The 72,089-nt window shown below is 39.1% G+C and overlaps 1 protein-coding gene across 1 annotated transcript; it reads right to left on the bottom strand.

Annotated features, from left to right (window-relative positions):
* Positions 1 to 15,564: 15,564 nt before the first annotated feature.
* On the bottom strand, positions 15,565 to 70,736 carry Ccdc172 (coiled-coil domain containing 172). The gene is made up of 8 exons (XM_075975269.1): positions 70,658 to 70,736; positions 70,379 to 70,464; positions 55,068 to 55,184; positions 53,600 to 53,765; positions 32,953 to 33,054; positions 32,356 to 32,458; positions 16,360 to 16,447; positions 15,565 to 15,597 (listed from the first exon to the last, which is right to left on the bottom strand). The coding sequence occupies exons 1-8, from the start codon at positions 70,734 to 70,736 to the stop codon at positions 15,565 to 15,567; spliced, it is 774 nt and encodes a 257-aa protein (XP_075831384.1).
* Positions 70,737 to 72,089: the final 1,353 nt, after the last annotated feature.

The raw sequence follows: 72,089 nt of genomic DNA, 5'->3' as shown, positions 1-72,089 counted from the left end.
CATAAACTTCTAGATAACAGAAGGACACAATACAAAAACTATAATAGTTAAAAAGGTATGAGGAAATGCAAGATAAAATATGCATACTGTTTGCATCCCTACTTCTGGAAGTAATCCAAAATATTAAGTTTCTTTATAATTACAACAAAAAACCAACATTAATTTCTAGAAGTAAATAGTAGCACACAACTGAGTGTTCACAGAAATTAGAAGATCATGTCAGGATCTAAAGTTTTTCATATTACTTTAATCAGAGTCTCAGTCAAGTACAGCTGTTATAAAAAAACTTATCATTAACCTGTTGGCTTAAATAATATACTTTATTCCTAACAGTTCTGGAAAGACAGTTTTGAGATCTATTGAGGACTTGTGTACTGACTGCAGATGGTTTCCTTCCAATGCAGTCTCGCATGGCAGAGAGCACATGGAGGGCAATTAAACATTTATTTGCCTCTAATGTCATTCATTGAAGCTTCAAGTTCATGAGCTACTTATCACCTCTAAATCCCCACACCCTAATGTCCTTGAGGACAGAGGATTTCAAGTATGAATCTTGGGATGACACTCCAGTATCACAGAGAATGTAGTCTCCTTTTTATCCCAACTAGAAGGAGTTTCCCAATAATATCTGTATTTGGTCAGAGAACAGAAATATTGCTGTGTAGCTATGTACAGAGCCATGTTTTATACTCTTGGTCTTGAATTTTGAGCGACATATAAAAATATTGCTATTCAGACACTACTGGTCAGTAGCCTACTGCTAGAGCAGCAGGGTGTGTCTGGGGTGTTAGAAGAACTGAGGACAACTGGCACTGGAAGTTTAAGTTCAGAGCTGGATAATGCACACACTATTTTGAAGTATTTAAGTTTCCTCTGTGCATATACAGATATGGCTGGTGAATGTTAAGACTACTAACTAGAAAGTGGTATAAAATGGTGGGTGAAGACAGGACAAAGAAACATTCCTGTCGGTGTTTTCTTCTTCTGCCAAATAAAGATAAGGTTGCTTCTCCACACTGAAACTTGAAGGTGATGGTTTTCAAAAGTTCCTGTGAAAATTATCACTAGAGTAATACTGTAACCCCATGGTGTTTATTAAAACCATGCTAAGAGTTTTATAAATTTTATCTAAGTTATTATGAAAATAAGAATGATTGAGATGCTATAGTCAAGCTATATAGGATCAAAACAAATCCTAAAGGCAATATGGTTGTTTGAATATAATGGCCCCCATAAGCTCATAGGGAGTGGTATTATTATTAGGTATAACCTTGTGGAGGAAGTGTATCATTCTTATCTTCTTTCCATCCTTAAAAGAGATACCATGCATGACTACAGCAACTCAACTGGGGTGGCTTACGTTTTCACAGATGTAGTCCATTGTCATCATGGTGAAACATGTTGGCATGGAGACAGACATGGTGTTGTAGAATATTCTTTCTGTAAACTGTGAAGATGTGTCTTTGCAAAGGGGCCTTCTGATTGGCTTAATAAAGAGTTGAATGGCCAATAGCTATGCAGGAGGTAGTTAGGCAGGACTTCTGGGCAGAGAGTGCGGAAGAGGAGATAAATCTAGCCATGGAAAAGATGTAAGGGAACATAAGGGGAAACAGGAAGAACAACATGGAAGAGAGATAAAAAGCCATGAGGCAAAATGTAGATTAATATAAATGAATTAATTTAGGCTATAAGAGCTAGTGGGGCAAGCCTAAGCTATGGGTTGAGGTTTCATGATAATAAGCCTCCATGTCATTTTTTTGTGTGCTGGTGGTCCAAAGAAAAATTCATCTACAGACATGGTGCTGGAGAAGGAGCTAAGAATCCATCATCTTGACCCACAGGTAGCAGGAAGTGCTCTGAGACACTGAACATACGAGTCCTCAAAGTCTACCCCCACAGTGACCTACATCCTTCCAACAAAGTAAATCTTTTTATTCTCTGGTTTCTTGCATATTTGTTATAGTGACAAGAAGCTGGTAAAGAACCACAAATAGTGTAAGGGAATGCTGTGTCTTGTTCAAGCAAGACACTGGATCTTATTCAGAATTGGATTGGGACTTAGTAATGTAGCATATTATCATTATCACATCCATTTCAATCTATTAGAATCCTTGAACCAACAGTTCTTGATGTCATTCTTAACAAGCACCACAAAGCAATCCTATCCTTTATTTGTAGTAAAGGATTTGTATAATCTGTATGGTATTTGAACATCACATGTAGTGATACTTTTTTTTTAAATTTATTTATTTATTAAAGATGTTCACCTTCCTAGATATGGACGGAGGGGGGAGGACCTAGGACTTACCACAGGGCAGGGAACCCTGACAGCTCTTTGGACTGGAAAGGGAGGGGGAGAGGAGTGGGGGGAAGGGGAGAGGGGTGGGAGGAGGGGGAGAAGAGTGGGAGGAGGGGGAGGGAAATGGGAGGCTGGTGGGAGGAGGTGGAAATTTGTTTTTTTTTTTCTTTTCTTTATCCTCCTTTTATCAATAAAAAAATTAAAAAAAAAAAAAGAAAAAAAAGAATATACTTTAAAAAAAAAAAAAAAAAAAGATTTCTGTCTCTTCCCCGCCACCGCCTCCCATTTCCCTCCCCCTCCCCCAATTAAGTCTCCCCCCCCAGCCCGAAAAGCAATCAGGGTTCCCTGTCCTGTGGGAAGTCCAAGGAACCCCCACCTCCATCCAGGTCTAGTAAGTTGAGCATCCAAACTGCCTAGGCTCCCACAAAGCCAGTGCGTGCAGTAGGATCAGAAACCCATTGCCATTGTTCTTGAGTTCTCAGTAGTCCTCATTGTCCGCTATGTTCAGAGAGTCCGGTTTTATCCCAGGCTTTTCCAGACCCAGGCCAGCTGGCCTTGGTGAGTTCCCAATAGAACATCCCCATTGTCTCAATGTGTGGGTGCACCCCTCACGGTCCTGAGTTCCCTGCTCGTGCTCTCTCTCTTTCTGCTCCTGATTTGGACCTTGAGATTTCAGTCCTGTGCTCCAATTTGGGTCTCTGTCTCTGTCTCCTTTCATCGCTTGCTGAAGGTTAATATTCAGGAGGATGCCTATATGTTTTTCTTTGGGTTCTCCTTATTTAGCTTCTCTAGGATCACTAATTATAAGCTCAATGTCATTTGTATTTTAATAAAGCTTGCCTGAAGTTCAGAGAGTAAAACAGCCACACTGGTCAGCCTTAGAGAGCAGGCAGTGGTGACAAACACCTTTAATCCCAGTAGCCACAATAGTTTGCCATAGAAATCAGGCAGTAGTGGCGCACACCTTTAGTCCCAGCCCTAAAAAGGAATATAAGACAGGAGGAGACAGCTCTCAGTCTCATTCTGATGATTTCTGGAGTCAAGATCACCATTTTGGACTGAGGTAGAGGTAAAAGTCAGTATCTGTCTGTTTTGCTTTTTTGACCTTTAGGTTGAATCCAATATCTGCCTCTGGGTTTTTTATTAATCGTGCTAAAATCACATATTCTAGCACAGTCCCACCAACTCAACTGCATCATCAAGTCACACATACCTGTTGCCTCATGTTTTCTCAGTGGGTCTCATCTGTCTGCTGTTGTGTACTGTCTACAGACATAAACCCTCTTTCTGCTTCTGAGTCCAACCCACATAAATTTCTCTGTCAGACAGTCTCATTTTCCAGCAACCTTTATCTAATAAGCAGTAAGCAGACATTTTGGGTAGCTATAGAGGCTGAATATAACCAATAACTCTGAGATAAGAACTGGTTTTTGTTTATCTTCTCAGCATAAGAACTCAAATGTCACATCCTTTATTCTTGAAGGGGAATGATACCTAAATCAGCCCCTTGTGATATTCCATTTCAAAAATTTATTAAAAATTTGTTGGCGGAGACCAGCTTCAACAAGTACACACTTACCAGGGTAGGGGCATGTGAGAGGAAGAGAGGGAGAGAGAGAGACAGACACACAGAGAGAGACAGAGAGGGAGGGAGGGAGGGAGGGAGGGAGGGAGGGAGGGAGGGAGGGAGGGAGGGAGAGAGAGACAGAGACACAAAGACACACAGAGAGGGAGGGAGGGAGGGAGGGAGGGAGGGAGGGAGAGAGAGAGAGAGAGAGAGAGAGAGAGAGAGAGAGAGAGAAGATGAATGAAGATGCAAGTGAAAATAATAAATCAGAAACATAGGATAGTACCAGGAGGGAATTCCAGCAAATACTGAAATCTGCCTGCATTTAATTTTCTATACCCTTTTATACTCCAATACAAAAAGGAGAAGACAAAAGACTGCTTTAACACAATACAAATGACAACCCTAATAGTTACTTGTTTGAATACTTTAGACATCGATTAATTCTTGAGAAAAGCATTCTGTTGTTTAGGCAGTGAACCCACGTAAGACCTAGTATCCTGAAGTTAGCCACTCCCTAGGTCAGTCAAACTTCTGAATTTAAAATAAGGAGAAGTATGCTTGAATTTTCTGACCTTTGATCAGGGTGGTGTGGATCTATCTGTATGGGCCATCTTAATGTTCAAAACACCAAATAAACACACCCCAGGTCAGGATGTGTAGCCACACTTGTTAACAACTTTGAGCAAGCTAAAACTCTCTGACCTTCAGACAAGGTGGAAATAAGCTCACATTTTTGGCCCTCCACAATTACTCATGTGTATGAATGCCTTGTCTGCATTTGTAAATGCCTATTACACGCATGCTTGATGCCCTAGATCAGAAGAGGGCACTGGATGCCCTGGAACTGAATGTGTAGATAGTTGTGAGCCCGTTATCCCTCTAGGAGTGCATAGGATCCACTTGGATGGTTTGTCTGTGTGGTACCTCCACTGGGCCCTGAATCTAAAAGCTTATTCTTTGTACCTTCAAAAATTTTCCTTCACTGCTCTTATTCTGCTCTTTTTCTAAATTGCTATTATCTGGATGTTAAATAGAATGGTTAACCCTTTCTCCTATTTCCCTTTGTCTTTTTACCCCTACTTTCTGGTTGATTTACTGTTTCCTTGTTTAACTCTTTTGTTGATTGAAAATTATTTTAAAATTCATTTATTCACAACAGCTTAAAGTGGCAAGTATCTTGCCTCACTTAAGGAACTGCTGCTTTTCTTTAGTATGAACCTCATCTGGGCACAGTGGTACATCCCTGTGTAACCCTAGCACTTGACAAGCAGAGGTAGGATAACCATGAGTTCAAGGCTAACCTGAATTACACACACAGACCATCTTAAGAACAATGAATGTCTTAGTCCCTTGCCCTGTAAGTGGGTAATAAAGTAAATGTTTGTGAGCTATTATTTATGGACAATTTACATTCATATAGTTTTCTATATTGATACAAGTTCAAATTATATTTGTTATTTCTGTTTATAATGTTTGTATACCTTTGCAAAGTTATTTTGTTACATTGTATAAATGCATGTTTCTTCCTTTGTTTAAAACATTTGATATTGATACAAATTTTAGGATATATTTTAGTATTGTATTATATATTATTCTTACCTATGATCAAGATACTTATATATTGTTTACATTTTAAGGTCATTGTCCTCATTTGCTGCACATTTGTTTACAGATTATTTAGTATTCTGATATGAAGCCTTAGTCTTTAAGTTCTATAGGTATTAAGAATTATAGGTCAAAGTCATCCATGTTTGTCATACTTATAATTAGACTAACCAGGTTCTTTAGATATATAGAGATTGTATTTTTTCTAGATAGGTAATCTTCAACCACTTCCAGGATCTGTAGAACACAGCATTTAAATAACTTAGGGTTCTGTTGACATGAGACACTATTGCTCCTGACAGCACTAATCTATTCCTGAGAAAATGTTGAACACCAAAGACACTCCACTTGGAGTTTGTTTTCTTCTTGGCCCAATTGGTTTTTGTGCATGAAACTGCTCGTGCCTCAACCACCGACAAAGTACATGGTATCTGGACTGGATAAGCAGGACACACACACAAAAAGACTGCCAAAACTTGCCAAGATGGGGTAAGGTGGTTTTAAATTTTTTCCTCCCTCTAAAAATGGTCTGTCAATTATGCTAGGCCTCAGCCAAAGTTGGTTGCTTCAACATTGCAAATGAGACTTTGGGTGATTGCTCAGATAGCCAATTGTTTCTGTCATATATTGCTCATTTTGGAAGCTGCTTGATTGCACTTTCTGACTACTCAAGTAATATTATCTCCCTTCTCAGGCCTTTGATGGGGTTGAAGATTAAATAGTAATTTTATACTTGATATCGGTTCCTATTGTATATAGTTTTGTATTGGGTTTGAATCACTCTTATTTAGACAAAAGGGAGAGATGATGGGAAATCTTCATCAGCAAATTATCTTTAAGAGGTGGGACCAAGTTAGGGCATGGCTTTCTGGGTACCCAGAGAAAAATGCCATGTGGACCAGGTGCTCTCTCTCTGGTCCCCACTCTACACAGCTGAGCTTGACTTATCGTTCCTGTTTTGTGAGTTTGCCACTTATTATATATGATCTATCTTTTATCTACCCTGGTTTTTTCTTGGCCCAGGATAATTGAACCACAGTGCTTAACCTCTATCTTCCACATATGACTTTATCCTCAGCACTGCCCTCTCCTCTGCATTTCCTGAGAAATAAAGTCAAAGTCAGTGGGACAGATATTGGGGAAAGGACCTGAGTTCAATCCCCATTACCTATGGTAGAGGTGCAAAAACAATCCTGAAAGGTACCCTTTGACCGCCAAGTGCATACAATGGAATGCATACTCACATAATAAACACAATTAAATAAATAAAATCAGAAATGTTTCCCAGGGTTGCAAGAAAACATTTCCAACTAAGATGGAGGATGGGATCTCAGGACTTGTGCATGGCGGCAGGAGAAGGGTACAAATGAACACACTCATGTGGTGTGGAGGCCAGAGGAGGATGTCAGGTATCCTTCTCTATAGTTCTCTGCCTTGTGTCCTTGGAACAGGGTCTCTTATTGAGCCTAGGACTTGATACTTTTCAACAAGGCTGGTTGGCAAGTAAGCCCCAGCTCTCTATCTTCCTGTCTGTCTCTGTAGCCTGCACTAGCGCTGGGGATGCAGTGCATGTAAGCACTGGGCACTGGATTTCAGCATTTCCTGAGTGTGTACTCAGCCTGCCGCTCTGCTGGTGAGGGGCCCTTTTACAGTTTGCTAAGTCAGCTGTGCCCGCTGTCAACTACAAATCATCATCTTCTCTTCTTCAGATATTTTTAAAAATTATCTATCTACTGTCAGGATCTCACAATGTACAGGATGGCCTCAGATACCATCTTATGTCTTACTCTGTAGGTCTTTAAAATACTTTTCTCTCAGGCTAGTGGACTCTGAGGGAAGGAGTAGAGGTAAGGTTTTAATTTGATATACACACCTGCAACTGACATTAGAGTAGTAATTAGTGTTCAAAACCCATTGTCCACAGATTCTACATATCAGAGTATAAAATGACCAGGATCCTCTAGAAAGAAAATCAAGTCATTAACCAGGTGCCTGTGTTGGTCAGTTCTGTTGTTTCAAACTTGTGAAGACACCAATTACATCTGCCTAGGGAAATTTCTTCACAGCTTTAATTTACCTCAGCCATGTGAGTCATGGGTCTGAGATACAAAGCCACACACCTAAAATTCTGGTGACTCGAAGCAAGAGTCAGCAGTCAGTGAGCTTGTTTCATGTGTAAAGAATGTCAGTTCTAGCCAGGCAGTGATGGTGCAGGCAGGCCTTTAATCCCAGCACTTGGGAGGCTGAGGCAGGCGAATTTCTGTGTGTTCAAGGTCAGCCTGGTCCACAAGAACTAGTTCCAGGACAGGCCCCAATGCAACAGAGAAACCCTGTCTCAAAAAAAAAATGTCAGTACCAGGCACAGCTTAGACCTCAGCACTCAAGATGCAGAGGCAGGCAGATCTTTGTGAGTTTGAGCCAGCCTGGGCTACATAATGAGATCTGTCTTGAAAAAGAAAAAGAAAAAAAGAATTCCATTAGCTTATTATCCTATCCACAGTATCCATGCTGTTTTATAAAAACAATAACAAAAATAGGATGATTAAATAGGATGAGCATATACTATCAGGAATATGTGCCAGTTTTATGTATACTGTCCCTAGAACTGATATAATCCAAGAAAATGGATATTGCATTGTTCTTTCATTATCATTAGAAAATGAACTCAGAGTAGTTATAGGCCAAGGCCAGAAGGAAAGGTAGAGGAAGAACAGTACTCAGGGTTGTCTTATTGGACTGCTACCACAAAATCAATTTGAATTAGATAAAGTGAATGCAAATGAATATATTGACTATGAGCTCAAAGTCCAAGTTGATTTTGTAATGTAATATATCTTGATTTTAACTTTCTTATGAATTATACAACTTAGTAACTCACATAGCATCTATCAGAAAAACTTCAACAAATATTATTATTATTAGAATATATTTAAAGGTTTCATGAATCTGTATAAGAAAAAGTTCATTCAAGATCATTATAGATAAAAATAGTGAGTCATCAGATGGATTTCTGGTCAAGGGCATTTAAAGAAAATCTTTTGGAGGCATAGAGACCTTAAATAACCTTGTCTATATCTTCTAAAATAAAAGTAGTCAACAGGTTGGTTTCCCAAAGATTCCTGGATCTGGGTTCTTATGTTCTTGGCTTGGCATTCTTCTCTGATTGGACAGAAACCTAATGAATGTTACCCTAAATGGCATTATCTGATAAATCAATTCATGAATAAATCCTGAAAGGATGTTGGCTAAAAGTGTGGAAAAGTTATTAAATAAGCTCCTTCTTTTAAGGTTAGTAGAAGTAGAAATAGTATGAAGTAATAAATAAAAATAGAGTCAGACATATTAAAATTATGAAATCTTGAGAAAGTATAAGTTACATAGAGATATTTATTTTGGGAAAAATATTAGAGAGAAGTAAAGAAGAAAAAAAGAAAGTTTTGTTATTTCTTTGCTGGAGACAGGGTTTTTGCCCATGTAGCCCCGGCTGACCCTGCACGCCCACTCCTGCCACCACCTCCAGAGAGCCAGGGTCCCAGCACAAGCCCTCATGTCCTCCTGGCCACTCTTTCACAACAGTTTGTCTTGACAAAATTGAACATCAAAACCAATCCAATAGATTTTTTTGCTCAGTGTGGTACTAGATAAGGTTTTGTTGACTCATCTTACTCCATGTGGTACTAGAGAAATCCAGCAGATGGCACTCACATATCTTTCTAAATATGGAGCTAACTTAAAAAAAGAATTGCTTAAACTGTTTTTCAGATCACAAAGACTAAACCAACCCACAGAAGCAAACACATTTTGAAAGTTCCTATTCACAGAGAAACAATACTCTAATGCACATTTCTAGCTTGCGACCAGCTTACAATGTTCACTTTCCACTCCAGCAGCTGGTAGAAAGCAGGCTTTCATCACCATTGTCTGTCAATCAACAGCTTGATAATGGAAAGCTGCAAGTGACCACTGAGAGACTTACAAACTTTTTCTATGATGGGATGAGGGATCATAATTTCTTTTAGTTCGTTTTATAGACTATTCTACACAGATAGGTTCCAGAATTAGCAACTACACCCTTTCAATGAAGTAAAGAGGTCCAGAAATAGCAAGAAATAAGAAGACAGAGAAACCCAACCAAGAAAACCAACAACAAATAAATTAGCATAATTATAGAATCTATTTATATTTGACTCATTAATATATATGGGTGAAATAAAAAACTAATTCAAATAATATCTTAACACACATTCTGAATGTATGTTAAACTGAATACTCCCTACATGCCAGATGAACACTGCTCTGTATCCTGAGGGAAAAACAGTATGCAGGACAATGGCCCTCATAAAACTCAGGGTTTAATGATAATTACAGAAAAGAAAAATAAGAAAGATTAATATTGGACACAAAGTATAAAAGTTAAATGAGGGTGCTGTGTTAAAACTTCTGACAGACTACTAAAGGGGCCCTTTATTCTAGCACATGGTTTCTGGGGTTCATGCCTGACTCCATTACTTTAGTCAAATCTGAGGAAAGACTGAACATCAGGGCAGAAACAGTGAGAAGAGAGAGAGCAACAAAATTTGAACTTTGAAATCAATTCCCAGGAACTGATTTTCCCCAGCAGGGCCTCACACCCTACAGTCCTCTATCTTCCAAGCACTGGGCATATGAGTCTGTAGGAGGCATTTCATGATTAACCATAGCAAATAGATAACAATCTGAGACTGTCTGAACAAAGGCGTCTCTGAAGAATAATAGTTATCTGACATTGACTGACAGAAGCAGATGCCAAACAGGAATGAGGTGGGAGAAGCACTCCATTCACAGAACAGCTCATGAAGGGCACAAAAGGTTCGCTGGAGAAGGGCTGCTTGTTGGTTCCCGGCTACTTAGCCCCGAAATAATCACACAGAAACTGTATTCATGAAATCACTGTTAGGCCCATTAGCTGTAGCGTCTTATTAGCTAATTCCTACATATTAATTTAACCCATTTCTATTAATCTGTGTATCACCACGAGGCTGTGGCTTACCGAGTAAATCCCAGCATCTGTCTCTGGCATCTCCATGGCTTCTCTCTGACTCTGCCCTTCTTTTCCCCAGCATACAACCTAGCTTTCCCTGCCTAGTTCTGTTTTTCCCTGACAAAGGCTCAAAGCAGTTCTTTATTCATTAACCAATAAAAGCACACATAGACACAGGTTGGGCCAATTTGGAGAACACAGAGCAAACCCATATAGCTGAAAAGGAGTAAGCAAGGATGGAGGGACAGGAGGAGAGCCAGGAAAGGCAGCAGAAGCAAGAACAGACAGAAAGAAGAGCAGAAATGTGGAGGTTGTAAATGAGCAAGAATGCTAGAGTGAGCAGCTGATTCCAGTTATTACTTTACATATCATCACCACAGGACAAAACTAAACTACACATGTCCACAGAAAGTCTAGCAAAGACATATGGACTGGTATTGTTTTCCAGAGATTCCTAGGGGGTCAGTTTCCAGGAAGGATTCAAGCCTGTTGTATATGGAGGGACTTTTCTCATCAAGGACTGTAAGAAGACATTCTCAATTAACTGTATCTCCCATTTACTGATTGTGACTAATTCCATGATTTCTGTTCATCAGCAGTTTATTTATTTATTTTTTTCGAGACAAGGTTTCTCTGTAGCTTTTTGGTTCCTGTCCTGGAACTAGCTCTTGTAGACCAGGCTGGCCTCAAACTCACAGAGATCCGCCTGCCTCTGCCTCCCGAGTGCTGTGATTAAAGGTGTGCACCACCACCGCCCGGCTCAGCAGTTGATTTAAATAATTTTCAAATTTCTCTGATAATAGCTGTTGTGTAGATTTTTAATTCCAAGCAAATTTTCAAAAGCAATATTGTCTAAGGTATATTATCAATGACTGGAGTCTGAACAATGAAAGTATAGATAAAGAGACAAACACAGTTCTTTGTGACCTCACACAAATCAAAATCCCAGTTCTATCTGCAAGCCTGGCATACATGCTCGTATCCACATGGCTCCCAACAGTGAGCTCTGACTCCACTGGGTAAAGATGCTCTTATGAATATTATCTCTGTTCTACGAGATAATATCTAATCTGGTTGGCACTGGATTTAGAACTTCTGTGACACTGACTCTGTGTGAACCCCCCCACCCCACGTCACTCACATGGTGTTTCTTATCTAACACCCATAAAAACTGTTCTAACAATGACAATGTAATGATGAATCCAGCCATCACAAAGCTGGACCCAGAAATAGTCATTAGTACTATATTTGCATACATTATATGGAGAGTAAGAGAATTTTATTTCAACAAGGTTTTATTTACCAACTAATTAGAATAGCAATTTATTACAAGTATCAAAATAACAAACTAAGAATTATTAGGGGTGTGGAGCTCTTCTGGCTATAAAGAGAAGACAAAAGCATTTCCTCTCGCTCCATGGGCCTCAGAACAGATCCGTGTGTCAGTCATTGCTATTAATTTCACATTTCACTTGCTCTTTGTTTTCCTAGACATATGAACTCTAGTGCTGCTGATTTTATAAAGGCTTTTAAAAGATAAATCTGCTATGTATCAGAAGCAGGTGTTTAAATAAGCATTTGATCCCAACAGCTTTGCTCTCAGTACTTTCTGTAGCAGCAGCTGGGAGAGCCCTCTACTATCAAGTAGCCTTTCTGTGTTGTGCTTTCCTTGTACTCCTATCAAAGTAAGAGTGTTCTTGTAACACATGCTACCTGCACAGTTCTTCCTATGTTTAATAAATGTGAGCCTTTACCAAAAAACAACAAAATCTTGCTTCTTCAGTATTTGGAAGTGTGGGGGTTCTTAATACAATTTCTGTCACTAATTGTCAGTCAGTGTTGTGTCAGTATTATTTATTTCAAATCTTAGTGAAATAAATAAGAAAATAAAGCTTAATTCCTAATATTAGATGAAGAAAAAGTGGAACACAACAAAGTCATTTAACTTTAAGATACAATGTTCAGGAAGAACAGTCACCTAACTATGCATTGGCACCTCAAGTATTTTCAAAGAGAACTCTGCTATATTTTTGCATTAAAAAATAAAAAATAAAATCTTCTGTCTTGAGATAAAAGGGCCACAAACCTCTAAAACTTAATCCCTGCTTCAGGCCAATGACATAAAAATATTTTTCATTTTTAGTTTGCATCCTGAAAAACAATTCTCTTGACAGAAAATGTTCTGAACTAGATTTTGAGAGTCAAATTTAAGTTTTTTTTTCAAATGACAAGGAGTAAAGAGAAGTAAACAAGACAGAGGAGTAAAGAGATGTAAACAAAACACAAAAACAAAAACATCAAAGTCCACCTAAAATAGATCAACTCCAAATGCTGAAAGCCTTTCTAGTATGTGCAGCAACTTCCAACTTAAAATTGATCCTACAACAGTTGAATAAAGGACACCTTATCCTGGTGAATCTTGACTAAAACTGTCTTGTCTATCTCTCATCATGTCCCTTAACTGCTACTGGCTTCTGGACTGCAAATAAACGATTTATTCATCACAGTGTGACAGAGTTATTTATAATTGATTGGTGCAAAATAGAAAGAGACTTTGTCCTCATCCAAAGCTGACAACAGGGCTTGTCCAGTGTGTGCTGTCTGTCCATCTACAGCATCCAGGGTGCCCATGTGCTAAGGGACTCAATAGACTGTTCACAGAGAGCTCCCCCTGCACAGCAAGGAAACAACTCCAGCCTGCTGTGTTTCCTGTGTTCTAATGCATTAGAATACAATGACCTCAACCTTCTTCTATGCTTTTAAAATCTCATCATGGTTTTACAAGTTCAAGAAAAGACAGACAGGCAGGCAGGCAAAGGCTCTTTCACAGAAGAAAACATACTGTGGACAAACAAGGTGAAGGTGGCCATGTCTGGCCGTACAGCTCTCAAAGCTTTCCCTTTCTCCGTACCTTGCTCCCTGTCGACAGTAAGGTCAGAGAAGAGAGAAAGGAATCTTCACTAGAACCATGCCCATAGCCTATGATTTTATTGCTATTTTTCCTCTAGCCAAATGGCCCCATCAATCAACAGGAGAATCTGAAGCAACCTATACATTCCAAAATAGTCCCCAGTGGAGAGGCAAGACTTAGAAATCGTATTCTGAACTATACATTCTAACACAGCCCCCAGTGGAGAGGTGAGATTTAAAAATTGCTTCTTGAAGGACGTAGGGTAGCATTAAAGAAGCACGGTGGTGTGCCAGACCGCGGGTACAGTGTGTGGACTATTTGGGTTAGTGGTACTTTGCTCATAACTAAATGCACAGCCAAGCTAATGAATTGACTTAATGAATACACACTCATGTACAAACTACCTTCCTCTGCAGCCACTGTCTTACTCCAGAGTAATCAAATTCAGTCCGAGACATATTTATACCCTGACAATTTCAGCTAATTTTCCTTCCAAGAGTTATCTGACTACAAATATGTAAAAGGAGAAGAGATCAACAACTGGAGAACTGAGTTCAGCTTTAACAGAGCAGCTGCCTGCTGCTGTGTCCTTTGCTTTGCAGAACCTGCTCCTCACACACAGGCCCAGGCAGCTCACACAGCCAGGGCCCTGCAGTGCTCTCCACCCAGCGCTCACAGCACGGTCCCTCTGATGACACCAACAGTGACTTTAATCTTGACTTGCGTACTTTATTTCATTTTGAATAATAGAAACACCAAACCCTCAGTCCTCCTAGGTTCAGCTCACATCATTCTTGATTCTATCACTGAATAGTCACGTACACATTCCACAAGACAGGACAGTCGTGTCAGGGCAGTGAATTCTGTAGAGGTACCATGGTGTGGAAAGGGTACAAAGAGAGCACTCCCTAGGCCGTTAGTGTTGCACTCTAAAGCCAATCATGAGCAAGAGTGACTGAGAGTGGAAAGGAGTGTCTGCAGGAATTCACACAGCACGTTAATGTTATATAATAGCTACAAGACCTAAGATCTGGGTGCACAAACAGACCAGAGTAAGACAGAATCAAGCCAGAACTGATTCCAATCAGTTGTATTTGTAGTGTATATAAAATAAACTGCAATTCCCTGGCAGAACTGATGTCATCTGAACAGATGACAAGCACAGGAGTCAGCTCTCTCCTTCCACCACATAGGTCTCAGGGAGTGAACTCAGGTCATCCGGCTTGACAGGAAACAGTTTTAACAGTTTTATGCACTGTGCCATCACACTGGCCCCCAAAGGCAAGTGTTTTAAATTTGCTGCTTTTTCAAAACCAAGAGTATACAACACTTAAAAAGAAAAAAGAAAAAAACCACTGTGACAAGGTACGACTTTCTTTCAAACTAAGACCTCAGCACTCTTACTTTTCTGAGCGTGTGGCATTAAACAAATTCAGCCGCAACTATAAAGGCACATGGCTCCAACAGTAATACTCACCACTCAGACACATCCCGCTCCGCCTAGCCTAGCCCAGCACTGACTGCACAGCTCTGACACACTTTCTAACACTAGAGAAAATATCCTCTCTAGGAGTCAAGGCAGATCACTGGGGAGAGTACCCAAGTGGAGAACTTGCTCCCAACCAACACTGTCATCAGGAGGAGAAGTGGTAGGCAGCAGTCACTGCCATATGTCTGCAGTGGATTTAAAGCTCCGGAGACACACGGAGGAATGGAAAGCCCCAGATGATCACTGTCGAGAGACACTTCATAGTTGAAAAAAAAATGGAAAAAAGATTAAAATCAAAGTAAGCACTTTTCCCTGGCAGAACTGGAATGAACAAAACTGAGTCAATAACCTGAGCACTTATCTCCCTGTGTGTTCATAGGAGCTGGGGGTAAGCTACAAGAAAGAAGAACACATACTGGTCAGAAAAGACAGATTGGCATGAAGAATCCTGGAATATAGTATCTTCTCCTTTCTCTTCCTTCAGAAAGCACACAAGGACCTCTTAAGTAACAAGATAAAACTTATTCTGTAGATATACATAAACCATCTCTTGATGTCAGCATGTGGACTATTCTGAACCTTTTGTTTACATGGGGATCTGCTACGCAGGTGCCACTCGGGGTTGACTCTAAGATGCCATGGTCAAGTGTAGGTGGCACATCGACTCTTGTCACTTGTCCTGAAGACCCTTCTGTGCCAATGTCTGGAAGACAAGCATGCAGTGCATAGTCATAAGGGAAAGTGAATTCTTATGTGCGATGATCAAGCCCAGGGCCTTGCCCACGCTAGGTGAGGGTGCAACAATCCAGCTACACATCCAGTCCAAACTCATTTCTTAAAGGGAACTCATGAAATTTACTTAAATTTAACACAGCAATAATTCTTAGGATTTCTGACTCAGGTTTTCCAAAGTTCTTATAGAAAATATGAATCAAATTATAACTGTAACAGTTTGCAGAAAATAAATATAATGCAAAGGGCAGTGCATCAAATTAAAATTGTAGTTAGCATTCCCTATGCATGTCTGTATTTAGATACATTATAGCAAATACTGTGCTCATTTGTAAGTTAGTTAGACAGTGCTTGCACACAACCTGAAAATGTCTAAAAGGTCTGCGATCATGAGAGTCTATGGTATAAAGGGCAGGGTTAGATGTCGTAAGGGCTAGGCAGATTCCAACACAGCTGTCCTCTAGCAGGACTGTCTCTGTCAAAGGATGGAGGTCTGAATGTGTTAGCCCTTAGCGAGAAGTTGTCCTGTTCTCTGGCGACAAGCTTATGGAGCTGGCTGTCCAGGAGCTCAGAACACCTCATGGTTTACACCCCAACTTGTCTTTCACTTGCTTGCTCTGGGGTTTGCGGAGGTCAAAGCCCTAGTTCCCGGGAATGCATGTCAGCAAGTCCTGCTTCACAGCAGATAAGACAGGGCTGGAGAGCAGGAGGAGAACGAGCAGGGTGGACTTACCGACTCCAGAAACTCTATTTCTGTCTGGAGTGCTTTGCACTTGCTTTCCATCTCATCTTCGCTGTAGAGATCCAGCTCCTGTTTCAGTCTGTTTGAAAGGAGAATCACTCTCTTAGTTTGATACTATACCTTTACAATAATCTTATTCCATACAGAGTGGCAGGTGTGTAGCCTCAGAAATATCACAGAGTATCAGAGTCAGGTTAAAAACAGGAATATTTAGGAAAGTTAACCCTCTCAGATTCTATACAAACTATATAAAAATTGTAGAGAAAACCTCTCATAAAGAAAGGTAGACAATAAAGCAGAGATGAATCTCTGCAATGTAGAAAGTCAGCATGGGTTAATGACAAGTGCAGAACCAGCTCTCTACCGAGACGCTGAATGCACAGAGAGTCATTTGACTTCTCTGATCCTGACTCAAAACTTAAGTTAAAACATTTCTTGTGCCAGCTGCTTTTACTTAAAATTAAAGATAACATACAATACTTATATAATTAAATTTATCAGACTGAGAAATATTAGTGTTTATTTTACCAACTGTGTTTTTAAATCTTGGAATAATTTATTAAATAAAAAGGTTACTTTTTGTCTGAATTCAGTGTGGAATGTAGGGAAGAAGTTCTCTTTCATCTCAAGTATAATGGCTAATATTTTTATCCCCTCCCCAACAAAGAGAAACATCACCAAAGCCCTGAGCTGTGAGAGGTAGGACTCCAGAGCCTGACCATGGCTGGCTCTGTGTGAAGCAGCCCTGAGGGCAAACACTACAAGCAAGTATGTTCTCATAAAGCTAAGCAACTCGGCAGCAAGAGGACACCCTCAAAGAGAAGGGACTTAGATCAGAGCCACAGAAACTCTCTTTGAGGGGTACCTTAACATATTTAGACCCATTGACCTTTGCCAGATGGGAGATTACATAACAAGCTTGCAGTAAAAAAAAAAAATCACCAAGCATACTAGTAAGATAATCCAGTATAAGTCACCAGAGACAAGAAGCCAATTATACCCACAACCTTGAAAGAACTACACACTTACAAGGAAAACATACACAAAATAAGCATAAAAAAACCTCTGACTCTAACAAGCTATTTATAAAAGCTATCCAGTGTGTAATAAAGATATGGAATAGTGCCAACCGTGTCAAAAAGTAGGGACACCCCAAGGAAAACACAAGGGGCAGCCAGGAAAGAAGGCTATAGGCCATAGCACACAGGAGAGCAGAGGCAGGCAGAGCTCAGTGTGCCAGGCCACCAGAGCTGCACAGGAAGTGAGATCAATAAGGAGAGGGAAAGAGAGGAGGAGAGGAGATGGGGGAAAGAAACTGGAAATTCAGTGCCCTAGTACAGAATAGTTCATTCCTTTTTTTTTTTTTGTGTGTGTGTGTGTGTGTGTGTGTGTGTGTGATTTTAACCCATATCTTTATACTTAAGGTTTTTTAGGTTTGGGGTAGGAAACATATATATGCATATTACTCTTTAATATGAAAATCTCTTATTTTTTAGCTCACATGTTACCACTATTTACATTGAATGTAGTTGCTTATATGGTGGGATTCAAAATGCAGATTTTTTTCTGTAGGTTCCTCATTCCTTCTCTTTCCTTTCAGTCTATAATGGAGTTGCTTATTATCTCCTATATAGACATTTTCTTATTAGACCTACTTTAAAAAATTAATACAGCTTACACTTATATTTATAACATATATTCAACACTGTACAATACATACAACTGTACTTACAGGGAAAAATGTTACAGCAATATATTTTCAATTTTCCCCTCAAATTTTTATTCTATTATCATCACAATTTCCCATTTATTATAAATCTAAAATATAGTGCTAATAAGTGACTTACAACCACAGGGAGCTTTTGTATTTACCTTTGCCCAACTGTTTCTAGAATAACTCTACTTCCCATTTGGAATCACACCCTTCCTCCTGAAATATGTGTATCATCTTGGTTTTCAGTGTGGTTTTCAATAGCAAGGGTCCAATCAGCTCATGTTCACCTAAAACTATACTTATACTTTAAGTGTGACATGTCGTTACTGTCTTCTGGTTACATAATTTCAGATAAGAGGTTTCATTCCTTTCTTCTCTCCTTTTAGCTAATGTGCCTTTTTGTCTTTCCTTCCTCTGCTTTCCTACATGTTTTCTCTTTATCTGTGTCTCAGAGGTTTAAGTATCTGTAGAGAAATTGCATTTTTTGGTGTTGTCTGAGCTTTTTGTATTATGTTTTTAAAGTATTTTTGTTTTTTTGGAAAATGTTCTGCTATGGCTCTCACAGATGCAACTCTATAGGTGGATCTCAAGTATGCCAGGTTTAATTGTTAAAATGGACTCCAAAGGCAGTGTGGTGTATCATCCTGTTTACACAATGTGTGGGAAACAATAACTGAGGTCATTCAGAGGGTCGTCAGTTTGACCAAAGAAATTTTCTTAAAGAAAAGGAGCCCCCTCCCACCTTTTCTTTCATCAGAAGCTTCCTCAGAGCGCAACCCAGATCCAGGACCCACCAGAGTCCAGGCCCTTCCAAGAATTCCTTCCGAGTTTCTTAGCAAATGCCTGTTCTCTCACGCCCGGGCTCTAAACCCTCAACTTGGCAATCCAAGTCCTGAAAATCCTTTTGATTTCTCAGCTCTGTTATGCACACTAAGCGTTGAAACCCTGCTGATAGGCATCCAGGTGCTGGGCCTTTCTGAGCTCTTTGGAATCCCAGTTTTCACCAGGAAGTCCTCAGGATTTCAAGGCAGATCAGAATTCCCCAGTGGCTGTCTGAATTCCCAATTAACCAAAGGGCTGTGCGATGTCTTCTTTTGCCCTGAATGGGGGTGCTTAGATTTTGCCAAATCCTCCATATTCCCAGATTAGGATCCCAAATAAATAGACTTTATTATCATCAATAATGATGAAGATGACTTTTTCTCAAATAGGAAGTCATAAAAATGTTAATAATTCTGAGTTAAACCCACTAAATGTGAACACAATAAAAACAAACATGTTTTTCCCTCTTAGTATGATGCAGATTGATCTTTAGGTTCATTTAAAAAATATATAAAAATTCAAAATCCTCTTAAATTTAGAAAAACAAATGCCAACTGCTAAATCCTCCTGCTAACCCCTGACAACTAAACAGTGCAGCCCTGCTCACCAGTGGAGCAGGGGACACAGACAGACAGGAACTAAAAGCACACGGACAGCTAGTGTGTGGTGAAGGCAGCACCTCAGTTCCCTGGGGGAAGAAGATGGCTTTTCGATAAATCATGTTGTTACAATGGGACAACAACCTGCAAATGGATGCAAAACTAAATGGATCTCAAAGGCAAAACTGGATCTATATTTTACAGCGTAGCACTCTAGATAGATCAAATATTTATATGTTAAAAGGCATATAAGACAAAGCAAAAGCACAGGTAAACTGCTGCATCTGATAGGTGTGGGTAGAGCTTTAAATACAGTTCAAATACAAATGTGATTTAATTTAAAAGAAAAAAATTACACTGTGTTAAAAGTTTTCTATAGACCACATGCATAAAAACTAACAGGAAATGATAGTCTAGAAGAAGTATCTACTATAGACATCACAAATAAAGGCCAGAAAAAGACATTTTCCAAAGAAGGTAACATCAGCACTCAACAGGAATGGGGTGAGCTAAAGAGGCAGTTCATAGAATGACACATGGATGGTTCTCAGAGGTATAGAGTGTTCTACTGCACTGGTGACAGAACTTGCAGATGTTTGACCCAAGGACCCTGGCCCTCTTCTATTGGATAGAACTTCACTACTTGACTGCAAATACATTTCGGGAGGCAAAGAAGAAATAAATGTGCTTAACTGTTAGCTGAGATAGATTCAAAACATTGCAACCTCAATTGGGGAGAATGAAACACAACTAATTTGTCTATTTCCTTGAGCCCTGCCTTTTTACACTAGTAATATAAAGTACAAGACAACATAAACACAAACATGGTATGTAAATCAAACTATTAAAAAACAATCTTTCTGTCCATTCATATGGAATTGGTTAAAGAAACCATAACATATTCATTACAACTATTATTCAACCATAAGAATGAAGACCATTTCTTTCAACAAATGAGTTGATTCTAGCATGCACTATTAAATAATAAGCAGTACAATGCAAAAGATTACATAAACTGTGTTGCGTTTATCTATTTAATTCTTCAAAAGAAACACAGAAGGATAAGCAAGAAGCTAATGAAAATGGTTAAGCGCTTCAGTGAGCAAGTATCTAAGAAATGGATGGAAAGATAAGAATGAAGGAAAGAGATCCCTCTATCTGTCTCTCTTCACATAACTTTCCAGTCATCCTGATGCTTTCAATCCATCTGGTAAAGTTCAACCAACATAGCTAAGGGGGTGAGCCGTTAGTGCTTGACATAAAATAACACTTGAATTAGAGGCTGGGGATGTGATTTGGTAGTAGAACACTTGCTTGGTACAAGCAGGACCCTTGTTTCTATCCTAAGCAATCCTGGGAACATAAGCAAGACCCAAAACAGACTAATAAAGCAAAGAAACTAATTCAAGACTTGACAAGAAGTTCAGTAGAGACAAAGATTCTGAAGAAAAAATATGGAAGGGAAAACCTCAATAAATCAAACAAAAAATTCAAATGTGTATACCTTTAATCCCATCACTTGAGAGCAGAGGCAGGTGGATTTCCAGGCATTTGAGGTCAGTCTACTCTTCATATGAGTTCCAGGCCAGCCAGACCTACATGCTGAGTGCAGGCTGTTCTCACGGCAGATGATCCTGGGCTGTACAAGGAGGCTAGCTGAGCATGAGCCTTCAGGAAGCCAGCACACAGTGCTCCTCCATGGTTTCTATTTCAAGTTTCTGCCCTGACTTCTATCAGTGATAAAATGGGACACAGAAGTGTAAGCCAGATAACTCTGTTCCTCCCTAAGCCACTTTTGGTCAGTGTTTATTACAGCAGCAGAGATGAAAACAGGACAGTGTATTTCTGTTAATTCCCACATTATTTTCTGAAACCGGGCACACTAGGATTATAGGTGTGCGCCACCATGACCAGCAATTAATGACCGAGTCATCTCCCAGCTCCCTGGGCTATCTTTTCTACTTTCTATGAATTTTTTTGTAGTTTAATTTTCTAAATATATTTCCCTGTATTAATTTATATGGGCACAATCCTAAAGCTATTTTACCTTTAATGCTAAAGGAGAAATTCTTCTTTCATATATAATGCTGTAGGAACTCCTTTAACACACCAGCCCACTTGGGCACGGCCTCTCATACTATGAATGCCGACATAAGGAACACACTTGCTCTCTCTTCTGGCTTCTTGATTCAGTTCCTGTTCCCCATTTGTGCAAAGGACTGTGATCTGTGAGTCTACCCCTAAATAAATAACCCTTTATTATACTCAATTCTGAGCTAATGTAGGATCATGTTTTACTGTCCATCTTCATCTGGTGCCCAATGTGAATCCCAACTCCATGTCTACCAGGTGGACCAGCTTAAAAGGCTCAAACGGTCCACAAACCAGCAAGTCACCCACCCCTGCCTAGCTGGCTTGATTTTACCTACTAAGTGCGTTTGTTTATTTATTTAGCAAAAACTCCACCACAGTGAAGCTAAGCAGGGCGAATTAGAAATTCCTTAAGTTCACACATGCTTCCTCCTGCCTCTCACTCCACAACTTTCCATGCTGTACAGAGACTTGTATGGTGCTTGCACAGCTCCAGTTTGGATTCCTGCTTGGAAGCTCTGGGCTCCTGGATCCAAAAGAACTCTCCATGTACAGAATTGATTTAATTGCTCTTAAGCAAAGCGTATTTGTCAGTATTTAACCAGGCACCAACATGTTGAACCAAAGGAGAGCCAGGCTGTTCCTGCTGCTGCCATTGAGTCTCACCACAACAACACCTGCTGGTCAATAAAGATTATTACACCTACAACAATTTACCAAAATCTCATAAAAAGGTAACTATTTGATTAATAAACAAATCAATAAACCCGAAAGTTATATAACTGAATACAATATTACCATACAAGAATTTAATAACCTCTTTGCTTTTACTATGGATGGTATTCTTGCAAGGTTTATATGGTTTTTCTGATACATCCAGCTGATTGGCTATTGGGAATTAGCTTTCGTTTCCATATCATATCCTTAAAAATGGTTTGATAAGAGAGCCAAGAATCAGGCACTTTTTGAAATGATACAGTCTTTATAGACGAACAGTGAACAGCTAGCTAGCAGGATTAATACCACCAAAAATCAAAAGTTAGATGAAAAAATTAACACTATTGAAAATGATAACATTAATTTTGTTGTAAGTAGGTAAAGGGCTGCATCCCGCCTGCCAGGCTAGCTTACACCCAAAATAACCACACAGAAATTGTATTAATTAAATTACTGCCTAGGGCATTATCTCTAGCCTATTATTGGCTAACTCTCACATCTTAATTTAACCCATTTCTTATAATCTGTATAACACCATGAGGTCATGGCTTACTGGGAAAGATTCTAACCAGCGTCAGTCTCAGGCAGGAGCTTCATGGCATCGTGACTCTGCCCTTCTTCATCCCAGCATTCAGTTCTATCTCCCTGCCTACCTAAGTGCTTCCCTATCAAAAGGCCAAGGCAGTTTCTTTATTCAACCAATGAAAGCAACACACAAACAGAAGGAACTCCTACACCATAAATTTTCCAGACAAAATTCAATCCATGTCAAAGGGTACTGAGAAATTATCTAAATAAACTCAGACTATTGAATTTGGCAAGCAAAATCTGTTTAAAATATCTGATGGGTTGGAGTATCTCTCCAGGAAGGCAATCTGCATGCTGTCCAAATAATGTCCAAGGATGAGATGTTATATTTAAAGAAAAAACTTCACACCATGGAGTCACATGTGCAGAATGAGGATCAGAGGCTAGGTGCATCAATGAGAACACTAGAAATATCTACAGGCCATGAGATTCAGGCTTTAAAAAAGAACAATAGTAAAAAGACTTGGAACAACTGAGGAAATTATAAGAGCTGATAAGTAAGGAGAGAAGGTAAAAGGACAGGATTTAGTATCACCAGTACGTGTCAGAGTCAGAGGTGGCCTACCCAGGGTTTTAGCTTCCTACCTCTGAAAAAGCATCAAGCTCTAAAGGCTCAAAATGATGCAAAGAATGTAGATGGATACCTATAGGTATGAATGATCTAAAAGAAATTAATTAAGCAGAGTATATTATGGCTTGCATTAACCATTTGTTATGGAGATGGTAAAGACATGGGTTTCCAGCAATAAGGCTACCCCACACAATTGGCTTGAATTAGTTTCAGCAGTCTTGGAAGATGGGCCACAGCTACTAAAGAAATGTTAGGACAAAAGGCAAAATTTTACAAAAGCAGGGAAAAGCAAAAGGACTTGAGACTTCCCTAGATCAAATTCTTAGCAAGGGCACTTATGCTGACTCACAGGGTCAAGCTCTTTATGATGAACAAATCTTGTCCCTATGCCACAAAGCAGTCTTAAATACTTTGGAAAGGATTCAAGAACCAGGAAAATTAATTAAATCATATACCAGGGTTAAACAGGGCCAGAGAGAACCCTTTAGTGACTTTTTATGAAGACTAACTAAAGCTGTACAAATAGGAGTAACAGACCCAGATGCTAGATGAATACTTATTGAATCTCTGGCTTTTGAAAATGCCAACTTAGAATATAAAAAGTTACTTGGGCCTTTAAAGGTTAGATCAGTACCAATGGATGAATGGATCCTGCACACAATGAACATTGAGACATTTGACTATAATACTGAATCTTGGGTAGGAGAAGCAATTTCCAAAGGATTGCAGAAACATCAAAAGACCAAATGTCTTAATTGTAGTAGAATAGGACATCTGAGAGGGGATTGCAGACAAAGGATTCTTAGAAATAATGTCTCCTTTGGGAATGGTAAAAATAGAAGATCTCAGCCTTCTGGTTTATGTAGAAGATGTAGTAAAGGCTGACATTGGACTAATGAATGTAGATCAATAAAAGATGGATAAGGCAACCTGATATCATCAGCAAACTCCTTGGGGGACCTCTTACAGGCCCCCAAGTCAAACGTGATCCAGTCATTCCCAATCACTGTAGAGGATATATCTCACCAGGAAAATTTAAAAAAAATCCATTGCCTGCTGTAAAAAACCATACTGTTCCAGATGATGGAATAAACATGAAGGATGAATCAAAATTTCCAATAGGAAATAGGAAGCATATATTTTGGCAGACTTCTATAAATGATCAAAGACTAAACCTAGAAGTGCATATAAATAACACTGTAATTGAGGGATTACTAGACATGGGTGTGGATGTAAGAATCATTACTCCATGTTCATAGACATGGAGTTATGATTTGCTCTTTGGACTGGAGAGGGAGGGAGAGAGGACTGGAGGGAGGGGGAGAATGGTGGGAGGAGGGGGAGAAGGGTGGGAGGAAGGGGAGGGAAATGGGAGGCTGGAAGGAGGCAGAAACTTGTTTTTTTTCCCTTTTCTCAATAAAAAAAAAAGAATCATTACTCCAGAATATTGGTATGCGAATTAGCCTCTTTAAGAAGCAGATGCTCAATTCCTAGGAATTGGAGCCCTATCTCAAGATGGGTTGAATGCATAGGGCCAGAAGAATAGAGAGGAAGGCTAAAACCATATGTGACTAATATTGCAGTGAATTTATGCATCAATAAAATACCGATTAACATTTCTACAGTCCTGGAAACTCATGTGTCTGGGAAGGATATTATAAGACACTATAAACAAAAGTCACCAGCCATTCAGGCTGTACAAAAACACATAGTAACTAGCAATCCTTTAGATTGTGACAGCAATCTGAACCAACAACCCTATCTTTAAAATGGTTAACTGAGAAACCAATATGGGTTAAACAATGGCCTTTAACAGAAGAGAAACTGTAGACTTTAGAACAGCTGGTACAGGAGCAACTAGATGCTCACCATATTGAAGAATCAGCCAGCCGTTGGAATTCTCCTGTATTTGTTGCTAAAAAGAAACCTGGAAAATGGATATTGATGACAGATTTAAGAGCTGTCAATAAGGTAGTTCAACCTATAAGCCCTCTACAATCTGGAACGCCTCTCCTTTGTCTATTACCAAAAGGGTGGCCTCTTATAGTTATTGATTTAAAAGATGTTGAAAAGCCTGACCCTGTGCGAATACTTTGTAAATCAGCCTTTGGAAATAATATATAAGCAGTTTCCTAAGTCTATAATTTACCATTACATGGATGACATTTTGCTATATGATTCAAATGCAGATACCTTAGAAAGAATGTTTGAAGAAGTATATAAAGTTTTGCCATAATGGGGATTACAAATTGTTCCTGAAAAAATACAGAAAGGAGATTCAGTCAATTACTTAGGTTATAAAATAGGTTTACAGAAAATTAGAAGACAAAAGACACAAATTAGGAGAGACTGATTTTGGACTCTTAATGACTTTCAAAGATTGTTAGGAGACATTTCCAGTCTGTGACTGACTGCTGGGGTAACACCTGATTTAATAGTTCATTTAAACAAAACCTTAGATGATGACAAAGACTAAAATAGTCCCAGAGAATTAACAGCTAAAGCAGAAAAGGAATTGACAGTTGTTGAAGAGAAATTACAGGACATTCATGTTGCTAGGACGGATATGAATCTTAACTGCATTCTAGTCATATTGCCTTCCAGAATTTCTCCTACAGAAATTTTAATGCAGAGAGAAGATATTATCTTAGAATGGATCTTTTTACCAAATAAACCAAGTAAAAAATTAAAAACGTATGTGGAAAAGGTCTCTAAATTATTTATAAAAGGAAAATTGAGACTTCATCAACTATCAGGGGTAGACCCAGCAGAGATTACTGATGAAATTTTAAAAATTATGGGAAGACAATGAACCCTGGAAAAGAATTTGTGCTATTTTTAGGAGAAATTAACAGCAATTATCCCAAAAGTGACAGTATAAAGAGAACTACTTGAATCCTTCCCCACACTGTAAAGGACACACCAATAACTGGAGACTGTACCTTTTATATTGATTGAAATAAATCAGGAAAGGCAGGTTACAAATTAGAAGATTTAAGTAAGGTAGAACAAAGCCCTTATAATTATGTCCAAGGTAGAATTATATGCTATTCTCATGGTACAAAGGGATTTTAAAAAACCTCTCAATATAGTTACTGATTTGCAATATGCAGAAAGAGTTGTCTTGCATATTGCAACAGCTGAATTTATACCATATGATATAGAATTGACTTCATTACTCATATAGGTTGAACATATAATCAGGAATAGGCCTTGTTCCATATACATAACACATATCCCATACAGGTTTGCCAGATCCTCTAGCACAATGTAATGCCGAAATTGATCAATTACTGATTGAAAATGTGCCAAAGACCTCAGAAGTCATATATATGCACACACATATGTGTGTGGGGGGTGGGTGGGCGCACACATGCATGCACGTGTATGCTACCCAGTAGAGTAATAATCTGGTGTAGGAGGTACTTCTGTATGTATCTTTTATTGGTAAATGAATAAAGAACTGCTTTGAGTCTGTGGCACGGAAGAACAGGACTATGCGGGGAAAGGTAGGCTGTATGCTGGGAGAAAGAAAGGTGGAGTCAGAGAGACGCCATGGAGCCACCAGAGTCAGACATGCCAAATTGTTGCTGGTAAGCCACTGCCATGTGGCAATATTACAGATTAATAGAAATGGGTTAAATTAAGATATAAGAGTTAGCCAATAAAAACCTAAAGATAATAGTCCAAGAAGTGTTTTAATTAATATAGTTTCTGTGTGGTTATTTTGGTTCTGGGTAGCCAGGATGAACAAGCAGCCCATCCTCCTATAATAGTCATGACTCACTTAAAAATCAAAGTTGGCGCCGGGCGATGGTGGTGCACGCCTTTAATCCCAGCACTCGGGAGGCAGAGGCAGGTGGATCTCTGTGAGTTTGAGATCAGCCTAGTCTATAAGAGCTAGTTCCAGGACAGGCTCCAAAAAGCCACAAAGAAACCCTGTCTCGAAAAAACCAAAAAAAAAAAAAATCAAAGCTGGCTTTGGAGTTGGACAATGGCTCTGTCCTTCTCTAAATCCAAGCATGTTGTTATAAGAAAAATTCAGTGTTTCTGTCTCATGTCAGGAGTCATCTGGTATAGGATAGAAAGAATTTAGAAAAAAGTTTACTTTTCTTCATACCTATTTTTTCTCTACTATATTTTTCATTGAATATATGTCTGTAGGCCCATATTTCTACATGGTATGACCTAAAAGCACTTGGGAAGTTATTCTAGAAAAAAAATAAAGTTAAGCATGGCTTCTTAATAAAAACATTTTTTTCAGGTGGGCTCTGCTTGCTAGAAGCAAGTGCTCTCATTTCAGAGGGGCTTCCTGACTTAGCTTTAGCTGCAAAACCTTGCAGCTCTTTTAAGAGGTCCTGTCACAAAACACTTAAATGGTGTTAATAAAAAGCTGATTGCATGGTTTTTGGTGGAATTGTAGCAATAAACATGGTCATGGCCTCCATGGTCATGGCCTCCACCATGAGGCTGAAATTTCCAAAAGCTAAAAAATGGGCTGGATCCAGCTGTCAAAGCTACAGCTTTAATCCTAGCCACATCGCTAAACAAATTAAAAACTCACTTGGTGAAAAAAAAGAGATATATACAATAAAGATAGATTCAGATAAAAAAAACTCTAAATGATTTATGGTGTATTTAAAAAATATGTGTAGGCTTGAGAAAAATGGATAAAGTCCTTAAAATAAAAAGAGAATAGTTTGGTATGGTGGCACACACCTTTAATTACAACACTTGGGAGACATAGGCAGGTGGATCTCTGTCAGTTCAAGGACAGCCTGGTCTACATAGTGAGTTCCAGGACAAAGATACACAGAGAAACCCTGTCTCAAAAAGTCAAAAATTAAAAATAAAAAAAAAATAACAGTTTAAAATAAGCCATGTAAAATGGAAAACACAGAGAATCTGGATACTGTATGTTATGCTCTCTTTGAATTGTTTAAATGCTGAGGAAGGAACAACAGCTGCTAAGAGATATTTGTTTATAAACGCTGCTCAATTAATCTAAGATAGGTATTTTGAAAATACCTTGACTTCAAAATTGAAATCAAAAGATACGTTACGTTGGAGAAGAGGTTTTGCTTTTGTTTCCACAGGAAATGAGAGGCTGTAGATTCATTCTGGGTTAAGAAAAAATCAGGTTTGATGAAGGAAGACCACCTGGGAAATCTCCGGTAGGAGCAAATGGCCCAGATGTCTGAGTTCTACATCCAGAACAGATTCAAGACTGCTGCCTGAGATGATCAAGCCTCACAGAATTTTCCAGTCAGGACTTGATCATAATTCTAAATTTTCTTTAGGTCCCCATAAGATTATCAGTGCCCCCAATCAGCAGGAAGTAGCCTGGAAAACTTCACTCACATTCCTGTTCCTCATTCTTGCAGAGGACTGTGATCTGTGAGTCTACCTTTAAATAAATAACCCTTTATTATACTCAATTCTGAGCTAGTGTGGGATCATTTTTGAGCATCCATCTTAAATATAATTTATTTACGAAAAGTGAATGTATGAAAGAGGCATGGACAGTTGTTCCTGTTTCTCATAGTCCAGGTTCTGTCATCCCCTCAGGCCTGTGAAAGCCCTCAGAGAAGGAGCTGAGTAAGAATAAGGCAGGCTGGTGTGGCTGGCTTCCACATTGTCTTTCCCATGTTTTATGAAAGAGCATCTTACTATATAGCTTTTGCTGGCCTGAAACTCACTATGTAGACCAAGCAGGCCTTGAACTTAGAGACCTTTTTGACTCTGCCACCTGAGCACAGGGGTTAAAGGTAACAATTAGTATATAAACACAAACATATCATTTCAATGTTACATATTATTTATAAATACAATTTTTTAATTTCAGAGGTAAATTTATAACAATATAATTTTGAAATTAATTGAGTCTAACACCAAACTTCCTCTATATTTATGTACAATCTTTAGTAACGCAGTATGTTCCGAGACTTCCAAAACAGGATCTCTCCCAGCTTGAGGCTACATAATCAATGCTGGAGACACTTCTGTGAGTGAATAAATAATGAAGTTCTACCAGAAAAGCTGCAGAGTTAACAGAAGTCTTCAACAAAAAAAAAGTTACAAATGATCTTGAAATTAAATGAGAATTTTCATCTACTAGAAATGTTTTTAAAAGAGAAAGACAATGTGGATTGGCTTCAGATACAATTATTTGACTATAATTTTGCAGAAACTTCTGAGAAAAGATCTCTTTATGCTTGCCAACTTTGCATTGATTCCTGTAACAAGGGACAAGTGTATGTGCGATATTCTATAAATGAAGACTTTGTTAGGGTTACTACTGCTATCATGCAACACCATGACCTAAAAAGCAACTTGGAGAGAAAAGGGTTCCATGTAACAGTTCAGTATCAAAAGCAGTGAGGGCAGGAACTTGAGGACAGGAACCTGGAGGCAGATCCAATGCACAGGCCATGGGCAGGTGCTGCTTACTAGTTTGTTCTTCATGCCTCATTCGGCCTGCTTTCTTATGGAACCCAGGACCACCAACTCAGGGAAGACAGCACCCAGCAGGGCTGCACCTTCCCACATCAATCATTAATTAAGAAAATGTTCTACAGGTTTGTGTACAGCCTGATCTTATGGAGGCATTTTCTCAATCAGGGTTCCCTCCTCTCAGATGACTACAGCCTGTGTCAATTTGACATAAAATTAATCAGTACAGCAAGATAACATTTCCCATTACTCTGTTACTTATTCTAAATAATGTCAGGAATATTCCTGCAAGCAGTTAAGAACATATTTATAAAAATATACATAGTCAAGGTTGTTTAAAAACAGACAGTGTCATTTAAATCATGAAGCTCATCAATTCAAACTAGTGTGGAGAACGTCTACAACACCTAGTCAAACAATGAAACAAACTATCAAGCAGTAAATGTGTCACCAGGACCTGACTGTTCTAAATCCATGTGAACACACATGCATCCAAATGGTTACCCACACGGACACAAAAAAAATGCATATAACCCAAGTAGGATGTTCACAAAATTTTAAAAAATTGTCATGCTTCATGCAACAGAGTGATCTTTTACATTACTATATGTTTAAATGTTTTTCTTCAAATAAAATATACTTCCATGTTTTAAATATGCATACATACTTGTGGTAAAATATATATGTATATAAATGCATATTTATCAGTACATCTGCTACACAGTTTGAGAGTATTTTAACCACATAGTGTGTTTGTGTATCTTATAAATCTAGGACCATCACTGTGCCTTCTCTGAGCAGCTGAACTGGGGGACCATGGAAAGGGCTTCTGAATGGCTTTACTACCACCTAGAAATGTGCTCAAAGTTTCTCAGTAGCAGAAACCGATTAATTTTGTGCATTTTTCATTGCAAAAGCTCTTCACAAACCTGCATTATCTTTTAAGTATTCGAGGATGAAAAGATAATGTTGACTTTTAAATTTCTTTCTAATGCAAGCTTCATGTTGTACCAAACACATACAAATACTGGTTATGCAAGATGTAAAATCACTCAGAAAATAAGTTTTATTGTTTTTTTAAATGCCAAAACACTTAACGTGGTCTGTTTTGTTATTTGTGCTACTTAGAGTGAAGAAGAAAAACCAAAATACTGCCACAGGGGTACATACAAATAATTCCAGCATTTGGGAGGTGGGGGCAAGAGAATAATGAGTTTTGCAGTCAACTTTGGGTATATAATGACACAAGTGTTGTCACATTTTTGCAGTGAAAATTCAGTGACATTTAGGCTCCATCACTAGGAAAAGTGTGTGTCAGGCCCCACATACCTGGTCTGAACTACAAAGAAACACAAGGAGTTCCTAGACAGCTGAAACAGAAGAACACATTACTATAGCACATGAATATAACAAAAGTCTAAGCACTGAGGACAAAAGAAAGTTCTTTTGTTATGGAGAAAAACTTTCATAATTCATTAATTCATTCACTCCCCTCTATTTATTGAACACTAGCATCTACCACAGTATTAAACTGTAAGTAACACTAGTGCCCAGAGTAAACAAGATCTTTCTTAATTGGCACACAGTTTAAATGGACATTGACAAAATAATGTATTTAATTATAAGACAGAATGTTCTCTAAAGGAAAACTGAAGGACATTACTGGCAAAAATAACAGTTGACATGATTTAGAAACAGGAAGGAAGATTATCTAAAAATATATTTCAAATGATACCTAGGAAGGGCCACTTCTCACCAAGGACAGGTAAGCAGCCTGAAAACTTGCAGAGGTGAGACAAAGAGTGGGTTACAAAGGTCTTTAGGTGGATGAGAGCTTGGCAGCTTTGAGTAGCAGAGAAAGAAGGGGCCACATTGAGGTCATTTAGGCCACAAGGAAAATTTCAGAAATAAATACTTCATACAATTTAAATAACTTATTGTAGAATATTAGAACTATTCTATTTACTATTGGTTATCACTTACTGTACCTAATTTATGGATTAAAAACTTACAGGAATGTATGTCTCTAAAACCACAGTATATACCAGGTTTAGTCATGATTTATAAAGTAAGATTGAATTTCCTGTTATGTCCTGTATATTGTAAACTGACATGTAGCATGTACTGAGCAAAGGAGGGTTTGCCTATCAGCAAATTTCAGGATACACATTGATGCAAATAATGTCTTTAAAAGCACACTCCCAGCTTTATAGTGAAATCTATTTAACTTAAAAAATACTGTTAGCTGGGCAGTGGTAGTGCATGCCTTTAATCCCAGCATTCGGGAAGCAAAGGCAGGCTGACCTCTGAGTTTGAGGTTAGTCTGGTCTACAGAGTGAGTTCCAGGACAGGCTTCAAAAACTGCAGAGAAACCCTGCCTCAAAAAACAAAACATTTAAATTTTATGTATAAACATAATAACATATGCTTACCTCAAGCATTCAGCATCATGTTGAGGCTTTTCCTTGACTTTTAATTTTTCTGCCTCTAGGTATTTGGTGGTATAAATGACTTCAGTCTCTTCATCTTTAAGAACTAAACAATTAAGAAAATTTCTATAATCATTTAAGAATTGAACAAAAAGTTATCTTTAGTCATTCATGAAAAACTTTATTTTTGTGTTGTATTTATATCAAATACATATAAAAATATTTTTTATTTTCTAATTTGACATAGCAATTTAGATCATGACTATTAGCACTCCCCAGGTCTGGTGGTGCAGGTCTGTACTTGCAGCTATTCAAGAGGCTAAGGCAGGAGAGCTGCAAGTTAGACAAGATGGCACTGAAGGTTACAGCTCAGGGCAGAGTGCATGTGTGGCTGGTGTCAGGCCTACACTCAGTCCCCAGAACTCAGACAAATTACAGCTGTAACACTAACTAATTCAGTTGTGTGTTTTATACACTACATCTGTAGGACAGCAGAAGCGCCAACCACCAGGACATGGAGTCTTTAAATATCAACCCATCACAGTCCTATGCATAACACTGTATTTGATAGCAGGATAAATGGACTCATGCAGCTTATACCTTTAAGTTTTTTCTGGACAGTAAATAGCTCTTGTAGCAGTCGACGCTTTTGTATTTGAAGTTCCTGTAACTGGCCACTGTTCCATTCCATTGACTTCATTTCTATAAACAAATTATCATCAAAAAGTTACCCAGGAATAAATTTAATCAAAGAGGCTAACAATCTATACACTGAAAACCATCACTGATGAGAGACAATAAAGGCACGACTAAACAGAAACAGCCCTATTCATCAATCAGGATCAATACTTTTAAACTACTCAAATTCCCCTGGGCAATATACAAGTGCTATGCCATCCCAACAAAATCTCTAACAGCATTATTCCCTGAAATAGAAAATACAAAACTGAAAAATAAGAAACAAGTGGAAGAAGCATTCAGGTTTTGGTGTAATTAAATATGGCATTAATGATTGACCTTTTGTTCTTCAATAAAATTCTAGGCAGCATATGGTTAATTTAAAGTCCCAACTGGATTCTCTTGATCACCTAAGGAACTGTCTTTAGTAAACTAACCAGCATATATTAATCACCAGTATGATAGGTTAGTTAGGCTAACAAAAGGGGATACAGAAATATTCCGTTACCATCAAATAAAAGAAAAACTTCAAAACTTCCCAAAATAATAAGAAAGCCCACTTTGTAATTGAAACTGATCCAGGATCACCTGCACACAGTGCCAGGACAGGACTGCAGCTCCCCAGCGCCACTCAAGTTTCCTCCATCTGAAGGCCATACCTCCCAACTTTAATCTTCCCAAACGACACTAATTGTCCTCAAGACATGTCTCCTAATATTTTAAGTATTTTACTCTTCTGCCATAGATTTTGGACTCCAATCCCATATTTGGTAGGTCTCTGAGTTTTTTAAAGTCTTATTTCCCCTCTATGTATCTGCACTCTCTGGTTGGCTGTTTGTGGCTGAAATAATAAAAACCCAGAGACAGATATTGGGGTGCATCCTGAAGATCAGAAAAAGCAGCCAGTCACTAGAGAGCTCTTGCCTTTTTGAAATTTTCGGACTGAAAGAGAGCGAGTTCCTGTCTCATCTCGCCTTATATTCCTCTCTAGTGCTGGGATGAAAGGCATGCATCACCGCCCAGCCTCTATAGCTAACTAGTGTGACTGCTGGGATTAAAGGTGTGTGCCACCACTACCTGGTCTGTATGACTGATTAATTAGTGTGGCTATTTTGTCTTTAATATTCAGGCAAGCTGTATTAAAATACAAATGAAATATCACTACAGCTGTTAATACCTTTAGGGAATTATCATCAGATACTGTATTTTTAACCCCCTAATGTTCTTGTTTCCATAAAACATCTTTATTTAAATATAACTCAATTACAGTATAATTAACCCGTTAAGGCACACAATTCAGTAGGTTTATCATACAGGCTCCACATCTGTTACCATCATGTTGGACCACTCCACTTCTGTTAGCATACACTGCCTAGTTTCCCCAGATCCTCTTTCTCCTAGGCAATAACTGTTGCACTTTCTGTTTGTATAGATTTGCCTATCAGTACAAATAAAGAAGAATCACAATATGCATAATTCTGTGTCTGGGTTATTTCACACAAAGCAATAATTTTAAGGTATATGTTGCACCATGTACCTGTGTGTTGTAGAATATTTGTATACTGTGTGAAAATGTGTTTCTGTGATAGGTGTAATAAAAAAACTAAATGACTAATAGCTAGGCAGGAGGTATAGATATGACTTCTAAGCAAAGAGAGAGGAAGTAAGAGGGATGAATGTAGGCTCATGGGAGATGCAAAGAGATGCAGAACAAGCTGGATGTGCAGAGAGGTAACAGCTCCACACAGATGAATAAAAATTGGTTAATTTTTAAGAGCTAGTTAAAAACAAGCCTAAGCCAAGGCCAAGCTTTTACAATTAATAATAAGTTTTCATGTCATTATTGTGGAGGGACAGAAAAAGACTCATTACATTTGGCATTCTAAAACAAGGCACAACCACATGAACAGAGAAATCATGCCAGCCAGCACTGCCACAGTGCAACCTGGGCCTCTTAACATGGGAACAGCTATGAGACTGGATGAGATATGATAAGTCATGTTGGTTACAGAGTCCTCATGACTTATTATTACATGTCATCCTTTCATATGGATGGATAGAGATTTATATTACTGTAGTAATAAGAGCATTGGGTGCCGTTCTGTTGTATTAGGAGTGGCGAGGCTGCATCCCCAGCACCCCAGCTGCCTGGCTAGCTTATGCCCGAAATAACAACACACAAACTGCATTCTTTTAAACACTGCTTGGCCCATTTCTATCTAGCCTCTTCTAGGCTAATTCTCACATATTAATTTAGCCCATTTCTAATCATCTGTGTTGCACCCCAAGGTGCGCTTACCGGGAAGATTCTAGCCTACGTCCATCCAGGGTCTGAGCTGAATCGCGTCTTCACGGGAGAGCGGAACATGGCGTCTCTGTTTGAGGCGTCTTACCTCACTTCCTCTTCCTCCCAGCATTCTGTTCTGTTTACTCCACCCACCTATGTTCTAAGCTATGAGCCCAAGCAGTTTGTTTATTACTTAACCAATGAAATCAACAGATTGATATATGACACTCCCACATCATATTACAGTTTGGTTATGCAGTACAAATGGACTTATAAAGTTGAAAGATGCCTTTCATCTGCTCAAACAAAACCAATCATCTTTAACTGATTTGTGCACAGTGCATATTCCATACTTGTGTTAGTGCAGATATACATCTTAAAAGCTTGCGTGTTTTCAGAAAGAAAAAAAAAAAACCAAAAACCAATTAAGATGAGCAGCCCAGGTGATTCAGCCTCTCAGAATGCCTCTGTTGCAGTTTCCTCAAAATTCTGCATCCAGAACAACTTCAAAGCTGCTAGCTGAGATGGTCCAGCCTCACAGACTATCTAACTGAGACTTCAGATAAGCCCTATACTTTTCCATAATACGGAGACAAAACAAAAATAATAAAGCTAGCTCTCCTAGGACTTGACAATTTTCCCAATTTTCTCAGGGTCCACTAAAGATGCTGTCACTGCAGAGAATAGAAAGCAGTCTAGAGAACATGACAAGAGGTGGGGCAGGTGGTTTTTGGTCATTAAATGGTTTATAGATGTTTATCATCATTTAGGGAGGGTAGGCTACAAGTTGTTGGTGGTCATGGTCAAGAAAAAGACTGAACAATGAAAATTAGATTCAGGGATCTCTTTCTAAAGGTAAAAATGATGAGATAAATATATAGATTATTGAGTCTACTTTTGAACTAAAAACAACTTCTAGTCTCAAAAAATTTACATTGGTATGAATTTTTATATAATGATAAAATTTAAGGTCATTTTTATTAGAAAATATTCCATACATGTTTCTACTCTTTTTAAAGATATTTTGTAAATTCATACAAATTTAAGGTTTTATATATACACATATATACATATACATATATATATACACACACATATATATATACATATATATACACACACAAATATATGTTTTTATTTTGTTTAAGGTACTGTATCTTTGCTCATTTAACAATGTAATGTAAATTTCTAGTCCTTGAAAGTTATTACAAACTACTTAGGATAATTAATAAATATAGATTAGTACTTAGTCATATAATAATCAAATTTGTGGCCATGTTAGGTATGTTTTCAAGGTCAAAAAGAGATATATTTTAAATAATCAGGATCTTCAAACATTTCAGAGACTTACATAATATGGTATTTAAGATATTTTAATAACACAAGGCTTTTCATGAGAGTAAGACATGTCTGCTCCTGGCAGTACCAATTTACTTCATACAAGCATGATGGGAACTGAAGAAAACTCCATATGCAGTTTGCTTTTATCGTGGCAAAGACATCCTTTTGGGCAAGAAATGGCTATGGCCTCATCTGCTGACTATATGCCTGTCCAAACTGGACAAGCAGGACACAAAAGAAGGCAACAGCTGAACTTCATCAAGACAAGGTAGGACAGTCCTTCAAAATTCCTGTTTCACAAAGTCTGTCAGATATTCCAGGCCTGTAGGTCAAAGATGGATGCCCCAATATTACAGAGGAACCTTGGGTGACTGTCCAGACAGCCAGATATCTTTGTCATTTCTATAGTTTTGGAAGTTGCTTGCTTTGTACTTTCTGTTTACTCAGGTAATATTATATCCTTTTTGGCTCTTTGATGAGTGTTGAAGACTAGACCAATTTTCTTGCTACCAAATTCAAAACAAAATTTACAAAAGAGATGTAAAATTTATAAAGACTGAGAGATGTAAAAGCCTAAGCAGTTTGTCTAAGAAAGTATTTTTGAGGTCTAAAAGGATAGTTTTAGGTTGGTAATTTAAATTATGATAACAAATGGTTTACGTAAAAACTGTGGATTCAATAAGATATAATAGATAATACAGTACTGTCTATGAATTTTCAAAATACATATGGACTACACATTGTAATTGTAATTCTTGCTTGATAATTGTTCTTCATGTATATAATTTTACTATACTAGAGTTAAAAACTTCCCTTTTTATTTAGACAGAAAGGAGGAAATATTGCAGAATATTTGTGCACTGTGTGAAGATGTGTTTCTAACTGGTCTAATAAAAAGCTAGATGGAGAATAACTAGGCAGGAGGTATAGGTGGGATTTCTGGGCAGAAAGCGGGGAAGTCAGAGAAATGAATCTAGGCTTGCAGGAGATGCGAGGAAAAGCAGGACAAATGGGGTGTGTAGGAGAGGCCACAGCCACAAGCCACACGGCAGAATGTAGACTGCTATAAATGGGTTACATAATAAGAGTTAGTTAAAAACAAGCCTAAGTTAAGGCCAAGATTTCAAAATAAATCTCCATGTCATTATTCTGAGAGCTGGCAGGTGGGACAGAGAAAGTTATGCCTATGTTTTATTCTTTTTTTTTAAAGGAGCCCTCCAGATTCTATTATATAGATACACATTTGGCATTCAGCAGCTAACATACTTTGGGGTTGCTTATATTTATCTTTGTATCCCTGCCAGCTCTACCACTGGTCCTTTACAGCCATACTTGTGCTATTTTGTTGCAGTTTTGATTTGATCTTCCCTGATGTAGAGTTTCATTTGGCCATTCCTCTATATCGTGTGGTATACTTGCATAAATACTTTGCCCATTTATAATTGGGTTATCTTTTCCATATTTGTAAGGGTTGTCATATTCTGGCTACCACACTTATCAGACATATGATTTATAAATAGTTTCTCCCATTTTGTGGGTCTTTCCCCTTTGTAGATAACAACCTCTAAAGAAGTCTAAATTATTTATACATTGTGTGCATACCATAATAATGTCTTTACGCAATGTCATGGGATTACACCCGTATTGTTTTAAGCGCTCTGTGTCTCTGGCTCCCATATTCAGACTTTTGATGCATCATAAGTAACTTTTAAAGCAGTATCAGAGCTTACTAGTATTAATATTGTAAAAAAAAACCTAGTCTTTCCCAATGAATTATGATGATATTCCTGTCACAAACCAGCTGACTACAGAGGAAGTTATTTCTTGGCTTTAATTACATTAAATTGATCTACATGACCATCTATTACCAATGCCACGTCCTTTATTACTTTGCTTCTTTGGAAGTTTGTAACTGGGAAGTTGGAGTCTTTTCTCATTGAAGTTAGTGTTAGTTTGCTGATTATTTCTTGGGTATCTAGCTAATTTTGATGGGAGTGTTAATTCTTTCTACTTCATTTGGTAGTTTGGCTGTCTCAAAATTACTGTGTTCCAATGACAGGCTTTAAAAAAATTACTTAGTCCTATGATTCCCATCACTTTTTAACATGTCTCTTGAACTTACATTGAATACATTCCTAAATATTTTAGTTTTTCAGTATTATTGTAATAGATTTTTCTTTTTAACTTATAAAAAATTATTCATTGTGTATATGAGTGTTGGCATGAATGTGTGTATATGTATGTCTGCAGAGGTCAGAGGAGGTTTACTGATCCCCTGAAACTGAGTTACAGATGGCTGTGAACCACCTACAGGTGTTAGGAACAATCTGGATCCCCCACAGGAGCAACAAGTGTCTTAAGCACTGGGCTATCATTCCAGCTCTATACATTGCATTTTCTTGCATGCACTTGAATGTTTTCATCTTGTATGTTGTCCTTGCACCCTGCAGCTCTGCTAAGCTTGCTGGCTCCAGGAGTTTCCCTTAGCTTCCTTGGGATTCATAGGAGAGAGGTTTGACTGTTAGCTGAGGTGTGCACCTCAGAGAAGCAGCTCTATAGAGAATAGGTTTGTTCTGGCTCTCAACTTCAGAGATTTAATCCAAAGCCTTCTGGTCTACTTGTATGGGCCCACCATGAGACAGAATATTGAGGTAATGGGTGTGTGGTAGAGCAGAGCTTCTTCATGGAAGCTAGAAAGTAGAGAAAGTAGACAGGAACAAACAGCCCACCCCAACACACACACACACACACACACACACACACACACACACACACACACAAGGCCTGCTCCCTCCAACTAGATCCTAACTCCCACTAGCCCAGTTAGCTATAAATTCATGATCTAATCATCTCTTAGTAGCAGTAGGAGCTGGGCACCAGGCCTTCAGTACATTTCACACTTGAACCATCACACAAGCTCTTGTTTTCTTCACATATTCAATCTTTTACTTCATCCTTTCTCGTCCACATGCCTTCTATCTGCTTTCTTGCTGCTAAAATCCCCAGCACTGTGTTAAGCCGACATGACTAGTGTAGGTACACTTACTTTGTACTTAGGTGGGGAATATTCCTTCTTTTACCATTAAGAATAACATCAACTTAGGGTTTTTCATAAATATCCTTTCGGCTGAGGAAAGTCCTACCTAGCTTTAGCTGAGTAGATGTTTTATCAGTAAAGGGCATATTTTTCTATGTTTGCTCATTTTTAAATACTGCCCATTTAGTTCCACATTATACTCATGTCCCTGAGTACTCTTACATGTATTGGTGCAGCTTTAATTTTTTTTCTAATTACATCATTTCTGTCCTTTCTGTTTACACATTTGCTGATCCAAAGATTGCCTTACTGCCTTAAGCTATAATCAGCTTCTTGATAACATGTCTAGTGATTTTCTTACTATGCATCAGACATTATGTTTGCAATACAGCTGAACATTTGAGTTTGGCTTTCTTCTAAGGCTTGCTGATGCTCATATTAATGGACAGATAAGTTGTTTGGGGTCAGATTCAGACACTGTTCATAACATTTTTATAGAGTGAGTCTATGAGGGCATTTAGTCTTAGGCTATTTATTTTATTTTATTTTTTTAGTTGTTGCAAAAAAATTTTCCCATTTCCCTCCCCCTCCTCGCACACATCGCCCCCTCCCCCCACTCCCTTCCCCCTCCCCCCTCCCCCCCACTCCATTCCCCCTCCCTCTCGAGAATGAAGAGCAGTCCAGATTCCCTGCCCTGCGGGAAGTCCAAGGTCCTCCCACTTCTAACCAGGACCAGGAAGGTGAGCATCCAAACAGGCTAGGCTCCCACAAAGCCAGTTCATGCATTAGGATCGAAACCTAGTGCCATTGTCCTTGGCTTCTCATCAGCCTTCATTGTCCGCCACGTTCAGAAAGTCCGGTTTCATCCCATGCTTATTCAGTCACAGTCCAGCTGGCCTTGGTGAGCTCCCAATAGATCAGTTCCGCTGTCACAGTGGGTGGGTGCACCCCTCGTGGTCCCGACTTCCTTCCTCATGTTCTCCCTCCTTCTGCTCCTCATTTGGATCTTAAGAGCTCAGTCCGGTGCTCCAATTTGGGTCTCTGTCTCTATCTCGATCCATCGCCAGATGAAGGTTCTAAGGTGATCAGGCTATTTTTTAAATTTTATTCAGATTTATTTTTACTTATTATGTAAAAGTGTATGCACACATGTATATATGTGCACTATATATGTTTTTGGTGCCTTTCATGGTCAAAGTGGGGCACTGAATCTTCTGGAACTGGAGTCACAGATGATTGTGAGCCACCATGTGGGTATTAAGAACTAAACTAAGTGCTCTGCAAGAGCAAGAAGTGCTCTTGGCACTGAGATATCACTCCAGCCCCTCATCCTAGCCTAATTCAATCTAACTTTATTGATCAGAGCTTTTCCAGTTAATAGAAATTTTTCTACTGTGACTTCATGGCATACCAGCACCTCCTTATTCCATGTCACTTCTCAAAACTGCTGACTTTAATATTTCCTGGAACTTTCTCTGTCCTGCTTGGAGGATTTACACCAGGTAAGTACCAGTTAAGAATCCTCCTTGAGTACAGGTTAAAAATCTGCTCCCAATTTCAGTATGAATTTCACCTCTTCACAGACCAGTCCTCTAAGTTCTTGCCAACGTGGCCTCCATGAGCGCTGATCTTGACATCTTCAATTTAACCAACCACTGCATGATGTAAGTCCTTCTACCCAGTGCAACTAAAACTGCATCCTGACTGAGAACTGAGCAAGAATGGGTGGTGCTAATGTGTTTCTCTTCTCTGTTGGACCACAACCATGTATTTCTTGTTCTGAATATCTAAAATCATGTTTTCACATTATTTTACCAGTCATCCAGTTTTTTTTAATGGCAGGAGAGAAATTCTATAAAATTCTTCTTTTGTGATCATGAGTGGAAGCTCACACAGCATTCCAATCACCCTTTCACCAACCTCTCTTCTATGCTGCATTGCAAGCTCCTGAAAACATGACCTGGGCCTCAGCCATCTTTAAACTTCAGTTCTGGCATAGTATATGCAAAGCATATAACAGGTCCATAAGAAAGCATATGGAACTTAATTTAATGGATCATATAGTTACTTTAACTATGTGTTTCTAGCCAGAATAGATGGCTCAGAGGATAAGAACACTTGCTCTTGCAGAGAACTCAGGTTTGGTACCTAGCATCCACACGGCAGCTCATGACCATCTATAACTCCATCTATAACTCACTTCTCACTCTTCTGGCTCCTGAATGCATGTGGTGCAGAGACACTCTGGCATAAACACAAAATAAAAAAACTATATTTTTAAAATATTTATTTCTGTTCATTTATTAAGCAAAATTTCTGTGAAAAGAAAATCAACCTCACAGCTATTCTTCTGCTCTTTCATAAATGAAAAAAAGGAAGATGCTAATGGTTACAAGATGACTCTAGGACATCACGTGACTCTAAAGACAGAAGAAGTCACAGCGTCTTAGTCAGCATTATCAGACAAAACAGCTTTGCTACACCTACACAAGAATAATGAAGAAATTTTGGATTTAAATATTCCCGAGACAGAGGATGTATTGTTTTCAGTTCTCGATCTCTAGGCTACATAATTTAAAGAATTATCTATTTTATTTGCCAGTAAAAATTGGGTGTGAGGAAATATACACAAGGCACACAGAAAGAAAGTTCTGGTACAATGCAGGGGCCTTAGGAGCCTGGAACCCAGTCTCTCCTTGATAGGGATTTTGTTGTTGTTGTTGTTATTATTATTATTTTGTTTTGCTTTTCATAACAGGGTTTCTCTGTAAAACATTTCTGGCTATCCTGGAAATCATTTTGTAGGCTGGCCTCAACCTCAGAGAAATCTGCCTGACTCTACCTCCCGAGTGTTAGGACTAAAAGCATATGCTACCATAACCCAGCGATTGATAGGGGTTTTAAGGGTCCTTGGAGGGTCTTCCTCACCCCTCCTTCTAGGCTTGGTTAGTTTGAAAACAGACAGGGTGGCTGATGGGTCCACAACTTTGGGGTAAGTGTGTCCTCCTAGTTTGCCTCCCAGCAAAGACACAGAACTGAAAAAAATTAAACCCTGGGCTTTAGGCTTTAGGGTAAAGGTCCTCTTCATTCTTCTACTGCCTCCTTTTTATTTTGTATTTTAATTTACATATTTATTGAGGTATAACTGATCACTTTTAGTTTATTCCTCAGCCTAAAAGTTCCAGGCTGCAATCAACAACTATGTTGATTTTGTTTTTCTGTGATTTTGTTGCTGCTGTTGTTGGATTCTGAAACAGGGTCTCACTATGTAGCACTGGCTACCCTGAAACTTGCTGTGTAGACCAGGCTGGTCTCAAACTCACAAACTTCTGGCTACTTCGGTCTATTTAGTACACAAATTAAAAGAGTATGCCACTAGGTTTTATGGCTGTAAATATTAAACCAAACTAAGATAAACAAAATTCATTCCCATCTTTTAACAAGAGTGCTTTCCCATGTCTACTGAAAATCATTAATAGACTAATAATAAATTAATAATTAGACAAAGTCCAAATGAAATACATATCTTTTTTTCTTACCTAGGAAGAACTGGTTCACCAATTGAGAGAAGTGAACACAAGAAATACTTTGAAAAAATGTTACAACCATCAAATGATTAATCATCAACCCATAAATTCTCAAATGTTTAAAATAAATAGACTTTCACAAATATATATATCAAATACCAATTATTCCACATTCCTAATTCCTCAGGCCCCAAATGCTGGCCTTGACGCCTCATCCCTAGCACATGGATCTTTACAACAACCGAGAATAAACACTGTGGTTGCTCTGCTGTGACAATCTTGTCCAAATGTAACATCTCTTGTCTAGATCCCTCCTGCTTTTTCCTGCTCACTCTCCTGCTGTGGGATGATAATGTTCTTGTACCCTGTAAAGATTATCACTCATATTGGTGTCTGATTGGCTAGTAGTCAGGCAGGAAGTATAGGTGAGGTCACCAGACTAGGAAAATTCTGGGAAGAGGAAAGGAGAGACACAGTTGCCAGCCAGACGCTAAGGAAGCAAGAATGCCTCACTGAGAAAAGGGACCTAGCCACATGACTAAACATAGACAAGAATTATGGGTTAATTTAATTATAAGAGCCAGTTAATAATAAGTCTGAGCTAATAGACCAAACAGTTTATCATTTATATAATCATCTGTGTGTTTATTTGGGACTCAACGGCTACAGGACCAGGTGGAACAGTAACTTCCATCTACACTCTACATTCCTTTTCGGGCTTTTACTTCTCTTAAGAGTGCTCTCCTATTAGCTCAGGTAAACTGTTTCAGTGGATGAACCCATCATGGTCTTGGCCTCTTTCCTCATATTCTCATCACTTCCACTCTTCAGCTGGACTTTGGGAGCTCAGTCCAGTGCTCTGATGTGGGTCTCTGCCTCTGTTTCCATCAGTTGCTGGATGAAGGTTCTATGGTGATATTTAAGATCCAACTCCAGCCAGACTTGGAAGGAACAAGCATAGAACCAAACTAGTCCCTCTGAATGTGGTTGACAGTTATACAGCTGGGGCAGACTGAGGAGCCACTGACAGTGGCACCAAAATCTATCCCTACTGAGGTACTGGCTTTTTGGGATCCTATTCTCTTTGAATGTATACCTTGCTCAGCCTAGATATAGTAGGGAGGGCGTGGGACCTTCCACAAAGCAATGTGCCTTAACTTCTCTAAGGATTGGATGGGGGTGGCGTGGGAGGGTGTGTGTTAGGAATAGAAGAAGGGGAGGGAAGTGAGAACTTGGATTGGTAATTTTTAAAAATCTAATCAAAAAGAATGCTCTCAATAGTTATCATATTTGTCTGTCCATCAGTCCACCAGTCTATCTACCTACCTACCATAGGTGTATGTGTGTGCACCACGTGTAAACATGCATGCCTCAGAGGCCGAGGGTGATGGGCCATTAGAACTGGAATTACAAGTGGTTATGTTCTGTCAAGTTCTGAACAGATTCAAGTGAGATGTGTCTAGGATCTGTGTGCAGTAGTGGAAGTAGAGGAAGAAACTGTTTGATTCTGAGCAGACAGCGCAGACACTCAGGCAGTTTCCACTTCCATTTGTCTTTGGGCTTGTCAGGGTTTGCTCTTCCATTCCTGCTTTTAATTTGTGCCACCACATTTGTTTCCCTGACACTTGCCACCCCCACTCTTCTATCCACCCTTGGTTGGCTCCACGTTTATCTTCTTTATCCTCTAACAGTGATGAGCCAGACAAGGGCACTGAGTTTCAAATAATCCCCCATTTTTACTATAATTATTATATCCTTCCACTCAAGTGTCTCCCTTCTCTGTCAGACATTTTCTTTGGTTTATTATTATTTGCGAGTATGCATGTATATATGTGTGTGCACATGGATGTATGCCTGTCGAGGCCAGCAAACAACCAGAGAAAGTACTGTCCACAATTTTTGGTGAAATCAGTATAGTATTCACAGATACAAACATATATTAATCTCACTTATAAAGACTCATTTTTTCCAGATTTTATTTTGTTAATTTGACAAAAGCAATAAAGTTTAATTTTAGAGACTTTATCGGTGGGTTGAATTTTGATAGGCCAGTTTCTTTGGAAGTTCCAGGACAGCTAGGAATGTTAACACAGAGAAACCCTGTCTCGAAAAATATAAATAAAAAAACATACATGGAGAAAACAAAATGTTATATGACAAAGTCAAATTTAAACAGCATCTATCCTCAAATCCAATCTTACAGAAGGTGCTAGAAGGAAAATGCCAACCTAAGGAGAGTACACTCATGAAAACACAGCAAATAATCTCAACAAATTATCAAAATCCAAAGAAGGGAAACACACACACACAATCACCACCAACAACAAAATAACAGGAATTAACAATCATTGGATTCAATTTACCAATAAGAAGACACAGCTAACAGGATGGACGTGAAAACAGGATCCATCCTTTTGCTACATACAAGAAACACACCTTGACATCAAAGACAAACAATATCTCTGAGTAAAGGGTTATACAAATATTTGTCAAGCAAATGGACCCAAAATCAAGCTAGTATAGTAATTCTAATATCTAACAGAATAGACTTCTGATCAAAACTAATCAAAAGACATGGGAAGGAATATTACTGAATTCATTTTATGAGGCCACAGTCACCCTGATACCCAAACCACACAAAGACTCAAAGAAAGAGAATTATAAACCAATCTCACTGATGAACATTGATGCAAAAATATTCAATAAAATACTAGCAAAAAATCCCATTATAAACAAGTAGGCTTCATTCCAGAGATGCAGGGATAGTTCAACATATGAAAATCTGTCAATGTAATTCACCATATAAACAACTGAAAGAAAAAAAAACAAGATAATCTCATTAGATGCTAAAAAAAAGCCTTTGATAAAATCCAACACCCCTTCATGATAAAAGTATTGGAGAGATGAGGGAGACAGGGAACATATCTAAACATAATATAGGTAGATTAAAACAAGTCAATAGCCAACATCAAATTAAACAGAGAGAAACTCAAAGCAGTTCCACTAGAATAAGGAACAAGACATGGTTGTCCACTCTCTCCATATCTATTCAATACAGTACTTGAAGTTCTAACTACAGCAATAACACAACTCAATGAGATCAAGGGGATACAAATTAGAAAGGAAGAATTCAAATTTTCATGATTTGCAAATATGTGATAGTATACATAAGTGACTTTAAAAGTTCTATCAGGGAACTCCTACAGTAGCTGATAAACACATTTATCAAAATGGTTGGATAACTAAAATATCAGTAGCCTTACTATGCACAAACAAAAAACTGGCTGAGAAAGAAATCATGGAAATAACACCCTTCACAATAGTCACAAATAATATAAAGTATCTTGGAGAAAGCAAAAGAAAGCAAGAGAAAGACCTATATGAGAAGGACTTCAAGTCTTTGAAGAAAGAAATTGGAGAAAATATCAGAAGATGGAAAGACCCCCCCATGCTCACGGATTTGTAGAATTAACATAGTAAAAATGGCCACCTTACCAAAAGCAATCTACATATTCAAAACAATCTACATTAAAATATCAACACAATTCTTTACAGACCTTTAAAGAATAATACTCAACTTCAATTGGAGAAACAACAACAACAACAAAACCCAGGATAACTAAAACATTTTCTACAATATAAGAACTTCTGAAGGAATTACCATCCCTGATTTCAAGCTCTACTATAGAGTTAGAGTAATAAAAACAGCTTGGTATTGGCATAAAAAACTGACGCATGGATCAACAGAATTAAAATGAAGACAGATATAAATCCATACAACTGTGGATACCAAATAAGCAAAAATTATACAATGGAAAAAAGAAAGCAACATCAACAAACTAACTGGATGTCTGCATGTGAAGAATGCAAATAGATCCATACCTATCACCTTGCACAAACTTCAAGTCCAAGTGATCAAAGACCTCAACATAAAGACAGATTCACTGAACCTGATAGAAGAGAAAATGAAAAATAGCCTTTAATGCATTGGCACAGGAGAAACTTCCTGAACAGAACACCAATAGTACTGACACTAAAATTGACAATTAAAAAATTAAATGGGACCTCATGAAACTGAAAAGCTTCAATAAAACAAAGCACACCATCAATAGGAAAAAATGGCAACCAATAGAATGAGTAAAGGTCTTCACTAACCCCACATCTGACAGATGGCTGATTTCCAAAATAAATAAAGAACTCAAAAAACTAGATATTACAAAACAAACAATACAATTAAAAACGGGGTACAGATCTAAACAGTGAATTCTCAAGAGAAAAATCTCAAATGGCAAGGAAACACTTAAAAGTTCAACATCCTTAGCCATCAGGGAAATGCTGAGATTCCATCTTATACCTATCAGAATGGCTAACATCAACAACACAAGTGACAACTCATGCTGGCAAGGATGAACAGTAAGTGGTACACTCCTACGTTGCTGGTGGGAATTTAAACTTGTATAGCCACTTTGGAAATCAATATGGTGGTTTCTCAGAAAATTAGGAATCAATCTACCTCAAGACCCAGCTATTTATTATCAGTCTTGGGCATATACCCAAAGGATGCACACTCATTCCATAAGAATATCTGCTCATCTATGTTCAAAGTAACTTTATTTGTAATAGCCAGAATCTGGAAACAACCTAGATGTCCCTCAAATGAATAATGGATAAAGAAAATGTGGTACATTTACAAAATTGTATTACTCAGCTGCTAAAAACAATTACATCATGAAATTTGCAGGCAAATGCATGGAACTAGAAAAAAATTATCCTGAGTGAGGTAATCCAGATCCAGAAAGACAAACATGGTGTGTATGCACAATAAAAGTAGATATTAACTGTAAAGTAAAGGATAACCATGCTGCAATTCACAGACCCAGAGAGGTTAGGTAACAAGGAGTCACACTTGGATCTCTTTGGTAAGGGGAAGTAGATTTCTTTGGTGGTCTGGGAAAGGTGGGGATGGGAACATGAAAGATCATGTGGGGAGTGAGAGTACTGAAAAGAGAAGACTAGAAAGGGGGCATTTTGGTTTGAGGTGGAAACTTAGAAGTAGAGAAACTCCCAGGAACCTACAAGGATGAGCCCAGCTAAGACTCCCAGCAATAGTGTATGTAGCCTGCACTGGCCATCACCTGTGACCAGGCAATGTATACAGTGGCTCTGCTTTTGTTTCCTATCTGCCCAGACCCAAGTAATCACATCAGAAACTGTATTAATTTAGAACACTGTTTGACCAATGACTCAGGCATATTCCTAGATAGTTCCTGCATCTTAAATTAACTCATTTCTATTAATCTATGTATTGCCACAAGGCTGGGTCTTACCGGTCATATTCTGGCACCTTTCTCCTTCAGCAGCCCAATGGCATCTCCTCAACTCTACCTACTTTCTCTACATATCTCTGTTCTGATTTTCCACATGGTTTTATGCTGCTAATCCATTGGCCAAAACAACTTTACTTACTTATCAACTAGTAAAAACAAAACATATAAAGAAGGACATCCCACATCAAGGCAAGATTTTCCATAGAGGGGGTGGGATACCAACCCAGCCACATAACCTTCAACCTACACTGTCCTGCCTATGGGACATGCTGGGGTAAGAGTGGCAGAGACTGTGGGAAGGAACAACCAATGAATAATCCAGCTGGAGACCCAAGCCATGAGAGTGAGCCCAACCCTGACATTGTCTGGAGCATCAGGAACCAGAGGCAGGATGGCTCAGAGACCAAGCATGAATGACAAAAAAAAAGTCAATGTAATGATGCCTCATGATATTCTGCTATATTCATAGATTGGTGCCTAGCCTAATTGTCATCAGAGAGGCTTTATCTAGCCACTGATGGAAAGAGATGCAGACACAACCAAACATTAGGTGAAGCTCAGGGAATCCTGCAGTAGGGGGGATAAGAATTGTAGGAGACAGAGGGGTCAAGGACATCATAAGATAAGAAAATCTACAAAAATCAACTAACGAGGGACCATAGGGGCTCACAGAGACTGAACTGACAATCAGGGAGCCTGTAGGGGACTGACCTAGGTTCTCTGCATATATTTAATAGTTGTGTAGCTTGATCTTATGAAACTCCTAACAGTGGGAACAGAGACTACCTGTGACATTTTTTTTTTCCGAGACAAGATTTCTCTGTAGCTTTTGGTGCCTGTCCTGGAACTAGTTCTTTTAGACCAGGCTGGCCTCAAACTCACAGAGATCCGCCTGCCTCTGCCTCCAGGGTGCTGGGATTAAAGGTGTGTATCACCACCGCTCAGATACCTCTGACTCTTTTGCTGGCTTCTGGTACCCTATTCCTCATAATAGGTTCCCCTGACCAGCCTTAATAGGAAGTATTTAGCTTAGCCTAACTGCAATTTGATATGCCAAGTTTTGTTGATATCCATGGGAGACCTGCCCTTTTCTGAGTAGAAAGGGAGGAGGAGTGGATGAAAGAAGCTGCAGAGGGGATGTGTGGGGAGAAACTGGGAGTGGAGTAGGAAGGGAAAACTGTGATGAGGTTATATAAATGAATGAAAGAATTCAGAGAGGAAATACATAGTCATTAAAGAAAGGGAAGGTGAATGAAAGCAGGGGCATGTGGCATCATAATCAGTAACAAAGCCCTAAAAGAGAGAAGGGGCATCATCTAACACTGTTTCTAGTATTTATTAGCATTCTAAAAGCACCCACAAATAAAAATACATTTTAAAGATAGAATGAATATTGGAAAGCCAAGACAGTTATTATTAGGTGATGCAGACACGGTTCACTAGACACAGCAAAATCAAATTTGTGTTAGGAAATCTGAATGTAGAAGAAGGTTCTTTACCTGTAGACAAACCATAATCATGAGAATACCCAATGGGGAAACCCCACTTAAAATACAGTGATACTTAGAGAAAGAGTAACAATGAAAGTCAAGATAACTGAAATGCTTTTTACATTCTTGCACACACACACATGTGCACACATGCAGGTACATGCACAAATCATGCACTTGGTTGTCAGAAGACAACTTGTAGGAGTTGGTTCTTTACTTCTACTAAGTAGGTCCTACAGATCAAAGTCAGGACCTCAGATCTGGCAATAAGTACCTTGAGCTGCTGAGCCATCTGCTGCCCCATGTTTAGTTTTCTGACAGGAAGACAAGAGATTGGAAAGATAGAAGTTCTTCCTAAACTCAGTAATAAACTTAATGCATCTCAAATTAAAATACAAGATAACATTTGAACTTTACAAAACTTAACTTTTACCTAAGAAAACATACACGTAATAATCAGCATGAACAGCAAGAAGAGAGGAATTTGCCACTAGCTATCAAATCCTTTATATCTACTGAATGTATTAGCTTTTTGGGATCCTATTCTCTTTGGATGTATACCTTGTTCAGCCTACACATAGTAGGGAGGGCCTTGGACTTTCCACAAAGCAAAGTGCCTTGCCCTCTCTTAGTATTGGGGGGGGGGGAGACGTATGGAGGTAATGTGAGGAGGGGAGGGAGTGGGAATTTGGATTGGTATTTTTTTAAACATCTAATAAAAAAGAAACTAAAATAAACAGAAAACAAAATAGGAAAAAAGACCTACACAAACATATATGTAAAATTAAAATATAACAAATGCAGACATTGAAAAAGTCTGGAAACAGATGCACCATGTAACAAATAGCATTACACAGATAACCAGCCATTTGGAAAAGGCTAAAGTTGAATTCCTAACTTCTTGCAGCAAAATAAATCCTAGACAGATGAGAACTACAAATAGTAAAAGTGAAGCAGGAGGGCCAGCAGAAGTCACGGCAGGGAAAGGCTCCTGACTCTGATCTGGGGAGAACACAGTGGACAGAAACCAGTTCCTGCACATTGTCCTTTGACCTCCCCACATGCCCTGCTCTACCATGCCCATTTGCAGACACACTTCACATACAAACATTAAATAAAGTGTAACTATAACTTTTTAAATGAAAAATGAACAGGAAAATAGCACAAGCGATTATGAAGAGCAAGTTCATATTCTGTGTCGGAGAAAATTTAAGTTGACTCTAGAGGAGCAAAGACATGTAGAAAAGGACAAGATAGTAACTGTAAAGGCAGTCTCTACCACCCCTCCCTATTATATTGTAGACATTGAGAGCAGAAGCAAGAGTATCAGGTACCATAGAGGCACCCCTATCATGTCTGAACTTCTGAGAGAAGACACAATGTAAAGAATTCTGATAGGATTTGTGATACCAGAAACATTTTTTCCTTTTCAATTTTAAAGAGTACCACACAACTCCATGAATTTGACAGTCATTAACCCTGTGAAGCCCATCCCCAGAAATAAGAACACACATTTCCATCAACACCAGAAGATCCCTTGTGACTCCTGATATCCATTTCCTCTAGGTTCACAGTGAGGAGTATATATAGCTCTGGTTTCCTGAGATCCCTCCATCGTGTCTACTGAAGTTTCACCATTTCATTATTGTTGACTATTCTGTTGCACAGATACATCACCTCCTAGTTGACATTTAAATCATGTGCAGTCTTCAGCTAGGAGTTAAACTTCCAAAAAATGTGTTTCAGACAGAGTTAATTTTTCGGAAGCATCTAGTTGTGGTGAATTGTATGATAAATGAATATTTAACTTTTCAGAAATTGCCAAGCAATTCTTTAAAGCAATTTTATCATTTATTTTTTATTTTATTACAACCACATGGGTTTCAAATGTTCTTTATTTTTGTCAACTGACTTGGTCAATCTGTTTAATTTTGACTAAATGAATGCACAATGACAGCTTACTGTATTGTAGTTTGTATCTTCCTCATGACTAAAAATATTGAGTACCTTTCCTATGTATCCACTGGTCATCAGTACTATACTGTAAAGTTCAATTCTTCCCTTGCTATCCACTGGTCTTGTCGTCATCCCGCTTTGAAGTTGTAAGAGTTCATTATTTTCTGAGTAACAGCCCATGTACATACATCACAAATGTTCTCTCCAACCCCACAGTCTGTCTTCACTTTCCTAAAATTTCTTCAATTTAGTTTATTCCCAGCATGTATTTTTCGTTTTATGGTTCACATTTCTTGTTTTCCATAAAAGGGAAGAAACAATTAATACTATTTCTTAGTGTTTCAGCAGAAATCAAAACAAAGTTTGATGTCTCAGAAAAATTTGTAGTTACAGCTTTTTCTTCTAGTGGAATTAACTTCAATAAGATTTGTCTGTGTGACAGTCTTTAAGAGAACTATTTCCATAATCCCAGTGATGCTAAAAATGTCAAAGAAGACCTTGAATGCCTGTGGAGCGGAAGTAAGCTTGTAAAGGAGGAGCTGCAAGCACAAGACACTGTTGCCTCTCTAAAGTACTGCTGCAGAACACAGGAGGAGCCAACAAGAGCATAGTGACCACAATAGGACTGCCACAGGAGGGTGACCAAGTCCTAACCAGGGAGTACCCAGCATCTCTGTTGCTATACTTCAGAAGTACAGTGGGGCAATGGCATCCATGACTTTTCTCTTTCTGATCTCATCACAGCACACTGACCATCTGATAAATTATTATTTGTAAATAATTATTATTTGCTTTACTGTGAGGTTTTCAGATTAAGAGGAAGTATACTCAAGGTGAGTGGCAATCAAGGAGCCTCAACTAACTGTGCTTGATTCAAAGTAAGAGAAACCAAACTTCATGCTGAAATGAAGCCTCTGGGGCCTGGGACAGGTGTGTTTTCGACATTCCCTGTTTCTATGTGTATTAAAGTCCTGTTATTTTCCTACACAGCTCCTTCACTAACCACCGATAACTGCTTTAACTCATCATCTTACCACAGACTCCAACAACACGCATACAGATATTCCTGGGATGACCCTCTGTACCCTTACTTCCTACTTCATCCAGAGTTGATGAGAAAATGTGATTCACAGCAGCAGTTCTAACTCATCACATGGCATGTACACTTATTTCTTACACCTTTAAGTTATATATCCCTGGGACCTAGAGACATTCACATCAGACAGATGATCAAATACTCTGTTCACAATGGGCTCCTGAAGGATTTGAAATATATATTGACCATGGCCGTATACATTCACTAATTAAAAGAGTTAACTGTGCAATGATGGAATTTACCTTAATACGGAGCTTACCTTCTGAAAAACACATTCATGCAAAATGACTCATTGTAAATGGACATGGTAGTACACACTTGTAAACCTCAGCACTTGGGGAACTGAGACAGGATCACACCGATTCTGAGGTCAGCCTGGGCTACACATTTAAGTTCTAAGCCAGTTTGTGCTGTATTGTGAGATCTTGTCTCACAAACAGACCAGGGAACAAGCAAACAACACTGCACATTCATTAACAACAGACTAGGGAGGTGCCTGTATCCATACCTCCTCTCAAAACATTTGCCTGCTTTTCCAAGTCAGCAATTTCCATCTTGATATTTTCTTTCATCAAAATATCTTTTTTCTTAGTTATTTCATACTCATCGTTGAAGTCTGTAATTTCCTTAATAAACTTTTCCTCTTCCTCTGCTGCTTTTTTCTTTGTGGCCTCCTGAAAAGCAGAAATAAGTCACCAAATGTACACACTGGTTGCACTATCCTTCAGTGATTTAAAATACAACAATTTGGAGTTATTAGCAAAAGTATCATCATCAGCTCTGTTTTCTGCATCACCAAAAAACAGGCTGCGATGACCAAGAACACGTGTTTGAAGACGGGGTCTGTCATACAATATCTTCCATGTGGAAGTTTTATTCCTACAGATTTGGGAGAACTAGTGAAGTAGAAATGCTGACATTTATCATTATGCTTGTATCTGTGAATTTACTTTGCAATCATATATGCTACTTTGTCAATATAATGTATATTCAGGTTGAGGAGTAATAGTGAAATGTGAAAATTACAACCTTTACTCAAAGGAACAATGCTGCTTTATAGGAAAACAAAAAAACTGATTATCTGAAGGCAAATTATACAATAATCTCAAAGTTAGTTCAAAATAAGCTTTTATGTTGTAAATCAAACATCCACATGGCACAAAAATATGAATTTAATCCTTTGGACAGTGCAAAAATCTAATTTCCTAACAGCATTAGAAACCTTAGTCTTTTGTATTTTTATTTTTTGGCTGAAGCACCAGCTGTGTGGAATAACTTTTAGAAGCTGGTCATGTCATGAACTGTATTTTTGTTCTTATATATCTTATGTAAGTTTCCACTTATCTATTCATTGTGTGTACATATATATGTATATGAGTGTGGACACGCATATTCTGTGGCACACATGTGGAGGGCAGAGCACAACTTGCAGGGGTCAGGTTTCTCCTCCTACCATGCTGGTTACAGGGATTAAAGGGTCATCAGACTTGGTGGAAAGCCCCTTTGCCCTCTTGCTGGCCCAATTATATTTCTCTGAAAGGTCATCTTATGACTACTCACATCTCCAAACTGGCCTATACTCATAACTACTGCTCAGCATGTTGGCTTTGACATAAGATAAAAAGATAAACAATATTTTTCACCCACACCCATAAATATGCCTAAAAGTATAAACCTCTCTGTTTTTCAAGATCATTAAAACTGGGCCTCAACACCAGAGTAATTCAGAGCGGTGGTATTCTTTCTTTTAGGCTCATTACAACTGTAAATAATTCCTGAATTATATCTTTGTCAGCACAACTCTTTCAAACTGTGCTACTCTCCCAGTCAATTTCAAACAGCACTTGATATTTTTATTTGAACAGTACTGTCAGCTGATATGCATACAGATAATTTTCTCAAAGGAAAGATGTACATATTTAGATGCCTTTGACACAGTTATTGACTTCGATGTTTCTAGATGACTAGAGACTTACGAAGGCTTGGAGCAGGGTATCCCTTTGGTTTTTAATTTCACTGTGCTGTCTCTCTAACGCATTTTCATGGGTTTTCAAAAGCTCTAAGAGGAATGATTTTTCAGAAAACTGCTGAACCTTCAAAAGGAAAATACAGAAATCAGAATAAAGCAAATGAATACAAATTTTAGGGGCTCAGTTAACTGAACAGGTCTGCAAATGTAACATTTTCTGTAATATCTTTAAGAAGGAAAATTAAATTTCCATTCAAAGCCTTCCTGTACGCACTGTTAAAGGTGACTCATAGCAGCGAGTTTACAGTGTCCTTCCCCAGCAGGACCACGGGCTCCTTGTGGGCACGGCTCGGCTCGTTTATTTTTCCTCACCACATTAAGCAGAACTCACAGATGAGTACTGAGGCCGTCTGACCGTATATATTGGAATCCACTTCTGGACAGTTGGCTCCAAGGAACAGGCTTGTGAGCCTAGCCTTTAATGGCTGAGCCAACTACCCAGCCCTGTCTCATGACTTATAATGAATCAATCACTTACTATGATCACTAAAAGATGCGATAAAATCTACAGCTCGAACCCAGTCTTGTGACTATAGCTATATGAAATAAGACATAAGTTTGGCTAAATATTCCAAATGTTATTTTGAGAATTCAGTCTTCTAATTTTACTTATTTACTCTGTGGGGGGTCTAATTTTCAGAGACTGCAGCAGGTGGATAGCAGTGTTTGCACTGGCAGGTTGCTGAGGCCAACAGAGTAGGCATTCAGCCAAAAGATCTCTCTCTCTCTCTCTCTCTCTCTCTCTCTATCTCTCTATCTCTCTATCTCTATCTCTATCTCCTCTCTGTTTTTTGTTTTTTCGAGACAAGGTTTCTCTGCAAACATCCCTGGCTTTCCTGGAACTCATTTTGTACACCAAGCAAGCACAGAAATCTTCCTGCCTCTGCCTCCCAAGGTCTGGGATTAAAGGCATGCGCCACCACTGCCTGGCCAAGAGATTTCTTACAAACAGGATCTGAGATCAACACTTCCCCCTTCTTCCCCACAAGAACTCACTTTTAAATTTTCATCCCCCATTTTATTTCAAAGATTAAATGATTTCATAAGCACTGATATTAGGTAGAAACTGTTGTTTAATTTGCACTTTTAAAACACCACCTTCTGAGACATGAATTGAATATAAGAATGAAAATCAGAGAAACAGATGCTGAAACCATTTTTCTACAGTGTTTGGTACCAGCCCTCATGAGAATGTATCACCTCCAGTTTAGGGCTGTTCACATCTCTACAGAGAAAAGAAAAATGATACAAATTCAACTGAAATTGCAGAAAGCAAGATTTATATTAACTTCCTCAAGGTGAGATACAGGTTGTGAAATCTCTGTCCCAGAAGATATTGAATAGTAAAGAGCCCGGAACAGTCTCTTCCAGAGGCAAAGGGTTGGCTTCAAAGACATTTTGAAATATTATAGCCACTAAGTCCTAGGAATACTGGCATTTTGAAAAAAATAGCAGCAGTGAAATAGGAATGATCTTCCATTTATGTAAGACCATTGCACAGCTGCCCCAACCTACAGTCCTAGGTGCATCCATCATCCATATTTTAAAAAAGATGGAGACATAATTTGCATGACTGGAGGTATGGAGGTCACAATGAGAAGGTGTCTTGTGTCTGCAATGCAGAACAGAAAATGTGTTTCCCAGACTTCAGGATCAACAGGGAAGACAAGGGTAGGACCACGACTTCTCCATTTTAGTGTAAGAACATGACACTTCAGGGCTACTTCATGATTATTATACAGATGACAATAAAATAAGGTCAACAAGCTTAAGATTTATAAAGGATATATAATTAATTAGGGGCACTTCCACGTCTGTGGTTATCAATTGGGAGTCCTGTAACAATAGCTGATTAGTTTTTGGATCAGAGAATTTTGAATGTTATCATTGGAGATACATAGAAAAGGCACTGATGAAGCAGTGTGTGGTTGTTAAAGACAAGAGAAAAAGGAAAAGGAAGGGTCAGGAAGTAACACATTTGCTTCCATTGGGGCTCCCACTCTAGTAGTGGGACCAGGACAAAAAAAAACTCATTTAGAGATCTGTCTCTTCTTCACCTGTACATGGTGATGTTTGTAGGACCAGGGGTGGTGAACAATCTGTTCAATTTACTGATACTAGGACTTTTAAAACAAGAATTTCCAAGGTGTTCTGTTGATGTTGAGAGAAGGATCTCAGCTGGGACCCAGATATCATCACCACGCACAACTCATGCACAGCACAAGCACAAGACACCTTGACCTGACAGTCCTGACAGCAGGTGAGGTGGGGATGCGGATGCCATGTTCTTGAGAGTGCTTCATGCTGACCTGGGGTTGCCATAATTTGGGGGGGGGGACCTGAGAAAGTGGGGGTGCTGGCCAAATCCTGGTGTATCTAGCTATTTCACTTCACTGTCCAGGCTCTGTGGAACTGTCAGGCACTACCTGGATCTGGCAAAATGCTGTTTGAGGTGGATCCAAGTTGACTCCCTAGGGCTTAAAGCTCCTGATCCTTTCCCATCACCTCAGCATCACCTGGACATGTTTGGTCGTCCTGTGCCTCCAGATCTGCCAACAGATGGTAGTCCCACAACAATTGGTGATTAGGAATGGTCAGTGGGTCCAAAACAACATCCTAATGGGACCAAGGAGGTATAAACAATGACACAGTCCCCATGAGTGAGGCAGAGAAGAGACGGCACAGGCTACTCAGTGATTCAAACACAGCAGGGGCCAAGGGCTCTGAGCACAAGAGAGACACAGTCACCTGGTACCAGGACTTCAAGAAAAGCCAGAAAGCAAAGAGAGGACTGGGCTGAAGAAATGAAGCCTCACATCCAGGGCAATGGTCTGAGGCCGGTGACCCTACCAGAAACCCAGTTGCCAATACAGAATAAAAGGCAAAGTTGCTAGTGAATGAGAAGGCAGATTTGCGGCAGGTGGAAGATGGCTCTGCTGAGGGTGGAGCAGGTGGATAGAGGCCCGGCATGAAGTGATCACCTCTCAGTGGGCTCTGCCTCTAAGCAAACAGAGTTAGTGTAAGAGGTTTACTGGGGGAGGAGAAAGTGGGAGAGTGAAAGGGGGACACCTCCTCCCATCTATCAGGACCTCTGGCAGAATGCTGCAAAGGCTCCATAAAACAGCAGGAATAAAGTGCCAGGAAGCAGATTTTTGGTAGGCTTATTCCCCACGAGTGAGGCAGAACAAGATCCAATGGCGTTTATCAAGCAGGAATAGAGTGAGAAAGACACAATCAGCTTGGTGATTTGTCAATCAACTCAAGCCCAAAGGACTTGAGGGTCCGAGAAACAAGACAGGCAGGGGCCTCCCACGAGTCATCCGGCAAAGGGCAGGGGCCAAGTGCTCTGATCCCGAGAGAGCCATGGTTGCCTGGTCACGAGGCTTAACAAGGCCAAAAGGTAAGACACCACGCTGGAGAGACTAGTCTTCACTCGTGCGAAATAGCCAGAGGTGGGGAAGGCAGAGGGGCTCACCAACCATGCCAGTGTTGAATGGAGGGACACAGTAATTCAGAGAAACGAAGCTGTCATATGTGGACCAGGTTTCTGGGTTGCAATGCACCTCAGACAGCTGGTGGGCAGGAGGAAGTGCCAGGAGAGCCTTTCCTGGTCAAGGAACCAATGTTGTAATTTAAAAAAAAAACAGGAGCAAGAAAGAGACAGAGACAGAGAGAAAAAGATGGGAGATGAGAATGTCCCACCTTTCATGAGGGAAAGTGGCAGTGTGCACAGGAGGTGCATAGGTCGAGACTGCTCATCCGTTTCCCGGCACCAGGCCCAAAATAATCACACAGAAACTATATTAATTAAAATACTGCTTAGCCTATCAGCTCAGGCTTCTTATTAACTAACTCTTACATCTTAAAGTAACCCATTCCTACTATTTTATATTTTACCACAGGCTCATGGTTTACAGGTAAGGTTTTTAGGGCAGGCATCTTTCTCCTTTAGCAGCTACATGGCGTCTCTCTGATTCTTCCTTCTTTTCTCCTTTATCTCTGCTTGGAATTCCCTCCTTGCTCTATTCTGTGCTGCCATAGGCCCAAGGCAGTTCCTTTATTAAGCAATGATAACAAAACATATTCAAAACACACAGAGGGGACTCCCACATCAGAGGTGCACTTAGTGGCTGCAGCTAAGGATGTAGGCTGTCAGAACCCTTAAGGGCAGGCCAGTACAGATGCCTGAATACTAACACTAACTGCCTGGAGACTCCTTAGCTCTGCTTTACTACAAGGTAACAGCCGGGGAGGGATCTGATGGGAAGACACCTTAAAATACAAATTGCGCTAAGAAATATTCCCAAACATAGCAAGTCTGAACTGAGGCACCAACATTCCCATGGCAGTTTGAGTTATTTAAAGTAAACAAAAGTTATGAAACTAAAGAAATTATTAACTCTGTCTCCTAAATTGCCCATGCTCTCAAGACTGTTTACAAATATAACGAACGGAGTGAGAAGTTCCTAATGCCAGGAATACCAGTTTCTCTTTCTCATCTCTATCTATCTTCTGACTGAAAATGAAAATATCTACATAAAGCCTTAATGGCGCATTCTAGACTCAAATGGCCAAGCTGTGTCAGAAAATGTGCTGTTTTCGAGCTGCTGAACTTGGGGCAGTACCATCACCCTTGTTAGTTCTGTTTCTTCCTCCCCTACTATTCCCCTGGGCACTGAGGGGCTTGTCTGGTGACTGGGTCTGTGTTCGACAACGTGCCATGTGCGGCTCGTCACTGTCCTTGCTGCCTTCATGCCTCAGAAACTTCCCTACACAACTCAGAAACTGAAGTGACAGAGCATTTTAGATTACCATTTGATCCAAGTAATGAGAGTCACTCCTCCCGCACCTGACACTGCTAGAAGCAACTCAGCCTCGAACAAGTCGCACTGTGCTTGCTCCAAACGCAAAAGGAGGCAACTTTTCATAAGAGACACAAGGAAGACACGCAGATCTCACGTCCCTAAAATCCCACAAGGACAGAGGGAAAGCCTGGGGTTATGACAGCCTCGACAGGAAACATTTCAAAGGCCAGAGTGTATCAATGAGCAGACTGCAGCAGACATTAAGGCTTTAGCTTTTCTCTTTTTTTCCTTTGAAACAGGTTTCACTATGTATCCTTGAGTGGCCTCAAACTTGTAGAGATCCACGGACTCTGCCTCCCTAGCACTGAGATTCAAGGCGTCCGCCATCCCTTTGCCATCCGCCTTTTTACAAAGCAGGTGCATTTCCGAACCACAGTGTCCCAGCAGGACACAACAGTTCTAACATGGGTCAGCATAGAAACCCTTGTCAGGTCTGCACATCACACCCATCACTCTCCAACCTCCCACAATCTCTCTCTCATTCTCCCTTCTCTGACCTATTGTTTTTCCTGGCTATTCCTTAAGTGTGCCAGAACCACTTCCTCTACAGCTTTTGCACAGAATCGCCATTCACTCATCCTGGAAGTCTCTTCTCCAAGACCCTTCAGAGTACCAGAAAAAGACATTGTTCCAATCTTGTAGTCACCGGCTTTCTCAAGACTGAAAAAAGTTCAGATGCAAATACATGAATAAATATTAAAATAAGTAGTGTCAAAGATTCTAACAACATAAAAATTACAAACTCTAATGAGAAAACTATACCATAAGCCAAGATTTAAATGATAAAGGGTTGTTGTAATAAGAGCGGCGGGGCTGCGTCCCCAGCACCCCGGCCGCCTGGCTAGCTTATGCCCTGAAATAACAACACACAAACTGTATTCATTTAAACACTGCTTGGCCCATTTCTATTTAGCCTCTTCTAGGCTAATTCTCACATATTAATTTAGCCCATTTCTAATCATCTGTGTAGCACCGCTAGGTGCGCTTACCAGGAAGATTCTAGCCTACGTCCATCCTGGGTTGGAGCTTCATCGCTTGTGCCCCCGAGAGCTGAGCTATGGTGTCTCTGTCTGAGGCATCTTACCTCACTTCCTCTTCCTCCCAGCATTCTGTTCTGTTTACTCCACCCACCTATGTTTTAACCTATGAGGGCCAAGCAGTTTCTTTATTGCTTAACCAATGAAATCAACAGATTGATATATGACACTCTCACATCAAAGGGTAATAGGTATAGCATAAAAAATGGAATCTATAAGAAATTAAAATTCAAATTAAAACTTCAAAGGAGGCAATATTCTTATAACAACTTATTAATTTCAAGTATATAAATGATGATGTTTTGGCAATTTTCACTGGAATAATTCTGGGAGAATGTCTTAAAAGCTTTAAAAACATGTCTTTGTTGATACATCAATTTGAGTTGTGTTCTCCTAAAAAAAAAAAAGAAGTTACTAATACAGCAGTAAATACTATCAGTAGAAAATCAGCTAACTAAATACAGCACAATATTTATTGGAATACTATGCAGCTACAAAAATTGCTTTTGACCCTAAGTATAATAAATAGAAAATTATTTGAGGAAAATAGGCAGGTATTAAGTAATGTAAAAAAAAAAATGTATAAATCCAGGGGCTGGTGAGATGTTTCAGAAGCTTAAAGTTGTTGGAGGAGGGTGCCACTTGTTGGTTCCTAGCCGCTTAGCTCCAAAATAACCACTCAGAAAACAATATTATTTGCAATACTGTTTGGCCAATAGCTTAAGCGTATTTCTGGCTAAACTCGTATCCTAAACTAACCCATCTCTATTATTCTGCTTATCGCCTTGTGGCTATGGTTTACCAGCTAAAGTTCCCAGTGTCTGTCTCCGGAGAATCCATAGCTTCTCCCTGACTCCGTCCTTTTTTCTCCCAGCATTCAGCCTAGCTTGTCCTACCTACCTAAGTTTTGCCTTGCTATAGGTCCAAAACAGTTTCTTTAATCATTAATGGTAATCACAGCACACAGAGGGGCTCCCACATCATAAATACTGTTCTTGCAGTAGACCTGATTTCAGTTCCTAGAACTCACACTCCTCTTGCTTATTTCCAAGTTTTTGATAATTCTCATGACAAGCATGATAAGGCTTTCTTTGAAGAATTACACGAAAAACTAATTTTGTTCCATGAGAAGCTCAGAAGTCTTGAGTTTACAGTTAGCATTAGAGAACTGAAGTCATTATTAAGAAAGGTATCACAGGCTGAAGAGATAGCTGCATTCCCAGCACAGAAGTCAGGCTGCTCACGTCCACTTATAACTGCAGCTCCACTCCGGGTGCCTTTTTCTGGTCTCCACAGCAATACACACATGCATGCATACACAAACAGACAGACAAATGATGATATCGTAATTTATTTACCAATCACAGTGTGACTTAGAGGTTGTACAGTAATGTTTTATGAATGACTGTAGATTCTCAGGAGATTTTAAAATCATAATTTTTCTAAACTCATAGATCATAAGTAAATCTGAAAGGGTCTTCTTCAGTGCTGTAGCTCATGGGGCTGCAAACTCAAATTGAGTCTAACATTTTCTCAAATTGAAGCAAAACTTTAAAGTATTTTCCTCCTATTTCAAGGAGATCATTTTTTCTGTTCAAACCATGGCTGATGCTTGATATATAATTCATTTAGATACTTCTTTTCAAAACAGGAGTGGTAGCAGAATCCTGGATTTTACAATTAGGAACAGCTGAGTGGATTTTCTACTCTATGGATACAAGCTACTAAGCATTCCACTTGGATGGTTTACAATCTACTGCATCAGAAGAGCTAATGTGCATGTTGTTATAGTCTGATCTAAACTTGTATTCTAAATATTCCTTGGATTTTTCCAAGTCATGAAGACAGCACTAAGAAGAAGTCCAATAAATGCTATATATGATATTTTCTTTAATTTGAAGGCAATAATTTTAGTTCTGTGACCATAAAAAGGAGATGTAACATTATAGAGGCCAGGCCTACTCACAGAAGAACCAGTCACAAGCATTTATCAGGTAGTGTGTGTGTGTGTGTGTGTGTGTGTGTGTATGATATTTATCAGGAGCCCATGTCAAAAATGAGTATTCCAAATTGTTAACTAGCACCTAGAAGGGTCTTCAGTCAATGTCATTTAGGAATCAAAAATAAAAATCCACAATAAAGCACCACACTACGCATGCAGGAATACAGTTTTTTGAAAACCCAGTGAAGTAGAAAGTAGCAAGTGTTGACAAGGACAGAAACATGGAGCCCTCACACACACTGGTATAAATTCAGAAGTGTGTAGTTGATGTGAAAACCATCTCACATTTCCTGAAAAAAATATATCAAATAGGAAACAGTCCAAAGGTCCCATATGCCCTACCAATTCTACTCCTAGATGGAGTACTCAAAAAGATTTGAAAATATATGTTTACTCAAATACTTGTGAACAAATATTCATGGCAATGCTATTCAAAACAACAAAATAATCTGAATGGTCACTGATAAACACACAAAACAGTGTGTGGACATAAGGAACATTATTCACCCACAAAAGGGAAATGAAAACCATTTATCATGCTACAGCATGGATGAGTCTAGAAATACTGTAGAAGACACAAGTAAGTCACAAAATATTACTACTGTGCACCTACACCTGTACAGCACGTCCACAGGCAACAGAGGTGGACAGCTTAGGACGTGGGGCTGGTGACCCTTGGGAGCTTAGGGACTATGCGGTGAGACACAGGTGAGTCACAAAATGTGCACCTACATCTGAACACCATTTCCACAGGCAACAGAAGTTCATGGCCTAGGATGCAGGGCTGGTGAGCCTGGGGAGCTTAGGGACTATGCAGTGGCTGCTAACAGACACAGTGCTTTTTTCTGGGGAGATGAAAATGTTCTACAATCTATGACCACAGCACAACCTTGTGAAAAGATTATAAATCACTGCTTTCTAACTTTAAGGGATGTAATTTTTTTTGTAAAGTGACCTAGCAGCTGTGTTCTCACCCTCGTCTTAAGAAAAAAGGTCATCACAAAAGCTTCAGTGCCCTGTACACCCTTCCCTGATTACAGCTATCTGCCACCCTAACAGGGACAATCACTGTCTTGATGTGCTATTTATCATCCCATGAATGTCATTATACGTTAACTATATTTACATACCCTCACAGGACAGACTTGTGCTCCATATATTTGGTGCTCTTGCACTTACATAGCTTCTGTGGGTTGCTTTTTAACATCTTATGCTTTGAAAATGAATTATTTTCAAGTTATTGTTTATTTTTTATTGATTTTATTGACCTATATATTTCTTCTCTGCTCCCCTCCCTCTCTTTCCCCTGCCCTTCTGTCTCCCATGATTCCCAGGCTCTCAATTTACTCAGGAGATCTTGTCTTTTGCAAAGTCCCATGTAGTTTAGATCTATGTAAGTCTCTCTTAGGGTCCTCATTGTTGTCTAGGTTCTCTGGGATTGTAAATTGTACACTGGTTTTTCTTTGCCTTATGTCTAAAAGTCATTTATGAGTGAGCACATATGATATTTGTCTTTCTAGGTCTGGGTTACCTCACTCAATATGATGTTTTCTACATCCATCCATTTGCCCGCAAATTTCAAGATGTCATTTTTTTCTACTATGTAGTAATCCATTGTATAAATGTACCACATTTTCCTTATCCACTCTTCGGTTGAGGTGCATTTAGGTTGTTTGCAGGTTCTGACTATGACAAACAATGTTGCTATGAACATATCTGAACACATGTCCTTGTGGTACAATTGAACATCCTTTGGGTATATACCCAAAAATGGTATTGCTGGATCTTGAGGAAGGTTGTTTCTTAATTTTCTGAGAAATCGCCATACTGACATCCAAAGAGGCTGTATGGGTTTACACTCCCAACAGAAATGTTAACTAACACCTGACACCTGGGATTGAGAAGCTATTATTCCTTGTAAAAGGAACCTAGTTTGTCTTTGACCCCGTTTTGGGGCTTTCTCCAGGCATTCCAAACTACCACTAATCTTTATTCAAAAAAAAGTCCACTTTATATCCTGAAAGGCTTTAAAGGTATTCACGTAGAGTGATTCATCCTTAGCTAAGAGACAATGTGGGGCAAGAGGCTGAGACAGTGGATCGATCTGCAGGAGGGCCTGCTTTCTGGTTTCTGACCGCCCGGCCGCTTAGCCCCAAAACAATCACACAGAAACTGTATCAATTAAAACACTGCTTGGCCCCTTAGCCTAGCTTCTTATTGGCTAACTCTTATATTAGTTTAAACCATTTCTATGAATTTGTATATCACCATGTGGCAGTGGTTTACCAGCAAAGATTCTAACTAGTGTCTGTCTCAGGCAGAAGATCCATGTCAGAGATAAGCCAATTTGTAATGGGAAGGCCACTTATTTGTCCCAGGTGTCCAGAACCAAAATAATCACATAGAAACTGTATTAATTAAATCTCTGCTTGGCCCATTAGCTCTAACTTCTTATTGGCTCTTACATATTAGTTTAACCCATTTCTATTAATCTGTATATCACCACGAGGTCCTGGCCTACGAACAAAGTCTCAGCACATCTATCTCCGGTGGTGGGTCCATGGCATCTCGCTGACTCAGTCCTTCTTCCTCCCAGCATTCAGTTCTGTCTTTCCTGTCTACCTACGTTCTGCCCTATCAACTGGCCAAGACAGTTTTTTATTCATAAATGAAAGCAACACATGGAAAAAAGAACCTCCTACACCATGGATTATCAAGGGCTCAAGGACAGCCTAGGATAGCAGCAGATTTAAAGGCCAACCCCAGGTATAGATTGAGATCCTACCTATTAAACCAAACAAAATCCCAGACTCCCCTGCCAATGCTGAATACTAAATTCTGACCCTTGCGCTGCAGGTTGAAATGTTTGAGGACTTTCCTCCTAAAACCCTCAAACACTGGGCTGCACAGCAGAGCAGCAACTACTGGTCTCCATCCTTCTCCCTCCAACTTCAGGAACACTGTCGAGGACCAGAACAGTGCTCCGGAAGGATGCATGGAACAGAGAAGGATGGTGACAACAAATACAGAACAAGAACAAGCTAATAATTGAGCTTTAATAAATGGTCTGTAACACCCTTTCGGACCTCTAGCACACGTGGAAACAGCAACTATTGTTCAGTGAGCCCACAAAGGCAAGGTTTTTACTATTGGTGGCCTGATGCAAGGACAGCTGAGAAAGTCATGAATCTCCAGTTACATGAGCCAGCAACACCCTATTGTTTTTTCAGCAGAATCTCTGTTGTGTAATGAGCTAACAAGAGTCTTCTTTCATCCATGTCTTTAAGTAAATTTTATCAATTAAAAAAGTATAAGCAGGCCGGGCGGTGGTGGCGCACGCCTTTAATCCCAGCACTCAGGAGGCAGAGGCAGGCAGATCTCTGTGAGTTCGAGGCCAGCCTGGTCTACAAGAGTTAGTTCCAGGACAGGAACCAAAAGCTACAGAGAAACCCTGTCTCGAAAAATAAAATAAAATAAATAAATAAATAAAAGTATAAGCAGTATAAGATAAAACATTTTCTTTAATACACAATTTTTAAAAGAAAACAAATCACCTCAACTAAAACCTTCTGTTTTAATATTATAAATTGATATTAACGTATCATATATAATATATAATAATTTATGGCTTTTTCTTTCCTTGATTTAATAATTCAGAACCAAAAGATGACTTCTCAAGTTCTGAGAGAGTGACTGACCTTACCAATTAGATGGCAGAGTGTCTACATTTACATATAAAAATATAACTGGAGTCATTTTATTACTTCATTCTAATATAGTCTCTTTAGAATTCATAAAACATTATTTTATTGTTCTTAAGGTGTTTCTGCATACCTACAAGTAACATTCAGACCAATAAGGTTACTTCTAGGAATACAAATGTACCTACATATACATACGAGCATGCAATAAGAGTAGACCATGATTTTGGAGGAGAGTAGGGAGGCTTATGGGATGGTTAGAAGGGAGAAAGGAGAGGTGAGAATGTTGTTTATATTATAATCACAAAATTAAAAAGAAAAATATATTTATCCAGCAAAATATGGCAAATATGATAATTAGTCTAATCCTTTCCTCCATTTACCCATCTCACAGGAGTATGGAGAAGTATTGGGTTTTATATGTTTATAAAAACTACCCAAACTATAATTACATGCCATTTTTTACACATAAGAAACTCAATGGGTTGCTTCTAGGAATTTACGCTAGTTCTCTAAGCATTAATTTTAGTTCCTCTGACATCCACACTACAAACCCTTCCACTGACCAGTGGAACTTTAGGCAGACCAGTGAACGCTAAGGCAACCACAGCATTCTCCCAGCTTCTGCTTTCACATACTAAGTGTAACGGGCATACTGTAGCTGCCCAACTCACTCATACAACCTGAGACTTTTAAAAGACTCATCCAGTCCTGAAAGGCAAATGCTATCATTCAAGTTCTAATTACATGCTACCTAGTTCCATAGATTAGAAGAAAAAAGAATACTATACTTCTGAATATATTTTTGACCACATGCAATTTCCTAAATAAATGACCAAATAGTTTCCAAATATACAAGAGCTAAAATATTGCTCTAGTGAAGTCATGTTCTAGCTTCTCTTCATGCTGTTTCTGTTTGACAAATGGGTCAATAAGCACCAAGTCAAATATTCAAGTAAATGTATTTTCATTGTTATTGGCAGACATATAATTAACTCTGATTAAAAAAGAAACAGAGAATCAATTTATGATTACTACTTTAGCTCTTCCCATTATTCATTTACATTATAATCTTAATTCCACTTTAAAATCTTTATATATATACACCATCTTGACTCTAATTATAAATCAAATTACCTCAACTACAAGTTAATGTTGTATGAACTGTGACCCTCATATGCTAGTTTTATTAGTAAGATACAATTAGATTATTACCCATGTATATGAGCTGATTAAAAAGCAATGGACATTTATGAGCCTAAATTAATTAGTAATTTCAATGAATGCTTTTAAACAATATTAGAGATTTGCTGTGTTTTCTCTGGCACAAACAATTAAATCAACATTTTCTTTAAGTGTGTGTAGATGTCAACACCACATTTCCATTATCAGGTAAAACAGGTAGCTAACAAAGAAAGTATTACAAAGAATAATAATTTGTCTTACGAAAGAAACATTACAAAGGAAAAAACATTTAAAATAAAATATTTACTATCTGCTGTCAGGACAATATCTTCACCAATCCCAGAAAAAATGCACTTTATACAAAAACTTACAGAGGTGACCTTTAAAGAATATTGCCCCTAATGCAAAGCTTCAGACACATTACTACATGTCATGAAAGAATGATCAGGATGAGCTCAAGAATCTGTTTTAATAGAGTTATATTTTCCTTAATCAATTGTGTCTTTTGTGGTAGTTATTTTGGTTTTATATGATATGTTACAGACAGGTCGTTTCAACACTCAGCTTCTTCACCTACAAAAGTGGAATGACGGTTCCTCCTCTCAGCGTGACTGCCAGAACTAAAGGAGTCAATGTGGTCTTTGGACAGTACCCAGGACATAAGCACTATTAGCAGCCAAGAGCAGGGAGTATGGAGGTGGTGATGTCTGTCTGTCTGTCTTTCTCTCTGTCTCTCTGTGACCCTTTTCTTCATTGGCTTCTATTTGCCAACTTTCAAATTATCTTAATTTTCTTCAAGGAAAGCTACATCATGACACTCCATGTTTTGCCCATCCCACCAGCTTTGGCATTGTCACAGCAGGCTACTTTCTCTTTCATTATAGGAAAAACAAGAGCGAAGGGCTCAATGAATAATAGCCCCAAATGATACTTTCAAAGACAGTCTCTTCTAGTTGAAAGGGGAGGCAGGACAGACTGATGGGTGGTGCAGTACACACAGTTAGGAGGAACGCATCCAGGTATTCTACTCACAGCATGGTGACCATAGCTAATAACATACACTAAAAGATTCAAAGATATGTAGTATTTTCACCACAAAGAGAAGATAAATGCTGGCATACACACATTAACCTGGATTTGAGCATTATAAAATGTATGTAAAAAACACATGGACCCACAGACATGTACAAATTTGTGAAATTACTCTTACACTCTTAGTAATGAACACACTCACATACCATGTTTTTAAAGCAACAAACACAAGGAGAATAAAGGTGGATAAGAAAAATAAATCTAAAAATGTTCCACTCAAAGACTGAAAACATGAGTCTGTGCTGATGATTGGTAGAGGAATTTTACATAGCTATCCAGGGAGGACTTTATGATGTATGAGCAGGATGGGGAAAGAAGAATGGATACTCACTGGGGGATGAAGCCTCCAAAATTACATTATTCACAGAAAACTTAAAATTCTTCACAATTGTAAGCTAAATTAGAGTGATCATTTACAAATTTATATTTAATTTACATATAAATTTATATTCAGTATGTAAGAAAATGAATATGTTATAGACAAAAGTATAGTAACTATGTAAACAGACTAAGCACACTGTTTGCGTAGTTAATCTTTAAGTGTTGGAACACTCACTACCTTGGACATCTGTGTCCTCCTACCCAGAGAGAGGCCACCATGTGGTCTCACCATCTTCACTGTCTGTCCCCATCTTCGTGATCAGGGTGCAAGGAGCCCCCTAAAAGCACTTTTATTGCCCCTCTCTGGTCAAATCCAGAATCACTTTCCTCCTACTGTATGCACCAGCCCTCGGCTGGGGTCTAGAGTCCTCCTTCAATGTTCCTGGGACATATCTGGCCCCTCCCTTTGCTACAAGGTTTCTTCTACTACATCTCTTTGCTTCCCCGAAATTCTACCCAGAGCTCAGAATCTTTCCTGAAGCTAGCAGATTCTCTTGGTTCAATTTTTTTAAAACCCAGGACTTTACAAAGGCATCAGAAGGAGAAATGAGAGCGAGAAAAGGATACTTTTAGATGAGGCATGTCCAAAAATGTGGTAGTGAACTGAGAAGCAGAAAGCCAAAACGCATTGAAAGATACACGCAATCCATTACATCCACACAGCATACTTAAATTATTTAGCATTTAAAATTTATATGCTGCACTAACTACTTATTGAACAATTATTCTTTCAACGACATTGTGTTCTCTTATAAACATTAACCATCACACAAAATGGACAATGAATTCGTTATTTAAGGCTGGCTTCCTTGGGGCCACTTCCTATTAAAAACTAAAGATACTGCCGGATTCAGAACATTCAATATTAGACAACACAGAACTAGAGTATCTAATTCTCGAGTTTCCTGGCTGAAGGGTAAGTAAACAGTGACAGTTTCCCACAGCCAAGATCAGATCTTCTCAAGCACTAATTAGCATGCTCTACGCATCCTTACCTTGGATTCCAACTTGACTTTCTCTTCATTGAGATCCTCTGTCGCTTTCTTAATCCTCCCACGACATCTGGTAATTTCTGACCTCACTGCAACACACACGCGCGCACGAAATCTTAACTCACATGCTCCTTGAGTCTCAAGTCTCCATCTCAGAAGCAGTTGGCATGTGACTTTTCAACTGTCGTACCCTCCAGACTGCAAACTCCACTCCTTGACCTCCCCTCCCTCCTCTGCTCCTGACACCCCGCTCCAGAAGGCCCATAGGGCAGGACCCCTGACCTTCCCGCAGCGCCCTGCGGCTCTCCTCCGCCTGGTGCTCAGTGAAGATGATGTGCTCAAACAATGACTCCAGACTCATCTCGGCGACTCCTGCGGATCCTTCGTGCGCCTTTAAATATTTTATACCGGAGCCTGAGGATCCTGGAAAACACAAGCAAGAAGGCTTCCAGGGCGGTGCCCAGCTGGGCTGCCCGCAGCACCCACGCCTGCACAGGCCGGGCTGGCAGGGCGGAGGCCAGAGCCTTGGCCTTGCTCCTCAGTCCTCTCCGCCATGCCCTGAGGGTTTCCAGCCTTACCTGAGTCTGTGGTGGACGCAGCTGCCCCGAGAAGCCAAGGGGGAGAGCAGCAGCCTCTGGGGGGGGGGCAAAACTTCCTGCTCCTCTCCAGGGAGCTTCCCCTCGGGTGTGCTGGCCTCGTGAAAACCAGACCTGGGAGGAGAAACCTCGTGCTGGACTCGCGAGAACTGGACCTGGGAAGAAAAGGCATCGTGCTGGCCTCTTTGCTATTCTCGCGAGAACTGGACCCTGGAGGAGAAGCCTCATGCTGGCCTCGTGCTGGCCTCGCGAGAACTAAACCCAGTAGGAGAAGGCCTCTTGCTGGCCTCGCGAGAACTAGACCCAGGAGGAGAAGCCTCGTGCTGGTCTCGCGAGAAGTGAACTACAGGAGCGCCGTGGAACCATCTGTAGCCATTCTGTGCTCAGGGGTTTGGATCTTTGGTAGAGCTGGGAAGCCCAGTGTGCAAGTCACAGACACCAGTGTTATAAAGTGCAAAGGACCCGGCGTTTTAAATATCAACTTCTGCAAAGTCTCACCCTCGGAGGCTAGCAAAGACTCCTACAGGTGTACAATGTCTGACATTCCCCCTTAATCATCCTTTGTAATCAGGGCATCATCTTTTTTGTCTCCTCCGAAATTAATCCTTGCCTTTTGTAATCAAGCCTTGGTAATATTAACGCTTCAATACCTGCACAATGTGTGTCAGAGACCAAAATGGTTGCTAATTAAAGCTTAAGTGTGAAAGGCACCTTTGGGGCTTTTGAGTGAGATTTTTTTTTAATTAAAAAAATTTTTTCAGTTTTGGTAGGTCAAAATATTGACATTGTGATAAACATTTGACTTTATTGTGAATGTAAAATTGACAATGGCTAGACTTTTTTAAAAAGTAACTTCTAGTTTTAATTGCTTAAAATTAAGCAAAATGAGGTAAATGCAAATTTTGTCACATCCAATAGACTTAATTAATAGCCCATTAATACCTTAATATAATCAGTTATAAATTTTAACTAATTCTGAATTTCTACCTTAATTTTCATTAAGTCGTGTCTGCATGAAATTTAACATTTAAACTAACAATACATATTGAAAACTGTAATGAATTGGAAAAGAATTGCTCAGAGCTATTCAGAACAAATAGTGATGAAAACTTACAAGC

The sequence above is a fragment of the Microtus pennsylvanicus genome, chromosome 5 (genome assembly GCF_037038515.1).
Source record: "Microtus pennsylvanicus isolate mMicPen1 chromosome 5, mMicPen1.hap1, whole genome shotgun sequence".
NCBI classification, from domain to species: Eukaryota; Metazoa; Chordata; class Mammalia; order Rodentia; family Cricetidae; genus Microtus; species Microtus pennsylvanicus.
This window is presented reverse-complemented; position numbering and strand designations above follow the sequence as displayed.

Coding starts and splice junctions, on each gene's coding strand:
- Ccdc172 (XM_075975269.1), bottom strand. CDS start 70,736: ATGAGTCTGGAGTCATTGTTTGAGCACATCATCTTCACTGAGCACCAG. Junction 32,459..32,952: donor TGTCCAGAAAAAACTTAAAG/GTATAAGCTGCA, acceptor TTAATTGTTTAG/TTCTTAAAGATGAAGAGACT. Junction 15,598..16,359: donor AAATAGAGTTTCTGGAGTCG/GTAAGTCCACCC, acceptor CTTGTCTTCCAG/ACATTGGCACAGAAGGGTCT.